At 38.3% G+C, this 72,089-nt stretch overlaps 4 protein-coding genes and 1 long non-coding RNA gene across 6 annotated transcripts in view; 4 read left to right on the top strand and 1 right to left on the bottom strand.

The window, feature by feature from the left end:
• LOC142164573 (uncharacterized) overlaps positions 1 to 1,574 on the top strand; it is a 4,217-nt gene extending 2,643 nt beyond the window's left edge. The window contains exon 3 of the long non-coding RNA XR_012695325.1: positions 1,441 to 1,574. This is a non-coding gene — a long non-coding RNA (uncharacterized LOC142164573). The remainder of the gene's footprint in view (positions 1 to 1,440) is intronic.
• Positions 494 to 2,892, bottom strand: LOC107773731 (1-aminocyclopropane-1-carboxylate oxidase homolog 1). Its single transcript, XM_016593157.2, has 3 exons — positions 2,244 to 2,892; positions 1,486 to 1,807; positions 494 to 898 (listed from the first exon to the last, which is right to left on the bottom strand). Exons 1-3 carry the CDS (start codon positions 2,783 to 2,785, stop codon positions 647 to 649), a joined length of 1,116 nt encoding a protein of 371 aa, XP_016448643.1. The 5' UTR covers positions 2,786 to 2,892; the 3' UTR covers positions 494 to 646.
• A 17,593-nt stretch (positions 2,893 to 20,485) lies between these two features.
• LOC107773238 (uncharacterized) lies at positions 20,486 to 22,681 on the top strand. The gene is made up of 2 exons (XM_075222460.1): positions 20,486 to 20,724; positions 21,617 to 22,681. The coding sequence occupies exon 2, from the start codon at positions 21,740 to 21,742 to the stop codon at positions 22,322 to 22,324; it is 585 nt and encodes a 194-aa protein (XP_075078561.1). The 5' UTR covers positions 20,486 to 20,724; positions 21,617 to 21,739; the 3' UTR covers positions 22,325 to 22,681.
• A 17,194-nt stretch (positions 22,682 to 39,875) lies between these two features.
• On the top strand, positions 39,876 to 49,065 carry LOC107774014 (125 kDa kinesin-related protein). Of its 2 annotated transcripts, NM_001325174.1 has the most exon segments (23): positions 39,888 to 40,156; positions 40,313 to 40,442; positions 41,163 to 41,321; positions 41,410 to 41,756; positions 41,836 to 41,974; positions 42,198 to 42,295; positions 42,377 to 42,533; positions 43,342 to 43,411; positions 43,518 to 43,594; positions 43,844 to 43,897; positions 43,988 to 44,068; positions 44,145 to 44,256; positions 44,329 to 44,415; positions 44,491 to 44,666; positions 44,817 to 44,978; positions 45,093 to 45,200; positions 45,360 to 45,518; positions 45,590 to 45,673; positions 45,746 to 45,951; positions 46,132 to 46,233; positions 47,191 to 47,300; positions 47,716 to 47,867; positions 48,553 to 49,065. In NM_001325174.1, coding segments are annotated over 23 exon segments (3,021 nt in total). In that variant the 5' UTR covers positions 39,888 to 40,106; the 3' UTR covers positions 48,754 to 49,065.
• A 417-nt stretch (positions 49,066 to 49,482) lies between these two features.
• LOC107774015 (putative pentatricopeptide repeat-containing protein At5g52630) lies at positions 49,483 to 51,658 on the top strand. Its single transcript, XM_016593458.2, has one exon. The coding sequence runs from the start codon at positions 49,646 to 49,648 to the stop codon at positions 51,539 to 51,541; it is 1,896 nt and encodes a 631-aa protein (XP_016448944.1). The 5' UTR covers positions 49,483 to 49,645; the 3' UTR covers positions 51,542 to 51,658.
• The last annotated feature ends 20,431 nt before the right edge of the window (positions 51,659 to 72,089 follow it).

The raw sequence follows: 72,089 nt of genomic DNA, 5'->3' as shown, positions 1-72,089 counted from the left end.
CTTCTTTTTAAGTCCTTAAATAGAGCAGCGACCTATGCTAAAATGTTTAATGGTCCCCGTTAACTTGGCTTAATGAGGGGATTGATGTTTTAGAAGACCTGAGATAACTAAGATGTTGATTGGATGGTCTGACATGGTTTTTATAGTAGGTACTATACTCTGAGATATGTGTCCAAGGTCAACGTTGGACGAGTGAACAAGCAGTTGATGAGATTGGAGCTCTTTGCGCTATTTGGTTGTTGAGCAAAAACTCTAGTAACTTCACCTCACTTGCTTGTGAGGGTCTGCTTTACTCGAATATATCATTGTTGCAATGACTTTGCAAAGTTATCTAAATTCTGAACAAACTGCTAGGCATATATGAATTACTGCAAGTGAGGTTGCATAATAGAAAGAACTTTTAAGAATTTTCTACAGGAATGAGAAAGACAATAGAAGAAATAATTAGGGCCTGTTGAGCATAAAAACTAGTACTAGCAACTTCCACAAACCGTTTTTCAACTTCAACCAACAAATACTCTTTGACTAATTTCTGTGGTGAAACAAGTGATTATCTGTATGTATTACAATATAATATCTTTCACTTGAATAAGCAGAACGAAAAGATTGTTCATTCAGCTATCTGTACCATTTTCATTATAACAGTTTAAAGTCTAAAATGATGTAGCGCAGAAGTTCCGTCGAGCCCCTTTTCAGTAAAATAGGCAGCATATTCCTGTATTGTTGTTTCTCTGTACTTTGGGGGATTATCTTCCAACAACAACTCCTTAATAGGTCCATAGAGTCTTGAGGATTCCAGGGAAAATGTGGAGAAGAAGCACGCAATTGATATCCTTGGACCAATATGATTGGCTAGTACGCGATGTTCAACGCTTTTAAACTTGTCATTTGATATTAGCTGTACAGTTTGATGACAAACAATATTAGTATTGCTCATTGTGAACTAAAGTCAAGCTACTTTTTTTCAAAGATTAACTTCTATGTTTCTTTACAAGTTGTACACCCTCTTACACATTCTTAATTCACCAATCACCATTTCGGAAAAAAACCCTACTACTTTTTATCTATGCATGAACAACCTTTATGTCTAGATTAGATAACTCGAATTAATCGTTCTACTGTTGTTATCTCGTCGGGTAAGCTGTCAGCAGTGACAGACCACTTGCAGTTAGTTCAATTGAACATACTGCTTTCAACTTGATTCCCGTGTGTGTGTGTGCGCGCGTGCGTCTATACTCATGTATATAATTAATGATAGTGTACATGATGAAATAGAACACAAACACTATGAATCCACTGATTTGATATCCTGGATTCGCTAGCTTAGAGTTATAGTGGGAGCTAAACATTTTCAATATTCTACTTGCATCCATTTTACTGATCACTAAATTTTGTTGATTATACTAATCTGATAACTCAATATAGTTCTATTACTAAAAGAATTGCAGACAATCCATTAGCCACATATTTGAAGAGAAGACTAACCTGCAGAAGATCTGCAATATTTACGACAAGAGCACCAAGGGTAGGGGGGACATCAACCCAATGGTTTTGATGAAGAACTTGCAATCCTCCTATATTATCTTGGAGAAGCAGAGTTATGAACCCATCATCAGCATGTTTACTAGCACCTAATGTGAGTTGTGGTTCTGGACAAGCTGGATAGTAGTGGCATACTACTGAAAGTCCCTTGTCACAATCCATTTCACTGAGATGGTTTCTATTCAGCCCAAGAGCTTCTGCCAATAATTCAAACAGATAACTCCCCAGTTTCTTCACTTCCTCAGAGTACTTAATAATGATATCCCTGTATTTGCATCAAAAAGAAAACATGAAACAGTAAATGATACTACCTAAAGCAATTTTTCAGTCACTGTTACCACTACACTAGAAGATTCCCCTATGTCGAGGGGATTCAACAATTTTTATTTAATGATGGTGGTGTTCGGGTCAGCTTGTGTGGACCTCGACTATTTAACCAGGTACCTGCTACCTCCCACTAGCAAAAGTACCGATTAACTCTGCTCACCAAAGCTTAGGCACATCCAGATTCAAAAATTTCTGTATATAAACATATGTTCTCTTTTATCCTATATGAACTGTGTAATTTTCCAACGGAGAGGATTCAATTGAACCCCTTCAAGACCATGTAGCTCTGTCCCAAGTTGTATACTTAATCATATATACTGAATCATGTTGACCTTGATTTTGCTAGTATCTGTTTAGTCATAGAAATGACATACCTACAGATTGGAGGCAGTTGTTCAGGACTAGGAGGATTAGGAGCCATAATGCAGAAAAAAGTATCCCTCCAATTAGTTGCAGGTGCACTATACAAATCAAAATTGCTGTTGTAAACGACCCTTTTAGTTAACTGTCGAGTATACCATTGTTTCTTGATCTCAGTATCTTGCTCATGGAAACTACGAACACCACGTATCATTTCTTCCAAGACATCACTTGGAATGCCATGATTTACCACTTGAAAGAAACCCCATGTCTCAGATGCATCGCGGACTTTTTCAACGACCTCCTTTCGCTTGATTTGATCACCATCAATAATGCCTTGGAGGTTAATGACTGGAAATATGAACTGTTCTGTGCTGGAATTTGACTTCTTTGTTGTATCTGAAGGTGAAATGAAAATCTTAGGGACTTTACTAACTCCTGCATCAACAAGTCCTTTAACACCTGCTTTTGTGTCGTCAAAAGCTTTTAACTCTCTCTTTCTATCATATTTTGATTCAATTGCTGAGAAAACCTCATTGTTGCTGCTGCTATCCATTTTCTTGATTTTTTGGTTCTTCCCCTGTTTTGTGATGACACTTTAAATTTCGAATAGGATGCACTTTACTTTGTTTCAATATATGTCTTACTTCTCTTTTAGTTTGTTTTAAATTAATATTAGTAACACTCTAACTCTAATATTCCACGTGACATATTTAAGACCTCAAGATTTAAGGGTATTTTGGTACATTACACAACCGAGGGAGTATTATTTACTACAAAAACCAAGGCAAGTGGGGTATTGCCTATCACGAATTTGAGACTATTTTTAATGATGATAAAGATAATACAAGATTCCAAGTTTGCTGCCATAGCTATGTGAGCCATCCTTTGCTGACTTTTGAAAAATACAATAAATAAATAGATAAACAAAACTATAGGGAAGATTGAATCCAATTATATGCAAGTTGTGACTTGTACGTGGACCACCATCCACCGTTTTATATAAGTGCCCTTTTATCAAATAAAAGCAATTTAGTAAAATATGAACAAGAAATAGAGATAGAGAGAAGGAAGAAATTTTCTTCTTCAATTGTGTATATTTTTCTATCTATTACAAGGCCTTTATATAGGCATGAAAAGTGAAGAAAAATATATCATTGAATATGTCATTAAGCATTTGAGATAAAGATCATGGATGAAGATAATGGAGGAAGAGTAGACATCCACCATAATCATGGAGGAAGAGTAGACATTTACCATAATTTAATATTTTTTATAACACTACTCTTGGATATCCATAGATAATGTACCTCGTTAAAACCTTATTAGGAAAAATACTCTAAAAAAAACCCTAGTGAAGGAAAAAGAGTACACATATTTATAAATACGCCTTTTGGTTGCTTCGTTAAAAACCTTCAAGGAAAACCCAGTGGGACAAAATCTTGTAAGGGAAAAAGAGTACAACGCGTATTAACTCCCCCTGATGAGAGCATCAATTCACATCCTTGAGCCGTCGCATCCCAATCTTGTACGCTAGTTTCTTGAAGGTTGACGTCGGTAGAGATTTGGTGAACAAATCAGCCATATTATGACTTGAATGAATCTGTTGCACATTGATATCACCATTCTTTTGAAGATCATGTGTGAAAAATAACTTTGGTGAAATGTGTTTTGTCATATCTCTTTTTTATGAACCCTCCCTTCAATTGGGTGATGCATGTTGCATTGTCTTCATACAAAATTGTGGGTAATTTGTCACACTTCAAACCACATTTTTCTCTAATAAGATGTATTATAGACCTCAACCATACACATTCTCGACTTGCTTCATGAATAGTAATTATCTCAACATGATTAGATGAAGTAGCCACGATTGATTGTTTAGTCGGTCGTCAAGATATGACAGTGCCTCCATATGTAAACACATAGCTTGTTTGAGATCGAGCCTTGTGTGGGTCAGATAAATACCCAGCATCAGCATAACCAACAAGATCGGGACTATCATTGCCATAAGATAATCCCATATCGGTAGTTCCTTTTAGATACCGCAATATGTGTTTGATTCCATTCCAATGTCACCTTGTAGGAGCAGAGTTATATCTTACTAAGACATTAACTGAAAAGGTCATGTCAGGCCTTGTAATGTTAGCAAGATACATTAGTGCACCAATTGCACTAAGATATGGTACTTCATGACCAAGAATCTATTCATTCTTTTCTTGAGGTCGGAACGGGTCCTTATTGTCACACCCTTTTTATGCCCCCCAAAACGATAATGTGTTATTGATTGTGGATGGTGGGTTAAAGAGTTTCTTCAATTAAAGTGACAAACTTGAATATGGATTATTTATTTATAGAGTCGCCACTAGGAATTAATTTTTTGGTTGTTCCAAGTCACCTTTTGTTTGAATCCCTAGTCAAAGGAAGATTTGACTCTTTTATTATTGGTCTGCAAAATAAAGTTCGGATAAGGAATTCTGTTGACCGGGGAGAAAGTGTAAGGCATTCCCCGAGTCCCGTGGTTCTAGCACGGTCGCTTTATTGACTAAAATTGGCTTGAATTAATTTTGGACAAACTGTGATTTATTAGTTTTCATATTTTATCTATGTCCGCTTTTATTATTAAAATATAAAATTATCTTTGAAACAAATCGCGTGTGTGAATTCGTTTTATTTATTGTACCAAAATCATGTCACGAGTACGTGTACACAACTAATAACACTTTATTAATTATTAAGATTATTTTGTCAAAGTTGCGTGAATGCATACCTTGCCTTTAATCTTTTTGAAATCGTAATTATGTCACGCGGATGTATACATAATAACGATAATTTATTTATTAATACACGCCTAAAACATTCTAACGCATTTATAAATTATTTCCTAAACTACATTTGAGATGTATTGTGAAGCAAAGAGTTATGGAATAATCGAGGAAAATGGTTCAGTTTTTGTTCTTATTAAATTGGGCCTGGCAGATATTATTGTGGCCCAAAGCCTAGCGTGTATAATGTAGCTACTCAATAAATGGCCTAAAAACTCCTGCTTTTAAAATACTACCCACACATTATCTAGTTATCATGTAATTTTTTTTAAGCTTTAACTACAAGTAAAAAAAAAATTAACTATGATCAGATATTCAAGAACTACGCCAGTAAAACAAAATCAAGATATTCGACAAAACCAGCTAACAAGATAATCAAGTGACAAAAATCTATATCACATTGAATAATCTTCACAAATTTCATGCTTCAAACGATATATTCACATATGTAGTAATCAAAACTTTAAACGAGAGTAGAAGGATGAACCTCAACGGAGAAATTTTCTTTCATGTTACTAATGAATCTTCAACGTCATATTAGAATTAAAAAACAAACGCCTACAAGCTTGAAAGCGGGCAGGACGTTGACTGGAGCTCAACCACACGACCTCGCTAATTCGACCACGAAGCTACACCGACGACTTCGACAAAACTCAAACTTGAAAAATGCTGCTGCGTTATGTAAAAAAATGGACTGTTTTAAGGTGCTTTCAATGAATTTTTTTGGCTGATTTTGGACTGATTCTTTGGCTGGGAAAAGGGCTTTTTTTCTTGCTGATTTTTGTCACTTTGCTTTGGCTATTTTTGCAGCTGATTTTGCTGGAAAATAGTGTGTTTTTCAGCTGCTTTTGGAGCTGTTTTGGGGCTGATTTGGGTTGGGTTTGGGGTATTCTTGGGGGTGTTTTAGAGTTGGAATTTGGGGTTATTTTTGCTCGTTTTTAGTGGTTAAAACTTGGAGTTCATGGGCTGAAAATGGAACTGAAGTTGCAGCTCTTTTAGTGATGTTAGAAGCTGGTTTTTCGGATTTCTTTGTTGCGTTTTGGTGAGGGATTTGAGCTCATTTTTGGGCTATTCTTTGCTGGGTTTGAGGGCTGGACAGTGATGGGTTTTTTTTAGGAGGAAGAAGAATGTGTGGTGAGGAAGAAGAAGAGGAAGGCAGCTTGTTTTTTCTTTCTTTTTTCCAGATCTCCTCTCTTTTCTTTTTTGTGTGTTATGTGTGTGTTTTATGGCTGAAAATGGGGTATGGGTTTATGATAGGAGACAAGCATGGGGACAAAGAGTGTGGAATAATGGAGAGTGGAGTAGAGAGCAAAGTGTGGGGGGGATAAGCATGGGGGACAAGGAGTGGGGAACAGTGAAAAGTGGAGTAGGGAGCAAAGTGTGTGGGGGACAAGCATGGGGGACAAAGAAAAGTTGAGTGGGGACACGCTTGGAAAGTGAAAAATATTCAAGCACGGTCAAAAATTAGGTGCTCACAGCATGCCCCTCTTTGCTTGGAAACATTAAAAGTTTTCAGGCAAAGATAAAGTGAGCCATGTGACTAAGTTTTGACCATATCGTTATTCAAAAGAGGAAGAAAATAAAAGAAAAAGGTGCAACCGAGTCCTGGTTTTGGATAGCCTACATATCCCGGGTTATAAGGAAATCAGGTCGCGTGTAGTTCAAGAAAAATAATAGAGTGATGAGTTCGAAAGTCGAGCTAGGTTTTGTCGAGGCTCCGGTCTGTGACCCTGTTATTACATCAAAATCTAAAGGAACTAAACAAGCCTATCAGTTATAAGTTACAAGATTCCTATTTATAAGTCTTCTGAACCTTGATCTTGAGCCTTGACTGGTTGTTCATGCAGACTCTGATCTGAACCTTAATGCTTGCTAGCTGTAGGTGCTAGTTCATTCTTCTACGGCTTCTTCTGAGCAAAACGGGAAATGTGAAGCTCGTAACTTCAGTCATGTTTTGAGCAGTCCATATCATTTCCATCTGCTTCCGCACTTGGATTCACTTTTTTTTTTCCTTTTCTTTTCTTTATTGTGGATTCAAACTTCTTCTTTTGTTCATCTCGAACCTTGTGCCTCGAGGTAAAACCTTCTCAGACATCACAACAAACAAACGAACGAAATTTTTCTGCCCCAGTTTTCACTAGAAAAATTTCGTGAGTTATTGTAATAAAATTCTAAACTACTTCTTTATTGAAAACAAATAAAAAAAAGTAATGGTGTACCCTGAAAAGGTCATGATGATTTTGTTTTTTTATTGTCCCAAAAGAATGTCTCAACTAAGGATTTGTGTACCTTATGTTGGGAAACTATGGTCAGAGAATGGGATACCCTATATTGGCAATGATACCAGGGAGTGGTGTATCCTGCATTTAAAATCAAATCAACTAGGGAGTGGTGTACCCTATGTTGGAGAACACAACAAGGGATTGGTATACTCTATACTGGTAAGGAAATGTAATCAGGGGATGACGCCCTGTATTACTGAAAAAGAAATATAACCAGGGTTTGGCGCCCTGTATTACTGAAAAAGAAAGGTAATCAGGGGTTGGTGCCCTGTATTACTGAAAAGGAAATGTAATCAGGGGTTGGCGCCATGTATTACTGAAAAGGATAATGTAACCAGGGGTTGGCGCCTTGTATTACTGAAAAAATGCTGAATCCCCGGGGCGAAAAGGGTCTACCTGGGTTAAACTACGAAAAGTAAACCTGGGCTAAAAGTACTTCTACCCGGAACTATGAGTTGTATCCCCTAGGTGACAAGTTTCTACCCGGGTTAAACTACGAAAAGCAAACCTGGGCGAAGAGTACTTCTACCCGGAACTACGAGCTGGATCCCCCTAGGAGAAAAGGGTTCTACCTGGGTTAAGCTACGTAAAACAATCTCGGCGAAAAGTACTTCTATCCGGAAACTATGAGCTGGATATCCCTAGGCGAAAAGGTTCTACCTGGGTTAAGCTACGTAAAACAACCTGGGCGAAGAATACTTCTACCCGGAACTATGAACTGAATCCCTCTAGGCGAAAAGGTTCTACCTGGGTTAAGCTACGAAAATGAGAGGTATGAACAATAGTTATGCATGCTAAAAATAAAGAAAAGTGGAGATTTTGAGGAAACTTACCTTTGGCTACATTCGTCCTTTAGAAATCACCATTCTTCACTGTTTTGTTCATGCTGCAAACAAAGAAAAATTATGAGTTTTGAAATAGTGGTCAGTTTGTGGCCCTGATGTCTTTGGAAGCTTGGCTTTGTGCCCATCTTCTTTTGATGATGATTTCAACCTGCCACTAGATGTTTCCTGAATACCACTAGCATGTCTGGCCCCAGAGAGCCTTTGACTTTTCAAACTTTTACATGACGGTTGGTCGCGTGGGACTTAACCTTTTCAACTTTGTTTTGCCTTTGTGGAATTTCACTTTCGACTTCTTTCCTCCGAAACTTTCAATTTCTGAGAATTGGGGAACCTTTAGCTTTTCAAACTTTGCCAAAATGGTTAGCCACTTGGGACTTAACCTATTCAACTTCATTTTGCCTTGTAGGCACTTTCAATTTGATTTCCTCTTTACAAGAGTTTTTGATTTTTAAGCATCAGCCGCCATGGCCAGTCGGGGTCGACTTGATGTCGCTGCCGAGTCTGGGTGCCTTTTTTGCATATTAGCTTGTATCAAACGAAAGCCCTGTAAATCAGTCTTGCTATCCCTTCTTTGCCTTAGTTTTGGAACAGAGTTAGACCAAAATGGATTCGAAGAAAAACAAACAATGGAATGGACAATGAATTTAGACAAGAGGTATCCCTTTCGGGGAAGGAAAGAATGACTTATCTGGAGTATATGGGACTTCAATGAACATGACATGCCTTTTGGACTTGATGTCTGATCTGTGTAAACCGTCCAACTCTTAAAAATTCATCACAACTTTTTCCTCGAAACCTAGAAACCTTGCCCAGGATTATCAATACCAATGGCTGTGAAAATTCTCTTTTCGATCAGTAGTGCGCTTTTTGCGGGTTTTCACCAGCTAAACTCTCTCAATTCTCTTCTCACCATCGCCTTATAGTGCCATTTGCGGGTTTTCACTAACAAGACTCTCTCATTTTCATTTTCTTTGCTCGTCATCGCCCTATGGTGCCCGTGAGGGTTTTCACCAATAAGACTCTCTCATTTTATTTCTCTCATTTTGGTGGCATCAGATCCAAGTGATTGTATCCTCCAATTCTTGAACATTCTCATTGATTGATCGGAAGGACTTGAAAAGGATTTGGGTAAAAAGGATTTGGACTGAATTACAACTTTGGAACCTCTCAGGCAAAACCATCGTCGAACCATTATAACACCTGCCCCAGTTTCAACTTTTGGGGGAATATAGATTTTTATTTTGGTGTGACTGAACCCCAGAGAGAGGCTGCCTACATATCCTTTCGGAATCAAGTCGAACGTAGTTCGATTAACATGAACTTGTTTGATTTTTTTATTATTATTATTTTTCATTTTTTCTTTCTTTTCTTTTTTTTTTCTTCTTTTTTTTTTTAAAATAACATCTTCAGGTTCCAAAGAGGGTAATCAAAGAAAGGTAACCAGCTCAAAAGGGTTAGCAAATGATTGATGGTGTTTGGATAGCGAGAATGAAAGCCTTCATCATCCCAATCAGAGAACATTAATGCTATATAGAGGGTCAAACATAGTACCTTTTGACTGCATCCGCATAGACGGTTGTTTCAGGGACACTTTCTTCGTTGCTTCCCAGGTACAACGCTCTCTTTTGCAGTACTCTCATTACAATGTATGTACCTTTCCAATTTGGAGCCAATTTTCCTTTAGTTTCTTCATGAGTTGGGAGGATACGTCTCAGAATGAGTTGTCCTATTTTAAATTTATTGGGCCGCACTTTCTTGTTGTAGACACGGACCATTCTTTGTTGGCACAACTGCCCGTGGCAAATTGCGGCCAATCATTTTTTATCCATCAGTGTCAATTATTTCAATCGGTTCTTGACCCAATCTTTATCCTCAATCCCGGCTTCAACAATGATCCGAAGAGAGGGAATCTCAAATTCGTTCCAATTTTTTATTTATTTTCTTACAAGCCTTGTCTTCAAAATATTTTGTTACTTGATCTATTATTTCGGGGGCTGACAACGTTTTAGGATCTGGGCATGAAGTCCGCAAGCATGTCATGTCATTAAAATCTACATTAACAGAACTAAAAAGAGAATAAGAAAAGTGACAAGATTAAGAAAAGAAACATTCCCCGACAATGAAATATTAATTTCATTTGATTATTTTTTTTTTAAAGTTTTTAAGATATAAGGGTTTACATCAGAAAGCAAAGCAGTGAAGTAAAAATATTCGGATTAGATCCTGAAATAATTCGGACGCAGAAAAGATAGCAAGACCGGCTACCGAGGCTCCCATATGACACGGAACTTTTCAGGTTTGGCGTCCGTTTTTAGGTTTCTCTTCTGTCTCGGCAATGGCTGCAATGGCCTTCAGTGCTAGATCAAATTCCTCATCTTCACAGATCATTCTGATTACTGGCCCATTGGTGTGAGTAGGCAGAGAATTGTTCATCATATTAGGGGCCTCTTTATCCCTAAGCACTATTTTCTTGACATTAATGAGGTCTTCCACTGCTCTCTTAAGAGTCTAACAGTCTTCCGTATCATGTCTGACTGCTCCGGAGTGATATTCACATCTAGCATTAGCTTGGTGCAAATGGGACTCAGGGTTTGGCCGGTTCGGGGCTACTGGCCACAGTAGACCTAGCCTGACTAGCTTTTGGAACAAGATTGAGTATGATTCACCAACAGGGGTAATCCATCTCGGGAGGCTCTCTCTCTCTCTCTCTCTCTCTCTCTCTCTCTCTCTCTCTCTCTTTTCCCCTTCTTTTTTTGATTTTTTTTTTTCATATCTTGATTTTTTTTTCTCTTTTTGTTATTTTTCGCTCTTTATTTTTATCTATTATTTTTTGTCACTCTTTCTCTTTTTTTCTTTTTTTTTTCACTCAAATCTTGATAAACTAACTCTTTTTGTTTTTCATATACAATTAATCCAACAAAATCTCCTAGCAAAGAAAATATATTCAATTTTTTTCGATTTTTTTTTGTTTTGTTTTGGAATTGGTGAAAGAAAAACTTCTAAAAAAGAAAAAAAAAATTAAAATTTTGAATTTTTTTTCAAAAGAAAGAAAATATTTTTTTGGATTTTGGGAGAAAGAAACAATTAAAGAAAAATATCTTTTTGGATTTTTGAAAATTGAGGGCCGGAACCGATGAGGTTTGCCTACGTATCTCACATCCGGTGAGAATCAGACCCGCATAGTTCGGTCGATGAGAAATAAAATAGATAAATTAACTCTTTTTTATATACAATTAATCCGACTAAATTTCCAACAAAGAAAATATTTTTTTTAAAAATTTTTTCGATTGTTTTTTTTTTTTTGGAATTGGTGAAAGAAAATCAAAAGAAAGAAAATATTTTATTTTTTTTGGATTTTGGGAGAAAGAATTTTTTTTTTTTTAAAAAAAGGAAGAAAATATTTTTTGGATTTTTGGTCTCAAAAAAAAGGAAGCTTCTAAAGAAGTAATTAAAGGAAAATATCTTCTTGGATTTTTAAAAATTGGGGGCCGAAACCGATGAGGTTTGCTTACGTATCTCACATCCGGTGAGAATGAGACCCGCGTAGTTCGGTAAAAATTGACTATGTTCTTCTTTTTTTTATATGAAAATTAATCTTTAAAAACCATATGCACTAAACCACATCAATTTTACTCTCTTCGTTCAACCGATATATGCTAAAGTCGGTCGACATGCAAGCCTCCCAAATAATGCAACAAGTAGCACATAACATGATATAATGGTCTCAACAAGGTACCTGTCCTAAAACAGAACTCGGCCCATGAGTCGAGCGTTGCTAAGTCAAATGCACATGATGCAAATAAAGCATAGCCTACTAGGGATATTCATTGTTTGTGGTTTATTCTTCTAAGTTTGTAAATCCTAAAGGAGATGGTATCTAGACCTGGCTTACCCGGGCGGACAACCCGAGCCGAGGAGCGTCAAGCATTACCAATAGTAGAACAGTACTGGCTAGCTAACGGCTCTCCCGCCTAAACATGTGTGACTAAATCCTTCACCAGAAGCTGGTAGGCTAACTGGCTTTATCTCAAGACAGAAATTTTGTGATGCGGGTAGGCAAACACAACATAACTAATTATCAGAAGACTCAGTGGGATGCGAGAGAGGATACAATTTATATGTACAGTTCAACAATATCAAGACAGTAAAAAGTGGACAAGTAGCACATTAGTCCCAAATAAATCACAATATATACAAAAATTAATAAAGCCAAATAAAGTCAATGTACAAGCTCGAATTCTTGAAGTCTCCAGCAGAGTCGCCAGAGCTGTCACACCCCTTTTATTCCCCCCAAAATGATAATGTGTTATTGATTGTGGATGGTGGGTTAAAGAGTTTCTTCAATTAAAGTGACAAACTTGAATAGGGATTATTTTATTTACAGAGTCGCCACTTGGAATTGATTTTTTGGGTGTTCCAAGTCACCTTTTATTTGAATCCCTAGTCAAAGGAAGATTTGACTCTTTTATTACTGGTCTGCAAAATAAAGTCCGGGTAAGGAATTCTGTTGACCGGGGAGAAGGTGTAAGGCATTTCCCGAGTCCCGTGGTTCTAGCACGGTCGCTTTATAGACTAAAATTGGCTTGAATTAATTTTGGACAAACTGTGATTTATTGGTTTCCATATTTTATCTATGTCCGCTTTTATTATTAAAATATAAAATTATCTTTGAAACAAATCGCGTGTGTGAATTCGTTTTATTTATTGTGCCAAAATCATGTCACGAGTACGTGTACACAACTAATAACACTTTATTAATTATTAAGACTGTTTTGTCAAAGTTGCGTGAATGCATACCTTGCCTTTAATCTTTTTGAAATCATAATTATGTCATGCGGATGTATACATAATAACGATAATTTATTTATTAATACACGCCTAAAACATTCTAACGCATTTATAAATTATTTCCTAAACTACATTTGAGATGTATTGTGAAGCAAAGAGTTATGGAATAATCGAGAAAAATGGTTCAGTTTTTGTTCTTATTAAATTGGGCCTGGCAGATATTATTGTGGCCCAAAGCCTAGCGTGTATAATGTAGTTACTCAATAAATGACCTAAAAACTCCTGCTTTTAAAATACTACCCACACATTATCTAGTTATCATGCAATTTTTTTTAAGCTTTAACTACAAGTAAAAAAAAAATTAACTATGATCAGATATTCAAGAACTACGCCAGTAAAACAAAATCAAGATATTCGACAAAACCAGCTAACAAGATAATCAAGTGACAAAAATCTATATCACATTGAATAATCTTCACAAATTTCATGCTTCAAACGATATATTCACATATGTAGTAATCAAAACTTTAAACGAGAGTAGAAGGATGAACCTCAACGGAGAAATTTTCTTTCATGTTACTAATGAATCTTCAACGTCATATTAGAATTAAAAAACAAACGCCTACAAGCTTGAAAGCGGGCAGGACGTTGACTGGAGCTCAACCACACGACCTCGCTAATTCGACCACGAAGCTACACCGACGACTTCGACAAAACTCAAACTTGAAAAATGCTGCTGCGTTATGTAAAAAAAATGGACTGTTTTAAGGTGCTTTCAATGGATTTTTTTGGCTGGTTTTGGACTGATTCTTTGGCTGGGAAAAGGGCTTTTTTTCTTGCTGATTTTTGTCACTTTGCTTTGGCTATTTTTGCAGCTGATTTTGCTGGAAAATAGTGTGTTTTTCAGCTGCTTTTGGAGCTGTTTTGGGGCTGATTTGGGTTGGGTTTGGGGTATTCTTGGGGGTGTTTTAGAGTTAGAATTTGGGGTTATTTTTGCTCGTTTTTAGTGGTTAAAACTTGGAGTTCATGGGCTGAAAATGGAACTGAAGTTGCAGCTCTTTTAGTGATGTTAGAAGCTAGTTTTTCGGATTTCTTTGTTGCGTTTTGGTGAGGGATTTGAGCTCATTTTTGGGCTATTCTTTGCTGGGTTTGAGGGCTGGACAGTGATGGTTTTTTTTAGGAGGAAGATGAATGTGTGGTGAGGAAGAAGAAGAGGAAGGCAACTTGTTTTTTCTTTCTTTTTTCCAGATCTCCTCTTTTTTCTTTTTTGTGTGTTATGTGTGTATTTTATGGTTGAAAATGGGGTATGTGGTTTGTGATAGGATACAAGCATGGGGGATAAAGAGTGAGGAATAATGAAGAGTGGAGTAGGGAGCAAAGTGTGGGGGGAGACAAGCATGGGGGACAAGGAGTGGGGGACAATGGAGAGTGGAGTAGGGAGCAACGTGTGGGGGGAGACAAGCATGGGGGACAAGGAGTGGGGGACAATGGAGAGTGGAGTAGGGAGCAACGTGTGGGGGGGACAAGCATGGGGGACAAAGAAAAGTTGAGTGGGGACACGCCTGGGAAGCGGAAAATATTCAAGCACGGTCAAAAATTAGGTGCTCATACTTATTCACATCAAGTGATCGAACAATCATCGGAGTACTTAATGGATGTGCTTCATCCATGTAAAACTGTTTCAATACCTTTTCTATGTAAGCAGATTGATGAACAAAAGTCTCGTTTGCCAAATTTTCAATTTGCAAAACCAAGACATAATTCTTGTCTTTCTAAGATCTTTCATCTCGAATTCCTTATTTAAATAATCAAATGCCTTTTGGAGTTCTAAAGGAGTTCCAATAAGGTTTATGTCATCAACATATACAGCAAGTACAATAAACTCCGATGTTGTTTTCTTTATAAAAATACATTGACAAATGGCATCATTTATATAACCTTCCTTTAATAAATACTCATTAAGGCGGTTATACCACATTCGTCCTGATTGCTTTAGACCATACAAAGATCTTTACAATTTGATTGAAAATATTTTCCGGGACTTTGAATTATGTGCGTCAGTCATTTTAAATCTCTCGGGAATTTTCATGTATATCTCATTATCAAGTGAGCCGTAAAGGTAGGCTGTAACCACATCCATTAAATGCATGTCAAGATTTTCATGAACAACAAAACTAATAAGATAACGGAACATTATAGCATCCATAACAGGAGAATACGTCTCTTCATAATCGATACCAAACCTTTGTGAAAATCCTTGTGCAACAAGGCGTGCCTTATATCTTTGTACCTCATTTTTCTCATTCCTTTTACGTACAAAGACCCATTTATAGCCAACAGACTTAACACCATTAGGTGTTTGAACTATAGACCCAAAAACTTCATGTTTCGCAAGTGAAGTTAATTCTGCCTGGATAGCGTCTTTCTATTTTGGCCAATCATTTCTCTGTCTACATTTATCGACAGATTTTGGTTTAAGATCTTCATCTTGTTGTATTATTTCAATATTGACATTATAAGCAAAAACATTGTTGATAACAATATTATTTCGGTTCCATCTTTGTCCCGTTGAGACATAACTTATTGAGATCTCTTCATTCTCATCATTTTCAGGTACCCGAATCTCCCTTGAGGTCATATCATTTGTTATGTCTCTGTGCTCTTCTTGAGACACTGCCTCCGTATTATGATCACTTTGATCATTTGCTCCTTTTATTTTTCGAGGAGTTTTATCCTTAGAATCGATTGGTCTACCACGTTTCAAGCGTGGTTTAAACTTATTTGCTTTAAATGATTGTCCTACAGGGATATCAACTCGAATTGGAGCATTAGCATCTAGAATATATGACTTAGTCACCCTTGGTAGGTCAGTGAATGCATCTGGCAGTTGATTCGCAATATTTTGCAAATGAAATATCTTTTAAACCTCTTGTTCACATTGATTTGTTCGAGAATCTAAATGAGATAGTGATAATACATTCCAATCTATCTCCTTTCTGAGCTGCTTATTTTCTCCCCCTAATGTAGGGTATATTGATTCATCAAAAATGACAATTAGAAATTTTTGCCGTAAATAAATCTCCAGTCATAGGCTCCAGATATTTTATAATAGAAGAAGACTCATACCCAACATATATCCCCAACCTTCTTTGGGGACTCATCTTTGTGTGTTGTGGTGGAGCAATTGGAACATATACCGCACAACCAAAGATTCTAAGATGGGAAATATTTGGCTCCTGACCAAAAGCCAATTGCAATAGGGAGACTAAATAAAAATAATTTAGTAAAACATGAACAAGAAATAGAGATAGAGAGAAGGAAGAGATTTTCTTCTTTAATTGTGTGTATTTTTCTATCTATTACAAGGCTTTTATATAAGCATAAAAAATGAAGAAAAATATATCATTAAATATATCATTAAGCATTTGAGATGAAGATCGTGGAGGAAGAGTAAACATCCACCATAATTCCGGAGGAAGAGTAGACATTTACCATAATTTAATTTTTCTTATAACAAAAAAATATTATTAAAATTATCCAAAGAAAGGTGAATTGATAGTGTGAGAAGTATTTGTTTGATAACAAGAGGTGTAATTATGTTTCATCAAAAGTAGCTAGGATTGGTAGATTATTATTATTCATCTTCTTTGCTTCTATTAGAGTTGAAAATTTTGAAAATTATAGAAGGTTGACAACTTTTATATTATGAAGTTAAAATTACAATGGGCTAAGTAGGGCAGAGGGTGTCAAGCTGATTCTGAAATTTTGCCTGAGAAGAACATTGGGAGAATGATAATATCAAGATAACTTAACATTTTGACAACTTTTTCTTTCACTTAAGTTGAATGGAGATATTATTTGAACCAAATCCTGAATTTTTTGTTTGTTAAAATGTTCTCTTCAACAAATTAGCTTCCTTTGTTCATAGGCAGAGTTACAACCATATATGGTAAGAATGACACTGCCTTGAAAAAAGGTATGCCTATTACCAATAAAACTTATAATGATCTATCGTAGTTTTGTTAAATTCTTAAATTATTCAATCTCTTTCACAACCTGGAGTCTTCTAACAATTATGAAAGCCAAATAGGAGCTTCTACAAACAACTCCAGGAAAGCTATGAAAAATTTAACAATTTTCACAGCAATCTGTTTTCAGTGACTAATGTACCTACAGACATTATTTTTGTGGTTAGTGCTTGATTTCTCAGGTAGTTAGATATTATTTCTAGACTGAACAACATGATTTAAAAAGATAGGTTGGCAGTAATATTATCATATTAATTAGTATATTATGTTATATGGGTTCTGAAACTTGATTTTTTTTTCATAATTCTGCAGATGTCAATACTTTTATCCAGATTGTAAAGAAGAAGAACAATCGCATAATGGAGGATGAATCACCTTTTGTAATGACTACGTAGAATCTTTCATCTTTTATTAATATGTAAATAGTACTCCGTGCATCACCTTTTTCAATATGTAAAAAGAATATGCAAATAGTACTCTCATGTATGTTAATATTGTGCAACTTTTTAATGATGCCTCAATACTTTATAGATTTACTAAAAGTGACATTGTAAAAATGTTTTACATTATCAATGCACCTCTCTTTGGATACTAGATGGATCCAATACTGTAAAGCTTGGAATAACTTATATTAATCAATTAATAATGTACAATTTGTTGACACTGTGGGTGTGTTTGGTACGAAGGAAAATATTTTTCATGGAAAATATTTTTCTAAAAAATATTTTCCTGGAAAATGGGTGATTTTATCACTCATTTTCCCTTGTTTGGTTGGTGAATGAAAATATTTTCCATAAAATATTTTCTATTGTTTGTTTAGACAGTAGAAAATAAATTTGAAAAATAATTTTTTATGCTATTTTTCTTTCTCTCCCCGTCCCCCAAATCCCCATGATTCTAATGCTCCCCCCTCAAACCCCAAATACCCAACGTTTTGAGGACTCTATTTTCTTTAAAAGTTTAATTATTCTTTTAAAAATTCACACAAAACCAAAGTGACTAATGTGTTGTTTTACTTTTTTAACGCAAAAATAACATTGAAATTTGTGCTACATAATAACTAAAAAAAAAAAATTATTTTTTTGGTTGAAAAAGAAAGTACTCTTTCTACAACATGAAAAAATACTCATTTTGTTAAAATGAGAGAAAATACTTTTTCTACATTATAAAAAGAAAATACTCATTTTGTTGAAATGAAAGAAAATACTTTTTAATACATCATTTTGTTGAAATGAAAGAAAATAATATTTCTACATCATGCAAAAAAAATACTCATTTTGTTGAAATGAAAGAAAATATTTTTTTTACATCATAAAAAGAAAGTACTTTTTTTGTTGAAATGAAAGAAAATACATTTTCTACATCATGAAAATGAAATATAGGCTATCGAAAATGTTACGTGTCAGTGTGCTAATAAAAAAGTTTTTAAAAAAACTTTATCTACCACTTCGAACCATTTAAATAAAACAAATTTCAAACCTTAATATTTGTGTGGGTTTTTAGATGTCGTATAATTAGAAATTGGCCATAAATTCAGAATTTATGATGATTATCATGTAGCAAACGGCTTCCATGCGTCCAACTGAACGATAGATATTAGGGCAAAGATCATTTTTAACTCGGGGTTAAAACTATTTATATTCGGTAGTCGCAAAAATATATAAAATTTGTATATTTTTCATATATAATATACATCTAGAGTGGATATATAATATTATTTCCCTTAGATATAAAAATAGCAACTTTTAGCCCTTGCTATTAGAATTTAATCAATATTCAAAAAGCTGTTAACATTTAATAGGCTCAAAAAGTGATAACCATTTAGAAAATTGGCTAAATGCTAATAGCCTTTAAAATATAGGAAAAGGTCTAAAATTGCACATTTACTATACTATATTGTTTACTTCTGCCACTCGTTATACTATTCGTCCAATTTAGTCCTTACCGTTAATAAACTTTTAAAAATTGCCCCTAACCTTAACGGATCTAAATTTTGGCAGCTGACCCACTTCATTTTTTCCATGTCAGCTACCAAGTCACACGACCCCACCACAACGACTATCCACCGTGGCACCCAACCCCTCAATCAAATGCCACATAAGCGTCCATGTCACTGTTTTAATATTCACTTATTTACTCAATAAAAAAAATTAAAACATATCCCCCCAACCCCACGCCCCTCGGGCTCCTACTTTTCTTCTTCCATGAGTTCTTCATCTTTGCTTCAAATTTTTCAATCCAAACTAGGTCAAGTTTTTCATCAAACTGACTCAAGTTGCAACCATGACTTCTCAACATTTCTCAACAAATTCCAGCTAACACTTTGCTTAAACTTCAGTAAATTAGAATACCCATTTTATGTTCTCAAGCATTCTTACAAATCCTTCAATGGTGATTTTTTTCCAAATCTATAAACATCGGTGTTATTCTTTCCGTTTCAAGTTCTAATTTTTATTTTTTCCACTCAATTTCATTAGGAAACAAGCAAGAATTTCAGATTCTTGAGTTTTTTTTCAACTTTAAATTTCGGCAACCCAAAAAATGGAGTACAAATTTGTTCTTCACTTACATCCACGAAATTAATGCTTGATTCATGATTTTAAGCTCCAAACAACAACACACAACTGATTTCCTCCATATATAATCAACAAATCGAATTGTGAATTTTAATTTTTCGATACCCAAAGAACACACTATAGTGGGTTTCGAGGTTCTCACCATTGTTAATTTACTTGAATGACACGACAGAGATAATGAATCAGATGCATCTATTCCTTGTAACCTAAATGATGAGCTCGCCAATGCTTCATCGACCATCGTTGCCAAAATAAGTCGAGCTCCTGGTTTCTTCCTCTTTCGGGCTCTCTGGGAGATGTTCCCCATGAATTTCTCATGAAGTTTGGCATGAAAATCCAATTATGAGATTTAAGAATTTGTGGTGTTTTGAAGATTAAAAACTAAGTGAAAATCACCTTTTGAGCTCAAACAAAATAGCCATTGCTTTTGAAGAGTTCGGTGGTTAAATTTGTCAGAAAAACCATTGTTGATATATTGAAGGTCTTGAATTGTGATACCTCTTAGAACATTAATGTTTCAACATTGGTGATTTATTAATGGAGAATAATAGATTTAAGTGGATGATTAAATTTAAGTGGGTATAGTTATTTATAATTAAACTAGTGACATGGACTCTTGTGTGGCATTTTAATTGAGAGGTCGGGTGTCACTTCGTCAATTGAGGATGTAAAGGAGTTTGTGGGATTTTACTTTGGTGGGGTCGTGTGACTTGCCAGCTGACATGGAAAAAATGGAGTGGGTCAGCTGCCACAGTGTAAATCCGTTAGGGTTAGGGGCAATTTTTAAAAGTTTATTAACGATTAGGGCTAGATTGGACGATGGGGAAGTAAACAATATAGTAAACAATATAGTATAGTAATGGGACAATTTTAGACCTTTTCCCTTTAAATGTTGGCCACACTCTAATAGCAAGGTTAAAAGTGGCTATTTTCCGATTTCTTCCGTTGTTCATTTGATGATATTATCGAACTTTCAGCCCAAATTTCGGACCCAAATTCTTATTTTCCACTAGCCCTAAATTCAAATAGTCGCCGTCTTCTTGGGCCAGTCGACGACGCACCTCCGCCGGCAGTGAACTTTGCTCTCAGCTCTCTCTCTCTCCCCCAATCACTCACGGCGGCGATCTCTTTCTCCGGAGAATTTTTGAGTCGTAAGTCCCCTCATCATCTCTCTCCTGAAATGCGACCTTTTGAATTGGATCTCCGTGCTACTTGAAAAGCCTCAAGCTTTAGCATTTTTTAGTTCTTTGTGAATACTTACTAAGTTAGAGACTTAGAGTAATGTCCAGGTCCTTGAACCTTGTTGTGGAGTAAGCATAACAGATTAATTGGTTGGGCACACGTATTGACGTAAGAAAGAAGCTTTACGATTGCTTCTTTTTAGAAATGTAAATCAAAATAAAGAGCAATGGATTTAGATAATTCATATACCCGACCCGTATTGAGGTGAAGGTGATTTTGTTTTTCTTAGGATTGTATCGAAAAATGACAGCTTTGAAAGAAGATTTTTTTTTTTTTTTTTTTTTTTTTTTTTGTAGAATGGTTTGAAAGAAGAATATTAGCTATCTGCCTTTGATATTCAGGTATTAATTTATAGCTTTCTTGCCAAGGACTTTGTGTTTTGCATGTCTATAGATACTAAGAGGAGATTGTCTCTTTAGTTTCGGTCTTGTACATTCTTTGTCATAATAGTGGTTATCTCTACATGTTTCATAGATCGTTTTCTAGTAAGTTAAAATGTTATGTAATTTTATTATTGAAGATGTCAATTGGCCTGTTATCCATCTTTGGTGTGTCTAGAATATACTAACGTTTGTGTTAATCTAAATTGTGTCACCTACTTCATTACTACTTATAAACGTTAGGAAGTTTTGTTAACGGCATTAGTTTCTGGGAAATTAAGGTGTCTGTTTGTATTGATAGCTGATATTATATGGGCATTGGCAAAAACTATTGTCATAACCTTCTCTTAGTTTACCGAGATCATGAACTATATTTTTCATTTCTATTAGACTAGCTGACTGTCTATTTTTTCTTTTCAAGGTAAGAGTGTAACACACAAACTTAACCAAGTGGTTGAAGTCCAAATTGGCACAACACGCATATGAAATTGTGATCAAGCTAGCATCATCTGCATATCATTGCTTGCAGAGTGACTTCTTAAGCATGAAGCTCATTGCACGGTTAAGACGGATCCATGCTTGTACATCTCTTCGTGAAATTATTGGGCCTCTCCAATCTCGTTCATTTCAACCTGATTTTGTTCCTAGAGATCCCAACGCCAAGCCCAAAAGATACAAATATCCTGCTTCCTATGATCCTTATGGCCCTAGGGCCCCACCATCAGACAAGATAATTCAGCTTGCTGAACGTATTGCTGCTTTAGCCCCAGAAGAGCGTAGACAAATTGGCCCTACACTCAGGGAGATACTAAGGCATCCTAATTTGAAACAAATTTCAGTAGAAGGCATGGATTTGGGTGCAATGGGAGGAGCAGGTGGTGGACCGGCAAAGGCTGAGGAGAAGAAGGCTGAGAAAACAGCATTTGATGTCAAGTTGGAGAAATTTGATGCAGCTGCAAAAATCAAGGTGATCAAAGAGGTTCGATCCTTCACGAGTCTTGGTTTGAAGGAAGCCAAGGACCTGGTTGAAAAAGTGCCTGCTATACTTAAGCAAGGAGTAACAAAAGAGGAGGCTAATGAAATAATAGAAAAGATCAAAGCTGCTGGAGGAGTTGCAGTTATGGAGTAGTAACCTCTACTGGATTTAGCAGGTTTCCTTGTCCGGCCATCTTTTGTTAATGTAAGGGAACATGCCAATTACCATAGTTTATCTGTGTTAGAATTTCTTGCTTGGATTATGAATTGAAAAATTACCTTTGTTGGGCTAGGGCAGAGTAGGAGCTTCTATGTTTGCATTGAAGCTATTAATAAATATTTTGGAGTCAATTGCGAGTTTACGAGGTTGATGAAAGCAGCGACCCAGGGTAGTTGGTCCTCTGTGAAGTTTGCTTGCTTTTGTAGCTTTAAACCTATGACGCCATATAGGGGTGGTGATCATTAACTTATAATCTGATATTCCGCTAATTTTCAGATAATTTTTCTCTTATACATGTCTGATAACGTTACCTCTTTTTTGGAACCACCACAATGAAGTTGTTTCATTCGCATTTTATGGTAATTCCTCGTACCCTTTTAAGTTCCACCAGTAAGTTCCGAATTTTTTTGCTGTTGTAACCTTTATTTTCTGGTTTCTTTGGGTTTTTTCCCCCCTCTGATCGATTTGTTGATGTGAATGAGATGTAGTATGTAGAATTTATACACTTTGTGTAATGCATTCCGACTTTAGCATTGTATGAGCGAAACCTGCACTGTCTCTCGTGAGAAATTCATGATCAATCAGTTAAACTTTTACTTGAAATTATTTAAATAGATAGTATCTTTGTCTTACCACAGAGTTGGCATAAAAGGATGTCTTCACTGTTTTACTTTCTTTGTATCTGTTTATATTACATTCAGATTGCCTACACAGTCCTAGTGAATAAAAAAGAACTAGGTGCAGTTCTAGCCAAAATAGCGTTGTTTTTGTTTCGGCATGATTAGGAATAGGAAATTTTGTCTAAATAGGAACAGGAGACCTAATTAATTTGATTTTCTAAACCAACTTGAATTTTTATTTGATTCTGCCTAATTATGAATAGGAATGTATTATCCAACTTAGAATAGTGGTCAAACTTAATTTTTTTAATAGTAAAGAAAATCAATATTTCATCAATCCGGAACACGATGTGTAAGTAGCGGCCAAGCGGCTCTGTCCTTTTCAAAGAGATTATCCCTCTCTCTCCATGCTTCTTAAGCCATAAAAAAGAAATCATTCTCGTCATACTCAAACAAGAGGAACCTCTTTGTCTTCGTACACTATTCTGCGTACACTATTCTCCACAGACAATATTTCACAGAATTTGTTGTTGTTGTTGTTGTTTGCCTAATGCTCACATACATCCAGAGAAGTGCAGAGGTACTAGTACTTGCTATTAAGTAAAAATTACTATTTGAAAATTCTCCACCTTACCACCATGCGAACAAATGAATTTGGATGAGCAGGAATTTGTCATTTAAAAATAACGTGAAAAAGTTCACCAGTTACTGGCAAAATATATTAAGAATTCCGTATACTTTTGTTGTTACAATAATAAGTAATTTCAGTCTTCTGATATCAGTTCCTACTTAGTACTATCTTGGTTGCACCTGCATCAACTAGCACTTGGTCTTATCAAAGTGTAGTCTTCAGCTTTCTTGTAATGGATTGTTTCAGTTACAAACTGAAATTTATTGGTTTTATTTATCATCTCCATTTTCTTTTCATCACAAGAAGAATACTAGCTTCTATATATAAGGTGATATTTCAAGAATAACTAAGGGAAGGGACATCATCTTTCGAAGGAAATTGCGACAACTGAGAGTTAGAAACAGTGCTTGGCTTGCTATTCCAGCTGAACAATCTGCCACAGAACTCCCCAGACAGTCTGATTTGGAACGAATAAGCTAATAATGGGTAATGCCGAGCACAGTAAAGGCAACACTATACAAATGAGCTTTTAGAAGAAGGAAGAGAAGACGCAGGCAGGGCGCACGTGGGATGTCACCGCTAACTCTTATGTGGGTAATATGGAACAGAGGAATAGGGTCGAGAAATTATTTCGTACATGTAACAAATAGCCTAGTGTGTCTAGTCTCCTTTTCGTGCACAATTATTTTTTTATTTTTTTATTTTTATGTATGGTTGGGTAACTTTGGTACAGATAGGGGTGTACAAAGAAAATCGATAAATCGAACCAAACCGATAATTCGAGTCAAACCGGAAAAAAAAATCCGATGTGGTTTGGTATTGGAAAATAAAATCCGACCATAATTGGTTTGGTTTGGTTTTAACTAAAAAAAGTCAAACCAAAATCAAACCAACCCGATAGTACATTTATATAATTTTTAAACATATTTTATACATATAAATATTTATTGTAATGTAATTTATAAATACTTCTTAAACTTTTTCACATTTTATCTTTTAACGTATTATTTCAAGTTTTGACTTAACATTCTTGAATGGTAAATAAATTTTATAGCCCACAAATGTAGTAACTCAAACAAAGTTCAAATCAATACTAATGCTAACAAAAGAAATTCAATTCAATACTAGGAATGATGATAGTATTGGATAATTATTTTAGTTTTACATTGGTTTATAATGAAAATGCATAACATAGTTTATCTTTTTTTTTAGTGCTTAGTTATGTAATTAATATTAGTACTTATTAGCTATACTTATTTTAGCATGACCTATATAATATTTTTAGATTATATTAATTTTTATTATGGCTTATTAATTAGCAATATTTATTTTATGTAATTTTATTATTTTATCTTTGTTATTGAATATTTTAGTAATGATATGACTTATATCATATTATTGTATTAGTTTCTTGGAAAACACATTATATAGTTGTATTTTACTAGGACTTAAGAAATATTTGGAGCACAAGTTACATATTTTATGCTATGAAGACATTACCGGGAAAAAATGCAAAAAACCCGAGAAAAACCGAGATTGAAAAATTCCGACTTTGTTGGTTTGGTTTGGTTTATAAATTAAAAAACCCGACACCATTGATTTGATTTGATAATTGAAAAATCTGAACCACCCCAACCTATGTACACCCCTAGGTACAAAACCATATTTTGGTCTAGTAGCCTGTTTGGCCAAGCTGAAAAAATCTGCTTATTTTGAAAAGTAATTTTTTCAAAAGTATTTTTCGAAAAGGTACTTTTGGAGAGAAGCAGTTTGTGTTTGGCTAATCAATCTGAAAAGCACTTTTGAGCAATAATTTGTGTTTGGCCAAGCTTTTCAAAAAGTGCTTTTAAATATCAAATTACGAATAAGGACATGAAGAGATTTATTTAATAGTTAATATTATATAAACAAATAAATAATCTCAAATATTTATTATTAATTAAGTTTTTTATTTTATTTAAGTAAAACATGAAAATAAAATTAAAAAATACTTTAATTCTTTCAAGATGATTTAAATATATCAAAAAATTATTTAACAATAATAAAAGCATTCATCTCAAAAGTCACCATATATTAGAAAGCTATCCTAAAAATAATCTCTAATTCTAAGTATTACGTTTAAATAAGTAAGGTTATTTTGATATATACCATATTTTACTAAGGGTATTTTTGGTAAGAAGAAAAGTCAAAACTGCTTCTCCTTCTGCTTATGAGGAGAAACTACTTTTTCTGTTTCTCTAAAACTGCTTCTGCTTATTCCTAGAAGCACTTTTTTTTTCTAAAAATGCTTGGCCAAACACCTCAAATTGAGAAAAAAGTAATTTTTGAGAGGAAAAAAAAAATTTTGGGGGTGAGGAGAAGCTTGGCCAAACAGGCTATAGGCCTCTTTAGTTTTTGATATACTTTTTTGTATATAGCGAATCTCTCTAGGACAGTGAGGTTAAGCATCTTCCTACTTCGCTCGTCCAGATAAGAGAAGGAAGTAGTGGAGGGAGAAAGGAAGAGTGAAGTATTGTGAGCGACACTTACTAGGAACTTTTGCGCTATTAAAGTCGCATACGGAGACTGTGATATATAAGTCGCATTTGGCAACTGCAATTTATAAGTCTCATTTGTTTATCAATTACAATTTGTATGTCATATTTACCAATTCTTTATAAGTGGCATTTGCCAATAGCGATTATAAGTCGCAATAAATCACATTTAGATATTCATTTTACGTTATGTTTTCTATATTCGAAATAAAGTGCGCTAAAAAATCAATTGAATTTTCTTCAAACAAGTTGGAACTCTTTTTTTTTTTTTTTCCTTATTGTGTCTGGCTTGGTCAATTTTTGAGTTTGGTTAGTATGCTTCGGTCAGAAAAGAGCTATTTTAATAGTGCGAAGAAAAACAGTTTAATATACAGTGTAAATTAAACACAAATAGTAATTATTTGGACAAAAAAAAACTATAATTAAGCTAAATATATAATGTTGTGCCCTTAAAGGCAGAACTATTGGTAAAGGTGCGCATGCGTTTAAGAGCTTGACGCCTACACTAAAACGCCAATTAAGCAAGGCGAAGTGCATGATCTGAACTTCACCGAGCTTCGGGACTTAAGCTTGCTTTAAGTGGAACCCTTATCCTATATTTTGTTTGGTTAATTTGATATATATAAACATTCACAAAATTACATCACTATAAGGGGAGGATGAGGTCCCCTGTTGATTGTCATCAATGTCTACCAATGTCACCCTATTAAAAACATTGGTTTTCCTTTCAAAAACAGTTCCTAAGATGTCTGCCTACACTGCTTCATTTGCAAATACCGGAGGAACTGCCAAAAATTGGGTCTTGTCAAAAACTTCCTTCTTGGCTCCTTCCTTTGCGAGGAGGTCCGCCACTTGATTCTACTCCCTGTAGTTATGTCACGACCCGAAATTTCTCACCGGCGGGACCATGGTGGCGCCTAACATTTCACTTGCCAGGCAAGCCAACGTTAGAGAATCATTAAACCAATTCCTTATTTCTATTCAATAAATAACAATAATTAACTAAAATAAAATATAATAAGTACGGAATATCATAAAACGGTATTAATTACTACTACCCGGATCTAGAGTCACAATTCATGAGTATTCTAGAATTTACTACAAGTAATAGTCTGAAAGAAATACAACTGTCTGAATGAAAGAAAACAGTAGGACATAAAAGATAGATGGGGACTTCAAGGTTTGTGAACGCCGACAGATCTACCTTGAGTCTCCGGACAGCGGACCAGTAGCAAATCTCGATCAACCTAAGCCGGTATCAAAATCTGCACAGAAAGTGCAGAGTGCAGCATCAGTACAACCGACCCCATGTACTAGTAAGTGTCGAGCCTAACCTCGATGAAGTAGTGACGAGGCTAAGGCAAGGCACCTACAAATCAACATATATAATTTAACAGTGTATACGCAAATAATAGGAATGAAGAACTAAACAGGAAATATCGGGACGGGAAACATACTGAGGGGAATACAAGATAAAGAACTACAACAGAATGATGGCCGGAGCAGTCAATATACCATGAATCAACAGGAATAGTGAATACAGCAAGAAAAAATGCACGGCATCACCCTTCGTGCTTTTACTCTCAATCTCACCATAAAATTAATAGAAACATCACGGCATCACCCTTCGTGCATTAACACTCACAATATGGCACGGCATCACCCTTCGTGCATTAACACTCACAATATGGCACGACATCACCCTTCGTGCATTAACACTCACAATATGACACGGCATCACCCTTCGTGCATTAACACTCTCCCTTACCATAGTGCAATGCATAAATAACAATATGGAGACAGAATAACAAGTACAAACCTTACTTCAATATTTGGTTCCATAATATCAATCTCAACTTTGAAATAAAAACTTAATTATCACTAGAAAATCCGTAAACATGATAAGAACGATAAATTGAACAATACTAGCATAACACGTAGCAATTTGATATAGGAAAAGACAATATAAGAAAAACAGAGAAATATAAAAAAATAGGTAAATTTGGCGGCGCATAAGTACTCGTCACCTCACATATACGCCGCTCACATGAATTTCACTTAGCAAGTAATCTAAGGTTCCTAATTCCCTCAAGTCACGGTTAGACACAACACTTACCTCGCTCTGAAGGCCACTTAATTCTCAATTATAACTTTTCATTTGGAATTCACCTCAAACCACTCGTATCTATTCAAAAATGACTCAATAATATCAAATATTTCTAAAGGAATCAATTATATTGTATAAATTAAATTTTTCAAATTTTTCTACAAAAAGTCGAAAAATCGACCTTGGTCCCGCTTGGTCAAAACTCAAGGTTCGGACCAAAATCCTTTTATACATTTATCCCCGAGCCCGAATATGTAATTAGTTTTGGAATCCGACCTCAAATCGAGGTCTAAATCCACAAATTTCCGAAATTCCTAGTTTCTACCCTAACCCCTAATTCTACCATGAAAACTCTAGATTTTTGGTTGATAATTCAAGGAATGTAACGGGTAATTGAAAGAAAATGGTTTAGAATCACTTACCAACACTTTGGGGAAGAAAATGACTCTTGAAAATTGCCTCTACCCATTTGGTTCTTGAAAAATGTTGAAGAAATGGCTTAAACCCATGTTTGATTTTGTTTTATGCACTGGGCGACAGTGTGCATCACGTTCACGAGGCCACTATCGCGTTCGCGAAGGGTACTGACTGCCCAGCCTTCGCGTTTGTGAGACCCAACTCGTGTTCGCGATGATTACTCCCCCCTGGCCTTCGCGTTCGCGAGACGTTGCTCGTGTTCGCGATGAAGGAATGACCCCTCCCCCCAGGTCCTCACATGCTTCGCGTTCGCGTTGAGCCGGTCGCGTTCGTGAAGGGTAAATCCCCCATCACTTCGCGTTCGCAACCAGGCCTTCGTGTTCGCGACCAGGCCTTCGCGTTCGTGAAGAAGAAGTCTCAGCCTCATCAGGTTACTCTTCGCGTTCGTGAGAGGACCTTCGCGAACGCGAAGAAAGATATGACAGACACTAGAATCTATAGAAAACCAGATTTTTCCCAAGTCCAAAACATCCTATGGCCTATCTGAAACTCACCCGAGCCCTCGGGGCTCCAAACCAAATATGCACACAAGTCTAAAAATATCATACGTACCTGCTTGCGCGATCAAATCACCAAAATAACACATAGAACTCTAAATTTAGCACCAATTCAAATGAAATTCTCAAGAACACTTTGAAATTTCTATTTTCAACTGGACGTTCGAATCACGTCAAATCAACTCCGTTTCTCTCCAAATTTCACAGACATGTCTTAAATATCATAATGAACCTGTACCGAGCTCCGGAACCAAAATACGAACCCGATACTAACAATGCCAAATATCAATCAATTCTTAAAAATAAATAATTTCCAAACTTTTAATTTTCATCGAAAATTCATAACTCAAGCTATGGATTTCCAAATTCGATTCTGGGCATACGCCCAGATCCCATAATTCGATACGGACCTACTGAGATCGTCAAAGCATGGATCCGGATATGTTTATCAAAAATATTGACCGAAGTCAACTAAAATCAATTTTTAAGGCAAAAATTCTTATTTTTATTAGTTTCCAACATAAAAGCTTTCCGGAAACCTGCCCGGACTACGCACGCAAATAGAGGAGGGTAAAAATGAGATTTTTAAGGCTTAAGAGCGCAGATTCGAGTTCTAAAACATAAGATGACCTTTTGGGTCATCACAAGTTATGGCCTATGACTGGGTTCCCCAACTGCTCCATCAGATACCTGTATTCAGAAGTTATGGGGTTGTGAGTTAAGTTGCCATTCTTTAACATTTCCAACACCGTTTCAGAGTCAGTGTCAATCACAATAGGTGACAAGCCTTGATCTAGGGCTATTTTTAGCCCCAACCATAGTACTTGGAGTTCTGCCCTAAGATTATCAGTGTTTGGGAGCCCCCTCATGAAGCCTAAGACTCAGTCTCCCTTATTGTTTCCGAAAATGCCCCCTATACCCCTTTTCCTTGTGTTAAGGCATGCAACCCCATCAGTATTCAGCTTATAATAACCTTTATCTGGTGGTTGCCACTTTAAGTATAAGGTGGTTGTTGCTCTAATAGGCCTTGAAGTGGATGATACATGGTAGTATTCAACAACCTTTGCAATTGTTTGGTGTACATTAATGTGATTTTTCCTCTTTTCAAAGACATTAGAGTTTCTGGTGAGTCAGATGGCCCAGAGGCAGAAGGGCAGTAGTTGTTTCCATTTTATGCAAGCATTGTAATCCACATTTTGTAGCCTATGCCATGTGTCTTCCCAATTTGGCATAGAGAAGGGATTTACACTAAGGTTAGGCTTTTGGGTGCAGTTGTGCAGCAATTGCTGCTAGAATTCTTTGACATTGGGACATTCAAAGAAGATGTAGTTTATGTCTTCTATTGCGTAACCACGGAAGTAGCAGTTAGGGTTAATTCTCAGGCCAATGTGATGTAAGTGATTCCTTGTATGCAGCTTGTTTTTCTGCATGAGCCATATGAAAAACTTGATCTTATTTGGGGTCTTTAGCTTCCAAATTCAGCCGAAGTGGTCTTCATTAGAACTATCATTGTGTATTAGTGTATCAAGGAAGGAATAGACTGATTTGGTACTAAATATACCAATGGGATTAAGGTTCCAGATTAGCTTATCCTCAACATAGGTGGAGGTGGGAATGAAGGTGTTTTGTATTATCAAGGTGATGTCATGGGGGATTGGGTAGGGAATGTAGCTAAAATCCCAAACCCCATTGGAGAACACTTCATTAATCCTGGTGTTCATGTCACTGTGGTGCCATGGACCATTAAGGATTTTATCCAGAGGTTGCATCTTGGAAATCCATGAGTCATTAAGGAATCTAACCATATCCCCTTTGTGAACCACCCATCTAGTGCAACTTGTGCAAATTTTCCAGCCTTCTTGAACATTCTTCCAGGTTCTAGTCTTAGCCTTAACCATGTTCCCTCCTCTACTGCAGTGCTTTCCCATGAGCACCCTAGCCTAGATGGACGTAGTATTATTGTAGAGTCTCTAAGCAAGACTGATGTAGCATGTTTTGTTCTTTAGGTGGGACTGATGGAGACCCAGCCTTCCCTTCTTCTTTGGTTTGGTGACAGTGACCCACTTGACCATGTGTAACTTCCTTTTCATAGGAGTTGTACCCCACATAAAATTCCTTTGGATTTTGTCAATTTGGTTAGTAATTTGGGAGGGTAACTAGATGTATTGCATTACATAGTTTGGGATGCTACTAAGATATGATTTGGCCAGAGTGGCCCTACCAGCCATGTTCAGGAACTTGATTTTCCACCCTGTCATTTTACTATTAAGGTTATCTATGATGAATTGGAAGTCATTATTCCTAGGCCTTCTGGTGAAGATGGGAAACCAAGGTATTTGCCAAAGTCTTTATCACCTTTGATACCTAAAATGGCACTACAAGATGTGGCACACTCTGCCTGGCAATTAGAAGAAAATATCACTTTGGATTTCTAGAGGTTGACCTTTTGTCCAGATACAACATTGAAATTACCCAAGATGGCTAAGATTGTCTCACAGTTTCTTCTATTGGCTCTGGCAAACATAGTGAGGTCATCAACAAAGAATAGGTAGAAGAGCCCTCCCTTGCTGATACTGATAGAGAACCAATCCTTATCAGTTACAACATTGTTTATATCTCTGGAAAGCCTTTTCATGCATACGATGAACAAATAGGAAGACATAGGGTCCCATTGCCTAATGTCTCTACTCGGCTTGAAGTAATCAGTCTGGGTACCATTGACAAGGATGGAGATGGAGCTTGTAGTGAGACAGGACATGATTAAGGTGGTAAGTTTAATGGGGAACTTGAAGAAGATAAGGGATTCTCTAATGAAAGACCATTCTAATCTATCAAAAGCCTTCTCTAAGTCCACCTTTAAGATCATATTGGCATTTTTACCTTTCATATTTTGGAAGTGAGTAATGTATTCTTGGACCATAATGGCATTATCAACAACTCTTATATTGGCTAGAAAGCTGGCTTGAGTAGGGCCAATGATGTTTTGAAGTAATGGTTTGATTCTATTGACAATGATCTTAGTGATCAGCTTATACATAGTGTTGCACAAACCAATTGGCCTGAAGTTTTTCAGCATAGTGGCACTAAGGCATTTGGGAATGAGACAGAGATTGGTTTGGTTTATTTTATGAGGGAACACACTAGTGGAAAAGACAGTGTTGCAGAATTGGATTACACTGCTAGAAACTATATGCAGTACTTCTGATAGAAGAAGGGGTGAAGGCCATTAGGCCCAGGTGCCTTCATAGCCTTGAAGGAGAATAAGGCACACTTGATCTCAAAGAGCCTAAGGGTGGAGTCAATGGTGTCCTGCTCCCTGGTAGTCAGTACATTAGCACTATCAGTAATGTGGATCTTGTTCAGCATTGAGCTATGGTGTTCAGTGTTATATATCTTGGTGAAGTAGTTAAAGGTTGTGTCTTTAATGTCTTTGGGATTCTGAATAATATTCCCCACCTCATCCTTTAAGGACATGATCATGTTCCTTATTCTTCTTCTATTAAGTGTGGATATATGGAAGAATTTAGTGTTAGCATCTGTCACGCCCCGAACCTGGGGAGGCATGGCTGGCACTCGGTGTCGTGCTGGCTCGAGCGAACCACTGTGTAACTCATTTATTTTTCTTCTGTAACTATCATGGTCTAACATGACCACAACTCATAATGTATAAATATAAGTGGGAAACACTGTAGCAGTGAACCATTTTTCGTAAAACATGAATACATATGGGCCGTCAAGGCCTTTGACATACTGTACAAAATGAACTTCTGTCTACAAAGCCTCTAAGATTATTTGACATCAAATGGGATAGGGTACCGGCCTACCCATAAGTCTGTAGCAAAATTCTGACACGATGACTCATAGACTCGGATGCACTCCGAATGAGGTGAAGTCTTACCGATCCTTCGCTGAATGCCAATCTCGTCTACTATGAGGGCTCGTCAAACTGATTATCTATACTTGCAGGCATGAATGAAGCATCCCCAATAAAAGGACGTCAATACGAATAATGTACTAAGTATGTAAGGCAGAACTGAAACATAACAATAAGTCAATATTAATTAAGGACATATAAGAATCAACCTGAATCTCTGATGTGTCACTAAATACATACTTATTATACTTATATATATACAATGCTTCTCTTTAAGACTATTATATCGTATGATGCATGACTGCCCAACTGATTAGTGGTAACTCCCCGCCCGGCCGTAGCTCGGTGGTAAATGCATAACTGCCCAACCGGTGATAAATAATAATACATAACTGTCCGACCGACCGTAGCTCGGTGGTAACTGAATATGCATGTCTGCCCAACCGGTGGTAAATAATGATACATAACTGCCCAACCGGTAGTAACTGTCCGACCGACCATAGCTCGGTGGTAAATAAATATGCATGTCTGCCCAACCGGTGGTAAATAATGATACATAACTGCCCAACCGGTGGTAAATGTATGAAGATGCATGTATCACTATATTAAAAACATTAACATCTCTATCATATATCTCAATAGGGACTTAGGAACATACTTAGACATGCTTAAATATCATTTTATAGGAATGAATAACGTAGATATCCTTAACTGCTAAGAGTAGAATCACTTATGGAATAACATTACGTTTACGTATCGTTACTTGAATCATGCCAAAAGAAAAGAAGGGATAGCCTTAACATACCTGGATTAGGAAAAAATCGATGTGATATTTTTTTGAGAAGGATTGCACCGTACTCCCTTAGAATCGCAAAATCTCACGCTATATAGTAAAAATGGTCTCTGTACGAAATGTTTTGAAGCAGTACGTTGCTATTGCAATCCATGAACTTTGCTGAAGTTTTTTGGCATGAAAGTGTTAAAGTTATACAATTCAAGAGCTTTGGGATCTTGACATGAAATGTTAGAATTATACAATTCAAGGATTGGAATTTATGGAAAAGTGTAGTATAAAGTGATGATTAGGCACCAACCCCTCTTAATTGTGACATCTTGCAAATTTGAATTCAAGAGTCACTCAAGAATCATGCGTTGCTGCCACGTGGGAAAAGTTTAGGCTTATCCAACATTAGCCATTTAATTCATTAATTAATTTATTAATTTTCCATTAACCAATTACCCACATAATTAATAACTATCTCAAATTACTTAAAATACTACCCACTTTTAACACACTTTATATATACCCTACTATCGTGGTCATGTGGTACCATATAAAATCAATACATACACTTATTATTTTATTAAAACATCCATGTAAAAAAAACTACATATATTTTCTTAACTTATAATTTCCCTAATCTCATATAAAGAGTAAAAATTCGCGTACGCTTAATTCTTAAAATGGTAAAAAGATAACCTTCTTTTCTTGTGAGAAAATAATTTCTATCTTTACAATAAAGAAAATCTCATAAACTTTTTTATATTATGTATATAATTTACCATATTCGAAAATAGTAATAATGGTAACTATCCAAAATTATATTTATAAAACTTTTACTAAAATACTCTACTTAAAAGAAAATATCACATTAACATAATATCTAACGGTATCAATGTTGTTAAACTTACGGAGTCTTACAATAACATAGTCACAAATCCTCTATAATCTCATGAATGGTCTTAATCCCTTCTAGCTCATATGGATTACTACAACTAATTCTAATATTAAATTATGGGATGTAACAATATCTCCCTCACTTAGCCAGTTTATTCTGGATTCAAGCTTCCAGAAGTCTTCTTCACTCTTTAGAATGGCAGAGAAATCATGCTGGAGCTTGGCTTCAAGCTCCTGAAGGAAGGTACTAAAGGGGTAGGCACTGTACTTCTGAATGCCAAAAAGTCTAGCAAGGATATGCCTTTTCCTATGGAAGATGTTGCCAAAGACATGTTTATTTCAGTCAACCACTCTATTAGTAAAAATAAAGGTAGCTTTCAGGATATCAGTATTGGCATCAAAACTGCCCTCCACAAGAGGGAGGAAGCCAGGGTGGCTGCACCACATAGATTCAAACTTAAAAGGCTTGTTGGCCCTGCTGTGACTCTGATGGATTAGGCTTAAAAGAATAGGACATTTATCTGAGTGGGTCCTAGGAAGATGGGTAATAGTTGATTCAGGGAACTCATCAATCCAATCATCAGTTGCAAAGCATCTATCAAGTCTTTCTAGGATTAGGTCTTGCTTATTGGAGTATCTTTTATTAGACCAAGTATATTTAGAGCCTTTAAAACTCAGGTCCACTAATTTGTAACTATTCAAGCATTTTTAGAATCTTTTGTTTCTATTGGTGTTCAAGCTATTACCCCAAAACTTATCCCTGGCTTTTAGACGTTCATTGAAATTTCCTCCAACAAGCCAACTACCCCCGTACATAGAAGCCATATCCTCTAATGTATTTCAGAGCTTATTTCTATCATTGACACAATTACTAGCATATATAGCAAAAAAAGCCATTCGGTGGAGAAGGGGAGTACCTTGACCATGGCATGCACTCCCTGTGGAGTAGTGGCTACTTCCTCTAACTTAACCAGATCATCCTTCCACATGAGCACAATCCCACCAGGCTGACCAACGGCAGGGTATTGGAATTGGGCATCAAACTTGAGCTCAGTAGTGAGGTGTTTGTGGTATGCCATTCTAGTCTTCAACAAGACCAACATGGCAGGGTTATGGAGCTTCACCATAGATGAGCAGTGCATGCGAAACTCCGCACCATTGTCCCCCTAGCATTCCATATTATGAAATTCATTAAGAGGGGGTTCTAGATTGGAGCCTTCCTTTTGATTTCCTTCCCCTTGCGCACTGGGTTGGGTTCATGATACCCACTATAGGGACCAGAGTCACTTCTGAGTTTTTTGAGTTTGGAAATGAGTGTACTCGGAGATCGGGTTTGCAGCTTATGAGCTTTTTGGGGCACAGAGCAATAAAAATTTCTCCTGACTGCTCTTTGAACTCTATCTCCATGGGTTCCTGCATGAGGAAGGCCTTTATCTTTGACATATCTAATTTTTCTAGCATGTTCTCCAGGTCCACATTGGACTTTCTGAGATAGTCCAATGCCATGGTGGTGCCTCTACTTAGTAGATCGATAGGTGAGAGTGGTTGTGATGGTGGTGGCTGAGGAACTTGGACTATTGGTGGCCAGAGTTGGAAGGTTGGAGATGGGACTGGAGCCTCCAGGTTCGTGAGTGGGAAGAAGGGCATGGTCTGGCAAAGCTGGCCCATGAGTGTGTTAAGTTCCTCCATGGAAAAAAGTTGTTGGTGCCTCATGTACTGGGCTTGGAGTAAAGTGTACGTCCATAATTGGTATCCAAAGTTTGCCAGACCCTGATGGAGAAGCTGTGTGGCCAGTCAAGCTAGGTACCTGGGATTTTGGATGGTTGTTTCCATTGGGACAGACCCAACCATCATTTGGAGGTTCTGGGTGTGTCCTTGGAGAGTCATTTCCAACCATGACTCTGGCATGAGCTCTAGAAGCATTGGGGTGGTGGAGATGGTTAACGGAGTTGTGGTTTGTGTTTGGGAATTGGGGTTGTTGTTTTCCATCAGAAAGGTTAGAGTGAATGGGGTTGGTGGTGTGGCTTGGGGTTAATGGAGAAGAGGGGGAGAGAGAAGCATTATAGCCCATCTCTTCTTTGGGTTTCGTGAGGGGCGATTTGCCTTCTGCAATTAATCTTGAGGGATTGACATGGGGTGTCACCTCAATGATAGTAGTGGTTCTTGGGTTTGTAACAGACAATTGATTACCTTCACTGGAAGAGGCAAGTTCAGGGGAGAGATGGGAGCGTGTTGTGTGTGGCGCAGATACAGGCGCGTTAGAGTTGCCTTTCGTGAATGAGTGGGCCAATTTAAGATGGGATTGTGCTGACAATAGATCCTTTTCCAAAAAGGAGATACTCTCTATTTGTGTAAGAGTACCCGATTTGGGAGGAGCAGAGTAAAAAGAAGGGGGGGTGGCATCAACAATCCCATTTTTGTAGATTGTCTTTGGATTTTTGGGAATGGAGATATTCCCTAAAGTGGCATCTTTAGTGATTGTGCCTCACTTGTGAAGATGCCGTTTTAGCCTAGTCCATTTTGCTTGTGGGGCTTCTCTTGTTTTGACAGGGCCCCCTTGTAAAGATGGGCCTTTATCGAAACTGGGCCTTAAAGACTTCAAGTTTTGTTGGGTCTCCGTAGCCCACCCCATAGGGCCCAAGTGTTCACCCAGGTTCAGGTGCTCGTGTGCTTTAGGGCCGCCGCCGCCACGGTTGGTGGCAACAAGATCGAGGAACGTACCTGTAGCTTCACTGTACTGCTTTCCCTGGATCGAGTGCTGCTCCGGTGATGCTCCGACTAGTCTTGGTAGGTGATTTCCTTTGTGGGTTTCTTTTTTGTTCCGCTTGAATGAGACCGTTTGCCATAAAGAATCTTTAGCAAGAGATGTACCTGTAGTTGTGGTTGTAGGGTTTGGATTAAGGGTGGAAGAGGTACATGTATCTATTTTTAATAGTTTTCTCACCCTATTGCCCACTTGCTCGAGAATCACCCTGTCATAGAACTCCGTTGGGAGATGTGAGAGTCTGATCCAAATTGCTGCAATAGCAAGTTTGGATTCAGCTGGGACAAAGTTTGGTTCCCATTTCCATATAGAGAGGAAGTGGCCCATGACAAACCAGGGTCCCTCTGTCAGGACTTTGTTCATGCTAGCGTCTAGGTTGAATTTGACGATGAATAAGTCATAACCCAGATCGATTAGCGTAAGGGGTTCAATGGGATTCTAAAGATGTGCAAGCTTTGCTCGCAGTACCTGATGGGAAATTTTCCTCCCAAATAGTTTTATTATTAGGGAGTATCTCCAGGAAAGGTATAACCTTTTCTTGTCCTCCTTTGACAAATGGATGAGGGTATTTCCCGCATTTAGTTCGAACATGGGAAGGGAGTGGGTTAGTTCATACGAGGTGGTGGACATCAGATTCTTTTCCAGTGGGATCTCTTTGAAAGAGGTTTTTTGAGGGATGTCCTCATCCATTTCAATTTGGGAGGCTTCTGTAGGGAGGTCCGGTGGTTCCGATGGGATTTTGGAGGATGGGTCCTCTGCTGGGGGTGGGGATGTGGCCATGTTAGTGGTATCTGGTTAGAGAGTAGAGATAGGTGTGGTTTTTCTCTCTCTATGAATTCTCCCTATTCCAACTTCAGTAGATTCCAGGAGCTAATTCATCAACCCTTATCCTATATTGAACATTATATAGGTTATGTTCATCATACATTTCATAGTAACATGTACTTATACTGTGAAGTATGTGGAAAAGCTCCGCCTTTGTATAAGAGGACCCCTTGAAAAGTCACAACATATAATTTGTTAGGAAGTAGTAGAGAGAGAGAAGGGAAGAGTGAAGTAATGTGAGCAAGGCAACACTTGCTAGGAAAGTACTTATTCCCAAAAAGAGATGACCGTTAACACAAATCGCATTTGTATTTTACAAGTAGCATTTGATAATTGTGACTTATAAGTTGCATTTGCGTTTTATAAGTATTTGTATTTTACAAGTAGTATTTGGAAATTGCGTTTTAGAAGTTGCATTTGGTGATTACACTTATATGTCGCATCTGAAAATTAATTTATAAGTCGCATTTGTATTGTGATTTACATGTTGCATTTGTCACAATCCTTAAAGTGTATAAATAAAACCGATATACAAGCAACAAGTCTTGATTTTTTTTTTTTTTTTTTTTTGCGATCATATTACTTGTTTTCTAGATACACAAGATACAAATATGCAGCATTAAAAAAAGGGATAGAGAACAAGAAGAAGATGAAGCATGAGAAGAAAACGAGAACCGAGGAGACGAAACAAACACTTTTTTTTTTTTGGTCAACAAATTTTTACTTTAATTTAATTAAAGTTTGAGCTAAATCACATCAGAAAGAAGAAGGGGGAGGATGAGGAAGAAGGAGGATAGGAGGAAAAGAATGTCTCTCCCTGGGTCTATATTTGCAAAATGATACTATTTGTGACATTTTGTAGTTTTTCACACAATAGTGAAATATGAATATAACTTTATTTAAACTGACAATGAGAATATTTCATACAAATATTGTACTTAATTGAATTTTAAGCAGGTTATTTACTTTGTTTACTAGGTTATCAAACTAGATGTACTAAGCACCTTTATAATAAATCACCTTAACATGATAGTATAAAAAAAAAGAGATACATTATCACTGCAAAAAAGTTAAACTCAAACTAAGAATGATGTAATCTTTTTATTTCTTAAAAATAATAAACTTAATTTTTTTTGAAATTCTTGTATATCTATAATTCATGTGTATTATGTGCATAACGTATATAATCAGTGTATAATATATGTATACAAGTAAACAATAAATCTGAGCGGCTACTTGTGTAAAGATCCCTTAAAGAATCACAGATAAATTGGGCTTAACAAAAGCCCATTAAGAGCTCGAAAGCAATTCTGTCAATTAGCAACAAAATCTACAATTCAGACATCATAATTTATATCAACCGTCCATTTAATGACCCAAGAAAATCAACGGTCCGATCAATTCCCAAACGCGCCTCTCTTAAAATTCAAATTCTCCTCTTCGTCCCGCTTCCATTTTCAGATCTTCCCCAAAAACCCAAACGGCTACTCCTCCCCCCCACCCCCACCTCCGCACACACACTCTCTCTCACACACACAAACACACAGAAAAAACGCACAAACACCCAAAACACACAGTGTCTCAATCAAAACTCCCAAAGTGAAGGCACAAGCTCCCAGAAAAACACGCACAAACACCGAGCACACACAGTGGCTCAATCAAGTACACCAAATAGAAGCATAGGTTCACCCTGTGTTCAACGTTTTAAGATGTCAAATAAGGAGAAAGGTGTAAATGTTCAGGTTCTGCTTCGTTGCAGGTACTTCGAACAAGTTCGGAAATTTGCAAAATTAGGGTTTCTCCTTTTTTTGGTGTATTTGCAAATTGGGTGGTCTATTTTCTCGACTTTTGTCTTTTTTTTTCTCTTTTTTTTTAAAAAAATCCTGGTGGTGATGATTTTCGGGTTGATTTTCAGGCCGTTTAGTAACGATGAGTTGCGGAATAATGCTCCGCAAGTGGTGACTTGCAATGATTATCAGAGAGAGGTCGCCGTTTCTCAGAACATTGCTGGAAAACACATCGATAGGATTTTTACTTTCGATAAGGTAATGTGTCTCCTGTTCGATTACTTTAATTAGAGCTGGTTCTGTTTAGAATTTGAACATTAACCTCAAAATAGGAACTTAGTGTGATTACCAACTTGATTAAACATTTTGTCGTAATTTGGAGTTAATGTCTTGCTGCAGAATAGAAAAAAAATCAACTTTAGGTTTTGCTCATTAATGTAACACAACAACTTCATCTCAGTCCCAAACAAGTTGGGGTCGGCTATATGAATCCTCACTAAGCACTTTACTCCATTTAAATCATCTCAAGTACAAATATGAGTATTGTGGCCCATGTTGAGTAGGGTGTAGTAAACTGAGGACTGAGGATTCTTGTTATTTGAAAGTGGAGATTTGAAAGTTGTTGGAGTAGAGGTGGTTGTACTCACACCAACATGTCTGTCTACTTTGGGCTTCTTTAGCAATGCTAATGTTAACTATATCACATTTTCGCCATAGCCATTATTGGGGTGTTTCAGAATGAGATTCTGTTTTGTTCTGCTTTCTGAATGCATTTTTTTGGATTGCCATTTTGGTGTTTATTATTGCTGAAAGGTGAGGTGATCCTAGTACTTGATAGGCATTGAATATCTTGGTAGAAAATTTCCCTTGCCCCCGTTCTTGAGATTAGGGTTTCACATTCTTTTCATGAAATATCATGTAATTTCAGTAAGCGTTGCTTATGATGCCTTTCATGCTTGTTCTGGTTGTTAAGTACAGGTTTTTGGTCCCTCAGCACAGCAAAGGGACCTTTATGATCAAGCAATTGTCCCAATTGTCAATGAAGTTTTAGAGGGATTTAACTGTACAATTTTTGCTTATGGGCAAACTGGTACAGGGAAGACATACACTATGGAAGGTGAATGCAAGAGGTCCAAGGTACTGAATAGCAGGCTTTGAGCATCTGTTTACTTTAAAAGCTTGCTTAGGCACAATGTTTCTTATTTTTGATTGTATGATATCACAGAGCGGACCTAATGGAGAGCTGCCACAAGAAGCAGGTGTCATACCTAGAGCAGTGAAGCAAATATTTGATACATTGGAGAGTCAAAATGCAGAATACAGTGTGAAAGTTACATTCTTAGAGTTGTATAATGAAGAAATCACTGACTTGTTAGCCCCTGAGGATTTGAAAGTTGCTTTAGAAGACAGGCAGAAGAAACAATTGCCACTTATGGAAGATGGGAAAGGTGGAGTTCTAGTTAGAGGGCTTGAAGAGGAAATTGTGACAAGTGCCAATGAGATATTCACCTTACTTGAAAGGGGATCAGCAAAACGTCGAACTGCAGAAACCTTGCTCAATAAGCAATCAAGGTATGTTTTTTTGCTCGTCTTGATAATCATTATATTACCATTTGTCTGCAAGATGATAGACATATTGGTTTTCTTTCAGTCGGTCACATTCTCTTTTCTCCATAACCATACACATCAAGGAAGCAACCCCTGAAGGCGAAGAACTTATAAAATGTGGCAAGTTAAATTTAGTTGATTTGGCTGGTTCGGAGAACATTTCTCGCTCTGGAGCTAGGGAGGTAAAACATCTTCTTGTCCATATGTTCACTCTTTGACAAAAGTCATTTCTTGGTCTTGTTTAATCAAACAGATACAGTTGTTTTAATTTTCTTCTTTCTGTAAGGCACCTCACTCTTAGAGGTACTTGCACTTCATACCTTGCGCTCTTTCTATCTATGCTATCACTTATAGTAATCTAAAAATCAGTCTGTTCTGTCAACACTTTGCAATTTTAATTCTTAGGGTCGTGCAAGGGAAGCTGGAGAAATAAACAAAAGTCTACTCACACTTGGACGAGTGATTAATGCCCTTGTTGAGCATCTTGGGCACATCCCGTACAGGTTTGTAATGTTTTTGGTTGTTCTTTATCTATTCTTGGATCTATATACTTATCACACCATTTTGCTATCTTTAAATTCCAGAGATAGCAAACTTACGCGTTTGCTGCGGGATTCATTAGGCGGAAGAACAAAAACCTGTATAATTGCCACAGTGTCACCTGCTGTGCACTGTCTTGAGGAGACTCTGAGTACACTAGACTATGCACACAGAGCAAAAAACATAAAGAATAAGCCTGAGGTAAATTCGTGAAAAGTAAAATGGTTTCCTAGGAGAATCACCTTATGCTGCTGTCTCACTCTCAATGTATCAATATAGAATATCTTTGCCTGATGTTTACTTCTCTTTGTATTCACATATAGCATCTTTACATATACTGTTTATATGCCTGTTTTTGATGTTGTTTAACCAAATGGATATCTTTCCATAAATGTTGATCATGTCATAGTGATCTGTGATCTTTCTAGTGTCTTATACAACAATATGTGAGCTTCCCTCTTTTGCTTGTTTTAGTATTGTTGTTTGGAACAAGTACTGAAGCAGGCCTAATTTTTAAATTACCATACACTGGCAGTGGTTATATTATCCCTTTTTGGAATGGAGGAATTGAATTTGGTTAATCAGGTTACCAGTTTAAAACTCTACCTGCATGGAATTTATTCTTTTGATGTGTAATACTAGAGGGATGTTGGACAGAACATCAAAATTTACTGCCATAAACTGTGGTAGTATTGTTAAAGTTCTTTGTCAGGAAAAGTTTATACCAGCCAGAAATAGTTCAGAGCCTTTGGGGAACATGAATGACTTAGCTAACATTTTTAAAAGCAAATTCTGTCACTGGTAGTGAATCTAGTCACTTTGGTTTCTTACTCGAATTTTTCACTTGGACTTAATTATTGACATTTGGGGTGTGCGCAGTACTTGATGCAACATCATCTAATACAGGCTATTTCCCAGATAACTACATAACTTTTAAAATAATTTGAACTGTAACAATTATTTTAATTCTACTTGGCCTATATCTTATTCCTTTGATGTTAATCTGTAGGTCAATCAAAAAATGATGAAATCAACCCTCATCAAGGATTTGTATGGTGAAATTGAGCGGCTTAAAGCAGGTGATTGTCTTATATTTTAGTCTATGAGATATTGTGAAGGCTTCTTTTATAAGTTCTGAGTAACATTGACTGATTCCCCTTTGATTTCTCAACTACTTTCTTCCAGAGGTGTATGCTGCTCGTGAGAAAAATGGTGTTTATATACCAAAAGAGCGATATTATCAGGAGGAGAATGAGAGAAAGGTAGGCCATCTTTGTTTTGTCCTTATTATTTTCCTTTTTTTTCTTTTGGCTGTTCAAGAAATGAGTGGTAAAAAGATTTAGTTTTCTATTGTCAATCATATCTTGTTGTTGAGATTCACAGGTTCATTGCCTCATACAGCTCCGTTCCTTTTATTTTCTGTATTCATCTCGAATGTAGTAATAAGATTTATTCACTTTTTTAATTGTAAGAGTTTTCTGATATAGAATCGTTTACCTTTTCAATTTTAGGCTATGGCGGATCAAATTGAACAAATGGGAGTTAGCATAGAAAACCATCAGAAGGTAGTGCTTGACGGAGAATCTTGTAGTTGTCTATTTCCTATATTTTCCACTTATGTGAATAATAACTTGTGTTTGGTTTGTAATAATCAGCAATTCGAGGAGTTACAAAGTAGACATGACAGTCAGGTTCAGCAGTGCTCAGATTTGACTTGTAAGCTTGATGTAACACAGGTGAATTGCTTGCCTTTTATTCCTTCGTCCTGTTTGCAACTTGTTTGCAAGTTCTTATTATGAAAGGTTCTTGCAGAAACAATTGAACCAAACAAGCAAATTGCTAGCATACACTGAAGAACAATTAAGACAATCCCAATATACTCTGAAGGAGCGGGATTTCATCATCTCTGAACAAAAAAAAGCTGGTACAGTTATCTGGATGTTGGTTTTGAAGTCCTTTGGAATTTAGTATTAATTTTGAAATCTGATATTCACAGAAAATGCGCTGGCTCACCAAGCATGTGTTTTACGGGCCGACTTGGAGAAATCAATTCAAGAGAATGCTTCCTTATTTCAAAAAATTGGTAAGGATTTTATTACTTCCGCTGCATGATTTGTTAGGATTACTCACTTCATCTTATCTGTTTTATTGTTTCCAGCTAGAGAGGATAAACTCAGTACTGATAATAGGTCTCTGGTAAACAACTTCCAAGCTGAGCTTGCGAAGCAACTTGGTTCTCTTTCCAGCACATTGGCAACTTCAGTGTGTCGACAAACTGAACACCTCCAATGCGTTGAGAAATTCTGTCATAATTTTCTTGATTCACATGACAAGGTTATTACTAGGTTCAAGTGGCACTTGTCCTTTTTCATCTTCCGCATTTCCCCTTCCATTTGTTTGATTTATTCTGCTAGTGATTGTTGTGATTTTCTTTGGTTCTGTCCTGTTCATTTAGACTTTTAATGTCAATTTTTTTTCTTGTAGGCTGTCCTAGACTTGAAGAGGAAAATTAATTCTTCAATGGCCTTGTACATATCTCACTTTGAGGCTATGCAAAATGTAGTGAGGCTGCATAAAGCTACCTCTAATGCTACTCTGGAGGAAGTTTCAACTTTGGCATCTTCTAATTCAATTTCCACCAAAGAAGTACGAAATGGCAGTTTTGATTTCAGCTTCTGATGTATTTGGATTGCTGTCCATATTACAATAATAGATCTATTTTTGATTTGAATACCTTCTATATTCCTTTCCTTCTTGCAGTTTTTAGACGCAGAGGCTGTGGAAGCAAATTCCATGTTTGATGAACTTCAGAGCACTTTGTCAACCCACCAAGGAGAGATGGCACATTTTGCTAGAGAGCTCCGTCAGGTTTCAATATGAACACTAGTTGTTAATTTGATTCATAATCAACACTCGTTGCATCCAGCACTTAGTTCTAAAAGTTATCCGAGGATATAGTTGACATTTGTTCATCCTTTTTGAGCTTTTCACAGCATGTTCGTCATTGTTTGTTTTCCGATCGTGCAGAGATTTAATGACAGTACAGAGCATTTGACAAATATCTCTGCAATCATTCAAAGATTTTTTGACAAGCTTTTGGACGAATCAAAAAGACTTGAAAAGCATGCAACAACAGTTGATGAGATTCAAACGAAATCTATTGCTGAATTTGAGAAGGCATACGAGGTATACCTTTGAAACCCGATGCAAAATGACGTTTTCCCTCTAAGTCTGATGATTGAGTTTGTCTTCTTCAGGAGCAATCAAAATCAGATGCAGAGAAGCTTATTGCTGATGTGACTTCCTTGGTCTCCAATCACATGCGTCGTCAAAAAGAACTGGTTTGTTCTTTTTACCCTTGTGATCTACATATGCCATTTCTTCCTTTCTCTTTCTCAAAGTTTAGTTTACAGGTGGGTGCAAGGCTTGTTGATCTTAGAGAAACTGTTTCTGGAAATAGGACATTCTTGGATGGGCATGTATCCTCTATGGAAGGTATTACAACAGATGCAAAAAGAAAATGGCAGGACTTCTATATGCAAGCAGAAGGCGAGACCAAAGAAAATGCTGATTTCTCAGCTGCTAAACACTGCCGAATGGAATCACTCATGCAGAAGTGGTAAGTTTCTGAATTTGCACCTTTTATGTGTGAAATTGCTATTCTACCAAGTTTCACCTCTGATCTGAATTTGCTGTCCTTTTTCAATGATTAGTCTTTTTTCTTTATTTCCTTGATTTCATATTTATTATTTTGCTTCTACTTTTTCTGTAAGTAATTGTGTGTGGCTTTTCTTTCCAGTGTAAGCACTGCTGAAACAGCTCTGAAACGGTGGCAAAGTACACATGAATTGGTTAACGACATGGGCAATCAACACGTCTTGACAATGCATTCGGTTGTCAGGTAAGTTCCCAATTTTACTTGGTACCTGATTCCATGCCTAAAGAGCAGATAAGTAACCCATCTGTTACTTTTAATAAATGAAAGATGTCTATTACCTTATGTTTTGCAAATGGATAAGAACCGATAATCATTCGTCTGGAAGTAAATTGTCTAAACCCAAGTTTAGCATTTTATAATGTTTATTTATGATAAGAAAAAAGAGAATGAATATTGGAGGAGTATTATCAAATCAAAGGTTCAATTTGATTCCAGAAGTTTATCAGGATATTTTTTTCAAGATGGAAAGGATCCCCCCAACCCCCAAACAATCAATTAGAAATAAACAATAGATGTAACATTCTGACTGCCATCAGAATAAATTGTTGATAGGAAGGTTTCTAAGTGTTTATTCAATTCTCAGTTCCATCTTCATGTCCAATAACACTATTAGCTAAAGAAACTGTTTTGGGAAATCTGGTGTCTTTTTCATCTTTTTTCATTTGTGCCCGTTCACCATCTGTTTCCTTTCTTTTAGTGGTACAATATGTGATATAGTTCGTCATTCATACCATATTGAATAGTTTGTAAGTATTTACAAGTGCAACTTCTAATACTCCACTTCCTATTTGCTGACACAACTTCATTGTAGCTGGAAACCTGAGAATTTGTTTAACTGATGTTAGACTGGTGGAAGAGAACCATCAAGTAGTTGAAATTTGTTGGGAGAATATCAGATGATTGTCTTTATCTGGAATTGTTTTGGAACCTTGTCAGTGGTTAAACTGGCATTATCAACTATAATGTATCACGTAAGGTTTATAACAAACAATGCGACAGGAGCATGCAGAAATATAATGGAAATTCAGAATCGATTATTTTATTGGGCATATAAAATACCAATATGAGGTTATTGCTTTCTCTTTGGAGAGAAACTTGAGCACTGCATCAAGCTTTAGTATAACATTCCTCTTTTGCCAGGAACATATGCGATAACAATGAGCAACATGTAACTGATTTTGACTCCACAAGGGAATCTGCTGAAGAAGATGTGAAAAGGAATAGCGAAGATATCATTAAATCTATTGACAGTAAGTTTTCCAGAATTTGTCAAGTATGTTCTGATTATGGATTCTGTAGCTTTTAAGGTTTCTGTAACAGAATAAAGGGTAGGCGTGCAGTTCAATGCTAAAGAAGTTCTTCTATAGATAGGCAATAAGTTATAAATTTTTGAAGTAAAAATACACTCATAGAAGCAAAAAGTTCAGTATCTTATGATAAAATGAGGCAGTACACTTTATATAGTAGATTATCTAGTTTTCGGCTGTAATCATTAGTTTCCATATTTTGGTCGTGTGCCGCCAATATGTAATTTCTTTTGTTAAAATAATACTAATGATTAGCAAAAACAGTAGCTTATAGTGGTGGTTTTTATGGTTGGTGTTATTTGGGGATGATTTTTTGTTGCCGTTTTGTAATATTTCCTCTGGTGTCATTCTTATCCAGGCTTGTCAGGCGAAGAGAGAGGATCTATATCTGGCGTTTTGGATACTACCAGTGCACACTCAGAGACCCTTGATGTACTTAAGAAAGATCACTGCATGCAGTCTACCTCCATTGAACAGATAGCCCTTGAAACTTTTCAGCAGAAGTATATGGTATGCTGATCAAGAATCTATCTTCACTTGAAAAGTTTCAGGAACTACCCTGGACAAAGCTTCTCAAAATGTCACTTTGTTACTATCTATTTTGCTGTTGCCATTTTGAAAAGATAATGCTACCATATTCCATCTGCATTGCATTTCACTAGGGGTCATTTCGTTGGAGCAATTAGAAAGAAAAAAAAAATCCTGCATAAGATTTCAGATAAAATAATGTGCAATGTCTTGAGGGATTAGAAAAAATAATTCCCACATAACTCATGCAATATTTTGTTGGCCGTATAAGAAAAATTAACCCCTACATATGCAGCATTTAATTGGCTGTAGTAGATAATACCGACATTAAGTTATGTGGGAATTTATGTGTGATAGAATGTGAGCTAAAAGTACCGTATTAGCTATAAATAAACGTATTTAAAGAGAAAAATTCCCTTAATGTATATGATATCTACATAACATTCCTTGCTTCATTATTAACTGTATAGCAACTGATACATTATTATTCACCTTATAGTAATTCCTTCATCTTTATTTACTTTATAATCGCTGCATAACTAGTATGTGCATCAAAATAAATGATACTTTGCAACTTGCTTTTTCTTTATCTTTTGTTATTCGCTAGTGTTAAGAAAAGAATACTATATAGTTGTGCTGAATTTTGTTACTTCTTACTGATGCTCAGGATTATGAGCCAACTGGAGCAACACCAATTAGGTCTGAGCCAGATGTACCAAGCAAGGTTACAATTGAGTCGTTGCGTGCCATGCCAATGGAGGTTCTACTAGAGGAATTCCGAGAGAACAATTCATTCGAGTCATTTCAAGTAAAGGAAGTAAAGCCATCACTTATCCCACGATCACCTTTCTCACAGATTAACAATTAGCAGATTGGTCTTTTTTGTTCCCTCGTGCATATGATCATTTATAATGTGTACCTGTATTTTCTTTTCTATACTGGTCCTGCCTACAAATACGAGTAAATTACTGCAACTGCAGTATATGTTATAGGTTAATTCAGTCTGAAAAATAAATCCCATCTTGGGATTTAGAAAGTGGCTGTAAATGAGGAAAGCTTGGTGCGTGGTTCCTGAGAGTTTAGGTCAAGGAAAGATACTCTTCTATGTATTGTAAAAGTGCTATTTCTTGAAGAGTTGCAGTTTCATCGTGCAATAGATCTATAATGACATTCGACGGTCAATGCTAGATAGTAATATTTATATTTTGGTAACTTGCATATAGGTGCCAATTGATTTGTTTGAATTTTTTTACAGATGTACTAGTCTCTGTATTAAGGTTGGGCATCAATCTAAACATATGTGCTATGCCCAAACAAAGAAGATCCCAACATAAATATAATACGGAGCAGTATACTTTACAAAAGGTTTAATGGAACCAGAATTAGCAGTATACTTTACAAGAGGGGTTGTGTTCAAATAGTCTCAAATTCTATTCTATACTTTCCTTGACATTCTATTAATGCAAACGATCAAAAGTTTATAGTGAAACTTAAAGGGACAAATAAATGAAATGAAATTAGGGACAATTTATTGCAAGATTGACGAAAAATGTAAGGTGCAAATGACAAGATAGCTAATTTTTATTGCAAATACATTGGCTGTTTAAGTTTTCTGAATTAAATTGTCATATTTAAATATTACATAAGACGTTTATTCCATCTGAATTAGTCGTACCTTTCAAATATTTCAAACATAAAATAGCAATAGCAACCCATCGGAGGGGAAGGAATTGTCATTGCCTGTGCCAAACTCAAGTTTGATGTTCAAATCCAAAACCCCAAAGACATTTCCCTCCAACAATGCAACACTTCGTTATTCTTCAGCTACCTCCCTAGTTGACCCCACAACTCATCAAGAACTGCATCAACATACCTTTTCAAATCAACCGAACGACATTTCACAAACACCAACTTCACAATTTTCTCAATATTTGGACCCAAGATTCTATCTTTCTCAACTTTTAAATTGTAAAAGTCTTTATCAGGTAAAGCAGGTTCATGCTCAGATAACAACTAATGGATTAATTAAAAACCAAATTGTTGCTAACAAACTTTTATACATATACAGTTTGCATAAGTCTTTGGATTATGCTTATGCCTTGTTTTGTAGTTTGAGTGGAAAAAATGCTGTTTCTTGGAGTGTTATGATTGGTGGTTATGCTAAAGCTGGTGAGTTTATCAACAGCTTAAGGACTTTTAGGGAGTATTTAAGATCTGGGGATAAACCAGATAATTATACTTTGCCTTTTTTGATTAGGGTATGTAGGGATACAATGGACCTTCAAATGGGTAGAAAGATTCATAATGTTGTTTACAAAAATGGGTTGCAATCAGATGTTTTTGTGGTTGCAGCACTTGTGGATATGTATTCAAAATGTAAGGTTATTGGTGATGCAAAACAGTTGTTTGATAAAATGCCTAAGAGGGACCTTGTGACTTGGACAGTCATGATTGGAGCGTGTACGGAGTGTGGGGATCCGAGTGAGGCTTTAGTTTTGTTTGATCAAATGAGAGAGGAAGATGTTGTCCCAGATAAAGTTGCTCTCGTAAATGTAGTAAATGCTTGTGCAAAGACGGGGGCAATGCATAAGGCTAAGGTTTTACATGAATATATAGTGAGGAATAAGTTTTCGTTGGATGTTATCTTGGGGACGGCAATGGTTGACATGTATGCTAAATGTGGATCTGTTGATGTTGCTAGAGAAGTGTTTGATGGTTTGAGAGAAAAGAATGTTATAACTTGGAGCGCGATGATAGGGGCGTATGGTTATCACGGCCAAGGCCACGAAGCTATTGATATGTTCCCTATGATGTTAAGGAGCGGGATATTGCCTAACAAGATCACATTTGTTTCTCTTTTGTATGCGTGTAGTCACAGTGGGCTGGTTGAAGAAGGTAAACGGCTTTTTAATTCTATGCAGAACGAATATGGAGTGAAGCCGGATATTAAACATTTTACTTGTATGGTGGACCTCTTGGGCCGTGCTGGGAAAATTGACGAGTCGTTAGAGTTAATAGATCATATGGCCGTTGAAAAAGATGAAGGGCTTTGGGGGGCATTACTCGGAGCGTGTAGAATTCATGGCCATGTAGAGCTTGCAGAAAAGGCAGCAAAATCCTTGATTGAATTGCAACCTCAAAATCCAGGACATTATGTTTTGCTTTCAAATATATATGCGAAAGCAGGTAAATGGCAAGACGTGGCCAAGATTAGGGAATTAATGACCCATCAGAAATTGAAGAAAATTCCTGGTTGGACATGGATTGAAGTTGATAACAAGATTCATCGATTTAGCGTTGGAGACCACACCCATCATCAATCAAAGGAGATATACGAGAAGTTGAAATGTCTGCTCGAGGAATTAGAGGCTGCTGGTTATGTCCCTGATACAAACTTTGTGTTGCATGATGTTGATGAGGAACTTAAGCTTGGAAACCTGTTCTCCCATAGTGAAAAGTTGGCTATTGCATTTGGCCTCATAAGCACACCTGAGCATTCTACTATTAGAATTATGAAGAACCTTAGAGTATGTGGTGACTGTCACACATTTTGTAAGTTTGTTTCTCAGATTACAAGTAGGGTGATTGTTGTTCGTGACGCAAATCGGTTTCACCACTTTAAGGAAGGTGCCTGTTCTTGTGGAGATTATTGGTGATTTGCATTGTTCCAGTCTTATGAGGTGAAGGTTCGGTCTCTTATTTTGCAAAGATGTAAGGTATGCTTCCTATGGGATCTTAACAATTTTAATTTCAATCATCATTCATGTCTCTTAGTCAATCAAGTGAATATAATCACAAATTCGCGTTACATGACCCCGAAATGCCATAAAATAAACCACAAAACTAATGGCGAAGTAATGAGTATCGGTAACTAGGCCGTTTCGTATGGACCTACATAATTTTAGGCCAATCAGGGTCCGTCACAAAAATTCTACTGAATCAGCATGTACTAATACACACGAACAAATGGATATAATCACAAATTCGTATTGCATGACCGCAAAACGACATAAAATGAACCCGGAAGTCATGGCGAAGCAACACGTATTGGTTACTAGGCCGTTTCGTATGAACCAACAAAATTTCAGGCCAACCGAAGTCTGTTAAAAAAATTCTACTGAATCAGCATGTACTAATACACATGAAAAAGTGGTGTGGATATAATCACAAGTTCGTGTTGCATGACCCCAAAACGCCATAAAATGAACCCGAAAGTCATGGATAAGCAATAAGTACTAGTCACTAGGCCGTTTCCTATGGACCTACAAACTTTCAGGCAAATCGAAGTCCGTCAAAAAATTGTAATGAATCAACATGTACTAATACACACGATAAAGTGAAAATAATCACAAATTTGCGTTGCATGACACTGAAACATCATAAAATGAACCTAAAAATCACGGCGAAGCAGTGAGTATGGACACTAGGCCGTTCCTTATGGACCCACTAAATTTTAGGCCAATTGGAGCACGCAAAATTTATAAAGAATCAACATGCATAAATATACACGAAAAATGGATATAATTACAAATTTGCTTTGCATGATCCTGAAATACCATAAAATAAACCCAAAAATCATGACGAAACGATGATTATAGGTCACTAGACCATTTCCTCTAGACCTAAACAATTTCAGTCCAATCAACGTCCGTAAAAAAGATTCGAAAGAATCATCATGTAGTAATATACACGAAAAAGATTCTAAAGAATCAACATGACCGTTTCTTGTTTTTTGGCGTTTTAGGGCCGTAAAATACGAATTCAAGACGATTCCCAGATTTTCGCGTGCTATAGTCCATGGATGCATGAATTCGGGTGAACAACCCTGAATCTCCTAAAAATTTTGCGGGCCCATAAAAAATAACCTAATGAACAATAGTCATCGCTTAACCATGTTTGTTCCTTGTTTTATGATGTTTTCGGGTCATAAAACTGGAATTCAGGATGATTCCCATATTTTAGTGTGCATAGTCAACGCCATCTACATGAATTCGGGCGACCGGCTCCGAATCTCATAAAATTTTACGGGCCCAAAAAAATTGACCTAATGACGAACAATCATCTCTTCGCCATGACCATTCCTTTTTTTTTTTTTTTTGCATTTTAGGCCAATAAAACAGGAATTTAGTACGATTCCTAGATTTTCATGTTCTATAGTCCACACTATCTGCATGAATTCAGGCGATCAACTACGAATCTACTAAAATTTTGCGGGCCCATAAAAATGACCTAATGAATAATAGTCATCGCTTCGCCATGACTGTTCCTCGTTTTTTGGGCATTTAGGTCCATAAAACAGGAATTCCAGGATTCCCAAATTTTCCTATGCTATATAGTCAATGCCATGTGCATGAATTCGGGCGACAAGTCCCAAATCTCCTTAAATTTTGCAGGCATATAAAAAATGACCTTATGAACAATATTCATCACGTCACCATGACTGTTCCTCGTTTTTTGGCGTTTTAGGGCCATAAATCAGGAGTTCAGGATGATTCCCGAATTTTTGTGTGTTATAGTCCACACCATCTGCATCATTTCGGGCGACCGACTCTGAATCTCCTAAAACTTTGCGGTCCCATAGAAAACCTACTAAACATTAGTCATCGCTTCGCCATGACCGTTGCTCGTTTTTTGGCATTTTAGGGCCATAAAACAGGAATTCAGGACGATTCCCACATTTTCGTGTGCTACAGTCCACGCCATCTGCATGAATTCGGGCGATCGACTCCGAATCTTCTAAACTTATGCTGGCCTATAAAAAACGATGTGCTGAACAATAGTCATCGCTTCGCCATGAACGTTCCTCGAATTTTGGCGTTTTAAGGCCATAAAATAGGAATTCCGGATGATTACCAGATTTTCGTGTGCTATAGTCCATGCCATATGTATGAATTCAAGCGACCGACCATTAATCTCCTAAAATTTTACGGGCCCATAAAAAACAACCTAATGAACAATAGCCATCGTTTCGCCATGACCGTTCCTCGTTTTTTGGCGTTTTAGGGCCATAAAACCGGGATTCAGTACAATTCATAAATTTTTGTGTGCTATAGTCCGCGCCATCTACAAGAACTCGGGCAACCCCCTCCGAATATCCTAAAGTTTATCTGGCCCATAAAAAGTGACTTAAAGAACAATAGTCATAGTTTTTCCATGATTGGCGTTTAGGGCCATAAAATAGGAATTCATGACGATTCCCTCATTTTCGTTTGCTCTGGTCCACGCCATCTACATGAATTCAGGCGACCGTCCTCAAATCTCCTAAAATTTTGTTGGCCCATAGAAAAAAAACCTAATGAACAATAATCATCGTTTCGTCATGACCGTTCCTTTTTTTGTTTGGTGTTTTAGAGTCATAAAGCTGGAATTCAGGACGATTCCTAGATTTTCATGTTCTATAGTCCACGCCATTTGCACAATCCATTTTTGGCGTTTTAGAGCTATAAAACAGAAATTCAGAACGATTCCCAGATTTTCGTGTGTTATTGTCCATGCCATCTGCATGAACTCGGGTAACCGACCCCGAATCTCCTAAAATTTTGTGGTCCCATAAAAAAGGGCCTAATGAACAATAGTCATCGCTTCACATGAATTTCCTCTTTTTTTTTTGGCATTTTAGGGCTATAAAATAGGAATTCAGGACGATTCCCAAATATTCGTGTGCTATAGTCCACATCATCTGCTTGAATTCGGCCGATTGACTCTCAATCTCCTAAAATTTTACGGGCCCATAAACAATGACCTAATGAATAATAGTTATCACTTCGCCATGACCGTTCCTCATTTTTCGATATTTTAGGGCCATCAACATGAATTTAGGACGATTCCCAAATTTTCGTGTGCCATAGTCCAAATCTGCATCAAATCGGGCGATCGACTCCAAATCTCCTTAAATTTTAAGGGCCCATACAATATGGCCTAATAAAAAATAATCATCGCTTCGTCATGCCCGTTCATCATTTTTGAGCGTTTTAGGGCCATAAAACAAGAATTCAAGACGATTCCTAGATTTTCGTATGTTGAAATCCATGCCATCTGCATGAATTCGAGCGACCGACTCCGAATCTCTTAAAATCTTGGGGGCCCATATAAAATGACCTAATGAACAATAGTCATCGCTTCTCCATGACTATTCCTCGGTTTTGGCATTTCAGGGCCATAAAACAGGAATTCAAAACGATTTTTAGATTTTGTGCTATATTCCACGCCATCTACATGAATTCGGGCCACCGACTTCGAATCTCCTAAAATTTTGCGTTCCCAAAAAATGACCTAATGAACCATAGCCATCGATTCGCCATGACTGTTCCTTGTTTAATGGCATTTTAGTGCCATAATACAGGAATTCAGAACGATTCCCTAATATTCGTCTGCTATAGTCCAATCCATCTACCTGAATTCGGGCGACCGACTCCTAATCTACTAAAATTTTGCGGGCCTATAAAAAATGACCTAATGAATAATAGTCATCGCTTTGCCATGATCGTTCATCATTTTTTGGCATTTTAGAGCCATAAAATAGGAATTCAAGATGATTCTCAGATTTTCTTGTGCTATAGTCCACGCCATCTGCATGAATTAAGGCGACCAACCCCGAATCTCCTAAAATTTTGCGGGCCTATAAAAAACGACATAATGAACAATATTCATCTCTTCGCGATGACCGTTCCTCTCTTTTGTTTTTGGGAATTTTAGGGCCATAAAACAGGAATTCACGATGATTCTCAGATTTTCATGTCTATAGTCCACGCTATCTGTATGTATTCGAGCGAATGGCCCCGAATTGCCTAAAATTTTGTGCGCCCATAAAAGATGACCTAATGATAAATAGTCATTGCTTTGCTATGAACGTTCCTTCTTTTTTGGCGTTTTAGGGCTATAAAACAGGAATTCAGGGCGATTCTCAAATTTTCATGTACTATCGTCCACGCCATCTGCATGATATCAGGCGAACAATAGTCATCGCTTCACCATGATCGTTCTTCATTTTTGATGGGTCGTCAAAATTTTAGGCGATCCATGTCCGGACGCTAAGGCCCATGCAGGAGGCGTGGGCTATAGCACACGAAAATCTGGGAATCATGTAGAATTCCAATTTTATGGCCCTAAAACGCCAAAAAATAAGTAACAATCATGGCGAGCGCTGACTATTATTTCTTAGTCATTTTTGATGGGCAGACAAAATTTTAGGCGATTTAGATCCGGGCGCCCGGGCCCATGCAAGAGGCGTGGGCTATATAGGACACAAAATTTGAGAATCGGGCGGAATTCTAGTTTTATGGCCTTAAAATGCCAAAAAACGAATTACAATCATGGCGAGGCAGTGACTATTGTTCCTTAGGTTATTTTTGATGGGCCGGCAAAATTTTAGGTGATTCGGGTCCGGGTGCCTGGTCCCATACAAAAGGCGTGGGCTATTATAGCACACGATAAACTAAGAATCGGGCATAATTCTAATTTTATGGCCCTAAAAAGCCAAAAAATGAGTAACGGTCATGGCGAGACGATGACTATTATTCCTTTGGTCGTTTTTGATGGGCCGATAAAATTTTAGGCAATCTAGGTCCGGTCGCCGGGGTCCATGCAGGAGGCGTGAGCTATATCACACGAAAATCTGGAAATCAGGCGGAATTCCGTTTTTATGGCCCTAAAATGCCAAAAAACTACTAAGGGTCATGGTAGGCGGTGATTATTGTTCATTTGGTCATTTTTGATGGGCCGGCAAAATTTTAGGCGATCCAGCTCCGGGCGCCTGGGCCCATGTAGAAGGCGTGAGCGGAAATTTGGGAATCGAGCAGAATTTTAGTTTTATGACCCTAAAATGCCAAAAAATAAGTGACGGTCATGGCGGGGCGATGACTATTGTTCCTTAGGTCGTTTTCGATGGGCCAAAACATTTCTAGGCGATTCGGGTCAGGGTGCCCGGGCCCATGCAAGAGGTGTGGGCTATAGCACACGAAAATCTGGCAATCGGGCATAATTCCAATTTATTGGCCCTAAAACTCCAAAAACTGAGTAACGTCATGGCGATACGCTGACTATTGTTCCTTAGGTCAATTTTTATGGGTCGGTAAAATTCTAGGTGATCCGGGCCCAGACGCCCGACCCATGCAAAAGGCGTGGGCTATAACACACAAAAATCTGGAAATCGGGCGGAATTCTAGGTTTATTGCCCTAAAACGCCCAAAAGCGAGTAACGATCATGTCGAGGCAGTGACAATTGTTCCTTAGTCATTTTTGATGGGCCGGCAAAATTTTATGCGATCCGGGTCCAGGCGCCCGGGCACATGCAGGAGGCGTGGGCTATAGTACATGAATTCCAGGCGAAATTCCAGTTTTATAGCCCTAAAACGCCAAAAAAGAGTAACGGACATGGTGAGACAGTGACTATTGTTGCTTAGGTCGTATTTGATGGGCTAGCAAAATTTTAGGCGATCCGGATTAGGGCGTCTGGGCCCCAGCAGGAGGCGTGAGCTATAACAAATGAAAAATTGGGACTCGTGTAGAGTTCCATTTTTATGTCCCTAAAACGCCAAAACGAGTAACATACATGGCAAGGTAGTGACTATTATTCCTTAGGTCGTATTTTATGGGCCGACAAAATTTTAGGCGACCCGGGTTAGGGCGTCCGGGCCCCAGTAGGAGGCTTGGGCTATAACACATGAAAATTTGGGAATCAGGCGAAATTCTAGTTTTGTGGCTCTAAAACGCCAAAAAATGCGTAATGGTCATGGCAAGGCGGTGACTATTGTTCCTTAGATCGTTTTTTGATGGGCAAGCAAAGTTTTAGGCAATCCAGGTCTGGGCTCCGGGGCTTATGCAGGATGCATGAGCGAAATTCTAGGAATCGAGCGGAATTCTAGTTTTATGACCCTAAAATGCTAAAGAATGAGTGACAGTCATGTTGAGACGGTGACTATTGTTCCTTCGGTCATTTTTGACGGTCCGACAAAATTTTAGGCGATCCGGGTCTGGGTGCTCAGGACCATGCAGAAGGCGTGGGCTATAGCAATACGAAAATCTGGGAATCGGGTAAAATTTCAGGTTTATGGCCCTAAAACTCCCAAAAATGAGTAACGGTCATGGCAAAGTTGTGACTATTGTTCCAAAGTCGTTTTTGATGGGCTAACAAAATTTTAGTCAATCCGGGCCCATGCAGGAGGCGTGCGCTATAGTACACGAAAATTTGAGAATCAGGCGAAATTCCAATTATAGGCCATAAAATGCCAAAATACGAGTATCGGCATGGCGAGGCAATGAATATTGTTCTTTATGTTATTTTTGATGAGCCGACAAAATTTTAGGCGATCCGGAGCCGGACGCCCGGGCCCAAGCAGGAGGCGTGGGCTGTAGCACACGAAAACTTGGGAATCAGGCGGAATTCCAGTATTATGGCTCTGAAATGCCAAAAAATGAGTCACGTCATGGCGAGGCAGTGAATATTGTTTCATAGGTAATTTTTGATAGGCTGACAAAACTTTAGGCGATCCGGGTCCGGGTGCCCATGCCCATGCAGGAGGCATGGGCTATAGCATACGAAAATCTGAAAATCGAGCGAAATTCCAGTTTAATGACCCTAATACGCCAAAAAATAAGTCACATCATGGCGAGGCAGTGACTATTGTTCCTTGGGTCGTTTTTGATGGGCCGACAAAATTTCATGCGATCTGGGTCCGGGCGCTCGGGCCCATGGAGAAGGCGTGCGTAGGCTATAGCACACGAAAATCTGCGAATCGGGAGGTATTCCAATTTTATGGCCCTAAAATGCCAAAAAATGAGTAACGATCATGGCGAGGTGGTGACTATTGTTCGTTAGTCATTTTTGATGGGCCGACAGAATTTTAAGCGATCCAGATCCAGACGCTCGGGCCCATGCAGGAGGTGTGGGTTATAGTACACGAAAATCTGGAATCAGGCGGAATTCCAGTTATATGGCCTTAATACGACAAAACACGAGTAACAGTCATGGCGAGGCAGTGTTTATTGTTCCTTAGATTGCTTTTGGATGGGCAGGCAAATTTTAGGCGATCTGGGTCTGGGCTCCGCGGCCCATGTAGGAGGCGTGAGCAAAATTCTGGGAATCGAGCAAAATTCTAGTTTTATGATCCTAAAATGCCAAAAAATATGTGACGGTCATGGCGAGGCGGTGACTATTGCTCCTTAGGTCATTTTTGATGGGCCGATAAAATTTTTGACGATCCGGGTCCGGGTGCCCCGGCCCATGCAGAAGGCGTGGGCTATGGCGTACGAAAATCTCGGAATCGGGCACAATTCAAGTTTTATGGCCCTAAAACCCTAAAAAATGAGTAACGCTCATGGAGAAGCTGTGATTATTGTTCCTTTATCGTTTTTGATGGGCCGACAAAATTGTCACAACCCCAATTTTCCCCCCATAAATATCGTGACGGCACCCAGTCTCTAAGACTAGGTAAGCCTAACAAGCATGCGAAATAATTGAAATAATAATCTAAAAGCTCAAAACGTCAGCAACTGTATAAAGTAAAAACTATAACTCAAAGTGTATACCACTCCCAAAATCCGTTAGATATAAGTCACAAGCTCTAGATACAATGTTGAAAATACCATAAATATCACTCTCTATCAAAACATAAAGAAACAAGGAAAATACGGGATAAGAGGGGACTCCGAGGCCTGCGGACACGGGCAGGTGTACTGTGAAGTCTCCAAGTAGCAGCACAACACTCTAATATCGAGGCTGATAGGATGTACCTGGATCTGGACAAAAACATGTGCAGAAGCGTAGTATGGGTACACCACAACTATACCCAGTAAGTGCCAAGCATAACCTCGGTAGAGTAGTGACGAGGTCAGGTCAGGGCCCTACTGGGATAAGAAACAAGGCAAAATATATAATAATATAATAAAATGACAGGGAAATGCAACAATAAGAATTTACGGAAGGTAACAACACGGAACCAAAGAAGACAAATACAACACGTACGGAAGCAAGAATCTTACAAGTTAACGAAGAACAACAACAAACAATACAACAAATAGAGGAAATCAACAGGGGCACTCCCGAGGTACCGCCTCGTAGTCCCAAAAGTAAATATCTCACAATTTTTCCTTATAACACCCATGTGTATCAATAATCACAACGGCACGACAGAAACCTTGTGCAAACAATAATAACCGCACGGCAGAAATCTCGTGCCACAATAAGAATCCACACGGCAGAAACCTCATTCCACAATAAACAATTCGCACGGCAGAAACCTCGTACCACAATAACAACCCGCACGGCAGAAACCTTATGCCACAATAAACAATCCACACGACAGAAACTTCGTGCCACAATAACAACCCGCACGGCAAAAAACCTCATGCCACAACCAAACAATCACCTCAACAATAATCACGAAAACCAAAACATAACAATTAAAACAATGATATTTCAAGCAAAGATTCCCACAATTAAATAATGAATACGGAATCAAAGAAGCAGGTAATTCAACTAAGCATGTTGTACAAATTGCAAATAAGAGATAAGACACATAGACATGTGAAATTAGGCCAAACATGATGACTACACATGCCAAAGTAACTCAATTAAGGAAATAAAAGGAAGCTACTTAGCAAACACTGGATTTTCAACATTTAGCACGAGTACACACTCGTCACCTCGAGTACACGACCTTCACATATTATAAATTACCATAATAGTACCAAATTCTAAGGGGAATTCCCCCCCTCCCCCACAGGGTTAGACAAGTCACTTACCTCAAACCACGCTCAATCAATAAATAAGAAGGCCTTTCCCTCGACTTTCCTACTCCGAACGGCTCAAATCTAGCCAAAATAATTACATACTATAAATATAACTATATGAAACTAATCTAAATAATGAAATTATAACTTTAGCAAAGAATTAAAAAATCGATCAGGTTGACCCGAGCCCACGTCTCGGAACCCGACCAAAATTATAAAATGCGAACACCCATTCGATATCGAGTCCAACCATACAAGAATTATTCAAATCCGAACCCATTTCTCCTTTCAAAACTCAATAATTTGGTCTAAGAACTTCACACATTTCCCCCCAAAATTTTCAACCCAAATCCTCAATTAAGTGAAGAAATAGAACATAGATTAGTGGAATTTAATCAAAAACGAGTTAGAAACTCTTACCCCAACAATACCTCTGAAAATCTCCCAAAATATCGCCTAAATTCGAGCTCTCAAGTTCAAATAATGAAAAATGACATAAACCCTCGATTTTGGAATTTTAATATGCTGCCCAGGTATTCCTCCTTCGCGAACGCGGAAATTGCCTCGCGTTTGCGAAGCACAAAAATGCAACTGGCCAATTTACCTGGTATGCGAACGCGAGGGTCCACTCGCGAACGCAGTGAAAAACGATCCACCAGCTTCGCGATTGCGAACGTGAAGCCTATTACGTGAACGCGTAGACCAAACACAGGAGTCACCCAGGACGCCTTTCCTCTTCGAGAACGCGGATCCAAGTCCGCGATCGCAGTGCACAAGGACCTGCCCCTTCGCGAACACGTGGCCTCCTTCGCGAACGCAAAGGGTATAATTGCAGCAAAACTTAGACTACTCAACGCAAACGCGGGAGAATCATCGCAAACGCGTAGAAGGACACCAGAACTGGGAAAAACCAACGACTTCATAAATTCTTCAAAGTTCTGAAATGCGCCGACATGGTCTGAATCACACCCGAGGGCCCCGGGACCTCAACCAATTATACCAATAAATCCTAAAACATCATACGAACTTAGTCGAGCCTTCAAATCACATCAAACAATGCTAAAATCACGAATTGCACATCGATTCAAGCCTAATGAACTTTTGAGCTTCTAACTTCCATATCCGATGCCGAACCCTATCAAATCAAGTCCGATTGACCTTAAATTTATCATACAAGTCATAATTGACATTAAAGACCTATTCCAACCTCCAGAATCAGAATCTGACTCGATATCCAAAAGTCCACTCCCGGTCAAACTTTTCAAAATTTTACCAATTTCCAACTTTCGCCAATTAACGCCGAAATGACCTACGGACCTCCAAATCAACATCCGGACATGCTCCTAAGACCAAATCACCATACAGAGCTATTGGAATAATCGAAACTCCATTCCAAAGTCGTCTTCATACAAGTCAAACTATGGTCAACTCCTACGGCTTAAACTTCTATTTTTAGGGACTATGTGTCCCATTTCACTCCGAAACTCACCCGAGCCCAACACAAAGCACCCCGACAAGTCACATAACCACAAAATAAAGTATAGGGAACAATAAATAGGGGATCAGGGCTAATACTCTCAAAACGACCGATCGGGTCGTTACATCCTCCCCTCTTAAAATAAACGTTCGTCCTCGAACGAGTATAGAGACATAGCTGAAGTGGTGAAAAGATGAGGATAACAACTATGCATATCATGCTCGGTCTCCCAAGTCACCTTCTCGACTGGCTGACCCCTCCACTGAACCTTCACTGAAGCGATGTTCTTCGACCTCAACTTTCAAATCTGCCTGTCCATGTAACGACCCGACTTGTCGTTTTGAGAATTTAAGATCCGTTCAGTGGCATAAGGTCTTGAACAACTTCATACTATGTGTATTGACTTGCGTGCATGGTTGAATTCAGTTTCCGGATGATCAAGAATGATTTGTGACACATAGTCCCTAAAACAGAAGCTTAAGTCTTAGGATTTTGACCGTAGTCAGAACTGTGTGAAGACGACTCCGAAATGGAGTTCCGTCAGTTCCGTTAGCTCTGTTGGATAATTTTGGACTTAGGAGCATGTTCGGACTGTGAATTTGAGGTCTATAGCTGATTTAGGCTTAAAATGACAAAAGTTGAATTTTTGGAGATTTGGACCGGAAGTGGACTTTTTGATATCGGAGTCGGAATGCGATTTCGAGAGTTGGAACAACTCCATTATGTTATTTGGGACTTGTCTGCAAAATTTGACGTCATTACGGGTTGATTTGATAGGTTTTGGCGCAAGTTTTAGAAGTTGGAAGATTTGAAAGTTTTGATAGGTTTTGGCGCGAGTTTTAGGGGTTGGAAGATTTGAAAGTTCATAAGTTCGATTCATGGTGCGATTCGTAGTTTCGACGTTGTTTGATGTGATTTGAGACCTCGAGCGAGTCCGTATTAGGTTATGGAACTTGTTTGTGTGTTTGGACGGGGTCCCGGGGGCCTCGGGTGTGTTTCGGATGGGCTACGGTCCAATTTCTTCTATTTTTGGACTGCTGGTTTCTACCATCTGGTTTCCTTAATCGCGTTCGCATCACTTCTTCCGCGTTCGCGTAGTGCAATTTGGGGAGAATGAATTATTGTTCTTCGCGTTCGCGTGATTCCATTCACGATCGCGAAGGTCTGCTTTCCCCTTCTTCGCGTTCGCATCCCCTGCTTTCCCCTTATGGTACTCGTTACTCTTCGCGTTCGCATTACCTTGTTCGCGATCGCCGAAGTTTGTCTACTCCTTCTACACGATCGCATCTTCTGCTTCGCGATCGCGAAGTGTGGCTTTGGGCACTAGATAATTCCTTCACTACGCGATCACATAAGTCCTTCCGCGATCGCGTAGCACATTTTGGACAGTAGCCATTTTCCTTCTACGCGATCGCATCATTTCTTCCGCGATCGCGATGTACAAATACCTGGGCAGGAAGAATATATTCTCAAATCGAGGGTTAGGCCATGTTTATCACATTTTGACTTATAGAGCTCGGTTTTGAGCGATTTCTTGTGGGTTTTTCAAGCAAATCGATTGGGTAAGTGTTTTTCACCTAGAATTTATTTATTTCTATGATTCTATCTTTATTTTTATCATTTAATTTGTGTTTTAATTTGAGGAAAAGAGTGATTTTTGAAGAAAATTTTCAAAATGAAAAAATCACGATTTGAGGGACGAAATGGTATCGGAATTTAGTGATTTTAGTATGGTTAGACTCGTGAGTGAATGGGTGTTCGTATTTCGTAACTTTTGCCGGATTCCGAGACGTGGGTCCACATGCGATTTTTGGGTTAATTTCGGATTTTTGTTGAAAAATATAGTATTTTCTTATGGGATTGATTATATAAATTTTGTTGACTGTATCGAATTAATTGTGGCTATGTAAAAGGATTTCGGTGGCCAATTCGCGTTGCAACGGCACAACAGAGTAAATAATTTTACGGTTAGAGGTAAGTATCTTGCCTAACCTCGAGTGAGAGAATTTTTCCTTAGGTATTGAGTCTTATGTGCAATTTGTGTAATTGAAAACCATGTACGCGAGGTGACGAGTACGTACTTAGTTTATATGTGCAAATTTCATTGATTAAAAATACTTAGACGCCCTTATGTATTAAATTGAAAATTATTGGCACTTATTAAATCCTCTATTTGTCATGCCTAGATCCTTGTTTGTTGAAATTGTTTTCACATGATGATTTGGTGTGATTGCCACCTTGATTTTATGTGAAATATTATTTTGTTGAGTTGTTCACTTCCAGATATTTTGTTAAGCTTTTGTGCACCTTATGGTCGAGCCATGAGCTCCTTATTGTGAAAATTAAGGTATTGTTAATTTTTGTGGCAAATTGTGATATTTGAGCACTTGATGTGCAATCTGTGATGAGTTGTAATATTTGAGCACTTGATGTGATAATTTGTAATATTCGAGCACTTGATGTGCAATTTGTGACAAGTGGTAATATTTGAGCAGTTGATGTGCAATCTATGATGAGTTGTAGTATTTGAGCACTTGATGCGCAATCTGTGATAATTTATAATATTTGAGCACTTGAGGTGCAGTTTATGAGATGTGATATTGACACGTTATATTGTGGGAGTTATGTTAGGGTGTTTGCACGAGGTTTCTGCCGTGAAAATATAACTATTGATTTATGCACATACGGCGTGATAAGGCAGGCTATTTATATATATGTGGGTTTGCGCATGTGGCGAGACAAGGTGAGAATATTATTATGCGTGTGCGAAGAGACAAGGCGAGCAATTTACTTTATTATTGCGCACATGGCGAGACAAGGTGGGCTATGTTGGGGATTTAATTGTGATGATTGTGATAGCCTGGGGGCATTGTTGTTGTTGTTGCATATTTACTTTTGGGACTACGAGACGGTATCTCGGGAGTGCCTTTGTTGACATTCTCTATGGTTGCACTTGTCTTCGGTTATTTTGTATTTCCGTGATAGGTAAATTGATGTGTTCTTCTGTGATGTAATATTTGATTTTATTATGGGTTTGTATCCCTTATTGTAATGTTTTGGATTTGGCTTTTGTACGAGACTTTGAGGATTTGCGGTTCTAGTCTTTATTAGTTTTCAAGGTTAAGTTGTTTTGCATAAAAGAAATTGTTGTATGCTTTAATTCTTATAAGTTTTACATCCAAATCAGCAACAATCGGGTGCTTCATTTTAATTGAAATGTTATTTTCTTCACCCAAATAATTTCTAAAATAAATTCATTTCTTTGTTGATTTTCTTACTTGATTTTAAAAAAAATAAATTAAACTTACTTTATCGAAAATAAGTTGATCATGTGGATCTTATATACATTGATATCATTGGTACGTGAGTAGTCCGTGCAGTTGTGATAGAAATATGGGTACGAGGTGCCGTAAAAATATGAAGGTGGGTTGAGACCCGTATTTTATGATTATGGAATGAGGTGTCACATGGTGACTTTTAAATTGAAGAATTATATTTTTAAGATATTTATTTGAAAGAGTTTTATATTTGAAGGATACTTATTTGAAGGAATATATTTGGAGGGTATTTATTTGAAGAAATTATATGTGAAAGACTTATTTAATTGGTTGTATTTCTGTTTCTCTTATTCGTCTGAGTAATAATTATGGTGTTCTTGATGCCTTACTGTTTATGTCACTAGTTGATTATTGTTGCTATCACTGCTATTTATTTTCGATTATTTTAGTATGACGCAACATATTTGACTACTGAGTGTCTTGACTGTACCTCGTCACTACTCCACTGAGGTTAGTCTTGATACTTACTGGATACCGCTGTGGTGTGTTCATTCTACACTTCAGCACATTTTTGTGCAGATCCAGGTATTTGTTCGTTAGCCGCTGTGTGGGTCATTGTTGTGGAGACTCAAGGTAAACCTGCTGCTGCGTTCGCAGGCTTCAGAGTCACCTTCAAGTCTTCGTTTGGCACTGTTTATTCTTAATTCTGAACAGTTGTATTTAGATGTTTTCTAGCAAACACTCTGTAGAGCTTATGGATTGTACTACCGGTTTTGAGAATTTTAAATTTATTTTGGAGGTTTCCATTTAAAAGATTGTTAGGTGTTATTTAATTATTGTTGTTATTTAATAAATGTTAGGCTTACCTAGTCCCTAAGATTAGGTGCCATCACGATACCCAACGGAGGAAAAATTGGGTCGTGACAGTCCAAAATGGCCACCGGCTCCTCAATATAAGATAGACCCTTGTCCAACTGGACTGAGCTGAAGTCTAAAACATGAGACGGATCGTCGTGATACTTCCGGAGCATGAAAACATGGATCACTGGATGAACTGCAGAGAGACTAGGTGGTAGTGCAAGTCTGTAAGCCAACTCTCCAACCCTCTCAAGAACCTAGGCCCTATATACCTAGGGCTCAACTTTCCCTTCTTCCCGAACCTCATAACAACCTTCATGGGCGAAACCCAGAGCAAGACCCTCTCCCCAACCATGAATGTAACGCCGTGAACCTTCCGATCCGCATAACTCTTCTGTCTGGATTGGGCTGTACGTAGTCGATCCTGAATCAATTTGACCTTTTCCAAAGCATCCTGAACCAAGTCTGTACCCAACAGTCTAGCCTCACCCGTCTCAAACTAACCCACGGGGGACCGGCACCGCCTACCATACAAAGCTCATACGGGAACATCTGAATGCTCGATTGATAACTGTTGTTGTAGGCGAACTCCGCAAGTGGCAAAAATTGACCCTAAGAACCCCCAAAATCCATCACACACGCATGTAGCATATCCTCCAATATATGAATAGTACGCTCGGACTGTCCATCCATCTAAGGGTGAAATATTGTGTTCAACTCCACCCGCGTGCCCAACTCATGTTGTACGGCTCTCCAAAACCGCGACGTAAACTGCGTACCCATGTCAGGGATGATAGATACCGGCACACCATGAAGCCTGACAATCTCGCGTATATAAACATGAGCCAGCTGCTCTGAAGAATAAGTGGTCAACACTGGAATGAAATGAGCTGACTTGGTCAATCTATCCACAATCACCCATACTGCATCGAACTTCCTCTGAGTGCGTGGGAGCCCAACAACAAAATCCATAGTGATCCGCTCCCATTTACACTCCGAAATCTCTAGCTTCTGAAGCAATCCACCTGGCCGCCGATGCTCATATTTCACCTCATGACACTTTAGGCACCAAGCTACATACTCTACTATGTCGTTCTTCATTCTCCTCCACCAATAATGTTGCCTCAGGTCCTGATACATCTTCGTGGCACCTGGATGAATGGAGTACCACGAACTGTGAGCCTCCTAGAGAATCAACTCACACAAACCGCCTACATTCAGCATACATAGCCTGCCCTATATCCGTAATACACCGTTATCTCCAATAGTGACCTCTTTGTCATCACCGTGCTGCACCGTGTCCTTAAGGACAAGCAGATGTGGGTCATCATATTGACGCTCTCTGATACGATCATAAAGATAAGATTGAGAAATCACACAAGCTAAAACTCGGCTCGACTCGAAAACATCCAATCTAACAAACTAGTTGGCCAAGGCCTCAACATCCAAGGCTAATGGACTCTCTGCTACTGGTAGATATGCTAAGTTGCCCAAACTCTCCGCCTTGCGACTCAAGGCATCGACTACCATATTGGCCTTCCCGGGATGATATAGAATGGTGATATCATAGTCCTTAAGCAACTCCAACCACCTCCGCTGCCGCAAGTTAAGATCCTTCTGTTTGAACAGATCCTGTAGACTCCGGTGATTAGTGTAGACCTCACAAGGGACACCATACAAATAGTGCCGCCAGATCTTCAAGGCATGAACAATAGCTACTAACTCAAGGTCGTGTACAAGATAGTTCTTCTCATGCACCTTCAGCTGTCTAGACGCGTAGGAAATCACCCTACCGTCCTGCATCAATACCGCACCGAGACCAATACGCGACGCATCACAATACACTGTATAGGACCCCGAACCAGTAGGCAATACCAACACTGGCGCTGTAGTCAAAGTGGTCTTGAGCTTTTGAAATCTCTCCTCACACTCCTCGGTCCACCTGAATGGAGCACCCTTTTGGGTCAGCCTGGTCATAGGTGTTGCAATAAATGAGAAACCCTCTACAAATCGACGGTAATACCCCGCCAAGCCAAGAAAACTCCAGATCTCCATAGCAGAGGACGGTCTGGTCCAACTCTACACCACTTCAATCTTTTTCGGATCTACCTTGATCCCCTAACTCGATACTACATGACCCAAAAATGCCACTGAATCTAGCCAGAATTCACACTTCGAAAATTTTGCATATAACTTCTTTTCTCTTAAGGTATGAAGCACAGTCCTCAGGTGTTGCTCATGATCCTCCCGGCTCCGGGAGTACACCAGAATATCGTCAATAAACACAATAACGAGCGAGTCAAGATAGGGCTGAAAATAAATTATTCATCAAGTGCATGAATGATGTTGGGGTGTTGGTCAGCCCAAAAGACATCACAAGGAACTCGTAATGACCATACCGAGTCCTGAAGGCACTCTTCGAGATATCTGGCTCCCGAATCTTTAACTGATGATAGCTTGAACGCAAGTCGATCTTAGAAGACACTCTAGCAACCTGAAGCTGATCAAATAGGTCATCAATATGTGGCAATATATACTTGTTCTTCATTGTAACCTTGTTCAACTGGCGATAATCGATACACATTCGCATAGAACCATCCTTTTTCTTTACAAATAAGACTGGAGCACCCCAAGGCGACACACTGGGCCGAATGAATCCCTTATCAAGCAACTCTTGCAACTGTTCCTTTATCTCTTTCAACTCTATTGGGGCCATACGATAGGGTGAAATAGAAATGGGCTGAGTGCCCGGTAACAAAACAATACCAAAGTTGATATCTCTGTCGGGCGGCATGCCCGGAAGATCCGCCGGGAATACATCTGGATAATTCCTCACTACCGGAACTGACTCAACGGTAGGAGTATCAACACTAACATCCCTCACATATGCCATATACGCGTCACACCCCTTTTCAACCATTCGTTGAGCCTTTAGAAATGAAACAACCATGCTAGAAACATAATCTAAGGTACCTCTCCACTCTAACCACTGTAGACCTGGCATAGCCAACGTCACCATCTTGGCGTGACAATCAAGAATAGCATGATAGGGCGACAACCAGTCCATATCCAAAATAATATCAAAATCTACCATACTGAGCAACAATAAATCGGCTCCGGTCTCAAAACCACTAAGAACAACCAAACACGACAGATACACACGGTCTACAACAATAGAATCTCCCACGGGGCGTAGATACAGAAACAAGAGAACTCAAAGAATCACAGGATATACCCAAATACGGAGCAAAATAAGATGGCATATAGGAATAAGTGGAGTTTGGATCAAATAAGACTGATGCATCTCTATGACAGACCGGAACAATACATGTGATGACAGAGTCGGATGCAACTACCTCCGTCCTAGCAGGAAGGGCATAATATATGGCCTAGCCTCCCCCTCTAGGGCGACCTCTACCTACTCGACCTCCACCTCGATTTGGTTGTGCAGGTAGAGTGGTAGCTAGTGCTGTAACTATAGCTTGAGGACCCGGTGGAGCTCACGGTGCATGAGTGGTCTGTGGAGGTGCACCCCGCCTGAGTCTTGGGAAATCCCTCACCATATGACGAGTGTGACCACACTCAAAATAAGCTCTCGGAGGACGTGGCTGCTGACTGACCACTATAAGCACCCTGCGCAGGAGGTGCACTAGACAACAGCGGTGCATAATAGGGAGCCTGGGGCTTAGGAGTGGCCGGAATACTGCTGGCAGCTGGAAGTGCTTAATGAATAGGGCGACTCACATAGCCCCTAACTTGACGAGCTGCAGCTTGGGCACGAGTACCACTATAAGTGCCGGACACTCGAGACCTCTTGGCCTCTCTCTCCTCTCTCTCCCGAGTCAGCATACCCTCCAATCTCTTAGCAATCCCCACTACCTGCTGGTATGCGATATCCATCTCCAACTCTCGGTCCATGATAAATCTGATACTGTGGTTGAGCCCCTCGATAAATCGACGAACCCGCTCTCGAATAGTAGCAACCAAGGCTGGTACATACCTAGCCAAATCGCTGAACTGGACCACATACTCCGATTCGGTCATAGAACCCTGGCGCAACTGCTCAAACTCTGTGCGCCATGCATCTCTGAGACTATGGGGATTATACTTCCTCAAGAACATATCTGAGAACTAAGTCCAAGTGAGTGAAGCTGCCTCGGTCGGACTACCCAACTCATATGCTCTCCACCACTGATAGGACGCTCCTCTAAGCTGGAATGTAGTAAAAGCAACCCCACTAGACTCCGCAACACCCATAGTACGGAGGATACGATGGCACTCCTCAAGAAAACCCTAGGCATCCTCTGACCTCTCGAGCCTGAGATCCTCCTCCTCAGAAACTGCTGCCCTAACCTCGGGCTTAACTGGGGCTACCGGCTGCACTGGTATGACCTATGGAACCTGGTCGACCTGGACCCGCTGCTCTGGGGTACGGGCGGCAAGAGTATGTGCTCCTCCCCTGGCCTGAGATGTGGCAGGAGCAAGTGGTATCAACCCTGCCTAAGCCAAAGTGCTGAACATCCTTAGAAACTGGGCGAGAGTCTCCTAGAGCCTGATGGGTTGGTGCAGTAACAGGCGTCTCAGGTCCTGCCCTCCAACTGGAGCTACTGGTGGCTCCTCTGTGGCAGCTCGTGCGGGTGCTCTGGCTGCACCACATGGACGTCTACGGCCTCTACCCCGGCCTCGGCCTCTCGCGGCTCTAGCAGGGGGCGCGGGTGTCTCTTATTCAGCCGTACGTGTCTTCACCATCTGTGAAAGAATATAAAGACAGAAGTTTAGAATCCGAAGTCTCAAATTTCGCATGATAAGGATTCAAAGAAGTGAAGATTTTCCTTACAGTTCCATAGCCTCTCGAAGATAAGTACAGATGTCTCCATACCGATCCGCGAGACTCTACTAAACCTACTCGTGACTCATAACTTCTATGAACCTAGAGCTCTGATATCAACTTTGTCACGACCCCAATTTACCCTCCGTAAGATGTCATGATGGCCTAGTCTCTAAGACTAGGTAAGCCTAACAAGCATGCTGAATAATTGAAATAATAATCTAAAAGCTCGAAATGTCAACAACTTTATAAAGTAAAAACTATAACTCAAAAGTGTATACCACTCCCAAAACCCAATAGATATAAGTCACAAGCTCTAGAAATAATGTTGCAAATACCCTAAACATCACTCTCTATCAAAACATAAAGAAACAAGGAAAATATAGGATAGGAGGGGACTCCGAGGCCTGCGGACGCGGGTAGGTGAATCTTGAAGTCTCCAAGCAGTAGCACAACACTCTAATATCGAGGCTGATAGGATGTACCTGAATCTGCACAAAAATATGTGCAGAAGCATAGTATGAGTACACCACAATGGTACCTAGTAAGTACAACGCATAACCTCAGTAGAGTAGTGACGAGGTCAAGTGAGGGCCCTACTGGGAGTAATAAAAAACAAGGCAGAAGATATAATGATATAATAAAATGATAGGGAAGTGTAACAATAAGAATTTATGGAAGGTAAAAACATGGAACCAAAGAAGACAAATACAACACGTATAGAAGCAAGAATCTTACAAGTTAAGGAACGACAACAACAAACAATACAACAAATAGAGGAAATCAACGAAGGAACTCCCGAAGTACCGCCTCGTAGTCCCAAAACTAAATATCTCACAATCTTTCCTTATACCACCCATGTGTATCAATAATCACAATGGCACGACAGAAACCTCGTGCAAACAATAACAACCGCACGACAGAAACCTCATGCCACAATAACAATCCGCACGGTAGAAACCTTGTGCCACAATAAATAATCCGCATGGCAGAAACCTCGTGCCACAAAAATAACCTGCACGGCAGAAACCTTG

The sequence above is a fragment of the Nicotiana tabacum genome, chromosome 10, assembly GCF_000715075.1.
Source record: "Nicotiana tabacum cultivar K326 chromosome 10, ASM71507v2, whole genome shotgun sequence".
In the NCBI taxonomy this organism is placed as follows: domain Eukaryota; kingdom Viridiplantae; phylum Streptophyta; class Magnoliopsida; order Solanales; family Solanaceae; genus Nicotiana; species Nicotiana tabacum.
This window is presented reverse-complemented; position numbering and strand designations above follow the sequence as displayed.

Coding starts and splice junctions, on each gene's coding strand:
- LOC107773238 (XM_075222460.1), top strand. CDS start 21,740: ATGAAGCTCATTGCACGGTTAAGACGGATCCATGCTTGTACATCTCTT.
- LOC107773731 (XM_016593157.2), bottom strand. CDS start 2,785: ATGGATAGCAGCAGCAACAATGAGGTTTTCTCAGCAATTGAATCAAAA. Junction 1,808..2,243: donor CAACTGCCTCCAATCTGTAG/GTATGTCATTTC, acceptor ATGCAAATACAG/GGATATCATTATTAAGTACT. Junction 899..1,485: donor ATATTGCAGATCTTCTGCAG/GTTAGTCTTCTC, acceptor CAAACTGTACAG/CTAATATCAAATGACAAGTT.
- LOC107774014 (XM_016593456.2), top strand. CDS start 40,107: ATGTCAAATAAGGAGAAAGGTGTAAATGTTCAGGTTCTGCTTCGTTGC. Junction 44,069..44,144: donor GTAAGCTTGATGTAACACAG/GTGAATTGCTTG, acceptor AGGTTCTTGCAG/AAACAATTGAACCAAACAAG. Junction 44,416..44,490: donor TTCCTTATTTCAAAAAATTG/GTAAGGATTTTA, acceptor TATTGTTTCCAG/CTAGAGAGGATAAACTCAGT.
- LOC107774015 (XM_016593458.2), top strand. CDS start 49,646: ATGTTCAAATCCAAAACCCCAAAGACATTTCCCTCCAACAATGCAACA.